The sequence below is a fragment of the Citrus sinensis genome, chromosome 9, assembly GCF_022201045.2.
Source record: "Citrus sinensis cultivar Valencia sweet orange chromosome 9, DVS_A1.0, whole genome shotgun sequence".
Taxonomy (NCBI): Eukaryota; Viridiplantae; Streptophyta; class Magnoliopsida; order Sapindales; family Rutaceae; genus Citrus; species Citrus sinensis.
The window spans coordinates 17,246,587-17,318,675 of record NC_068564.1 but is presented as its reverse complement, the minus strand read 5'-3'; the positions used below and the strand labels follow the sequence as shown (position 1 = coordinate 17,318,675).

Below are 72,089 nucleotides of genomic sequence, written 5' to 3'. Positions count from 1 at the left end.
ACATTGCCAAACAACCTTATAGTGCAGATGATGGAATTGTTGATGTGGATTTAATTGAAACAATAGTTGATGACACTTTTCTTTCAAACCTTAGTGATCCTTTACAAACATGTTTAACTCACTTTGGTTTGGATTTTGATATTGACAGATCGGTCGATGAGGTCAATGCCCTGCTTGACTCAACACCATCTATGGACACTAATAAATGGAAGTCAAGAGTTGAGCAACTAGCACCATCAGAGAAGCAACTCATTCCATCATCAGAATCACCACCGAAACTCGAGCTCAAACCATTGCCCAACACTTTGGAATATGCGATTTTGGGAGAAGAAAGTACTCTACCGGTAATCATCTCATCATCCCTCAATGACGAACAAAAAGGTAAGTTGTTAGATGTTTTGAAAGAGCACAAAGGGGCATTAGGATGGACCATAGCAGACATAAAAGGTATAAACCCAGTAGACTGCATGCATTACATTCACCTTGATGAAAATGCTAAATCTACTAGGGAAATGCAACGTCGGTTAAATCCTAATATGAAAGAAGTGGTTAGAACTGAAGTCCTTAAGCTATTAGATGCAGGTATCATTTACCCCATTTCTGATAGTTCATGGGTCAGTCCTGTACAAGTTGTCCCCAAAAAGTCAGGAGTCACAGTAGTTACGAATGCTGATAATGAATTGATACCCACTAGAGTAACTACAGGATGGCGTGTATGCATTGATTATAGAAAGTTGAATTCTGTCACACGTAAAGACCATTTTCCTTTACCATTTATTGATCAAATGCTTGATAGATTAGCAGGCCATGAATTTTATTGCTTTCTAGATGGCTACTCAGGATATAATCAGATTCCCATAGCACCAAAAGATCAAGAGAAAACTACTTTCACTTGCCCTTTTGGCACATTTGCATATAGGAGAATGCCATTTGGATTATGTAATGCACCTGCTACATTTCAACGATGCATGCTAAGCATTTTTTCTGATATGGTTGAACGATTTCTTGAAGTCTTTATGGATGACTTTTCTGTCTTTGGTGATTCATTTGATCAATGTTTACATCATCTAACACTAGTTCTGCAGAGATGTATCGAGAAGAACTTGGTCTTAAATTGGGAGAAATGCCATTTTATGGTAAAACAAGGTATTGTTCTCGGTCACATCATTTTGAGTAAAGGTATTGAGGTTGACAAAGCCAAGGTGGATCTCATTTCTAATCTTCCTCCACCCAAAACAGTCAGAGAAGTAAGATCTTTCCTTGGGCATGCTGGTTTCTATAGACGTTTCATTAAAGATTTTAGCAAAGTTTCTAGACCCTTATGCAATTTACTTGCTAAGGATGTACCTTTTATCTTTAATGATTCATGTCTTATGGCATTTGAAAAATTAAAACAGTTGTTGACATCATCACCCATCATTCAGGCCCCGAACTGGAAATTACCATTTGAGCTCATGTGTGATACATCTGATTATGCAGTAGGAGCAGTATTAGGACAAAGAGTTGATCGAATTCCCCATGTTATTTACTATGCTAGTATGACATTAAATGATGCACAGTTGAACTATTCAACTACTGAAAAAGAAATGCTAGCAGTAGTGTTTGCATTAGAAAAATTTCGATCTTATCTCATTGGTTGTAAAATAATTGTGTTCACAGATCATGCTGCTCTTAAATATCTTCTCACAAAGAAAGATGCAAAAGCTAGACTAATTCGTTGGGTGTTACTTTTGCAGGAATTTGACTTGGAATTCAAAGATAAGAAAGGGTCAGAAAATGTTGTGGCGGACCATCTCTCTCGTCTCCATTTTGACACAATAATAGAACAATTACCATTAAATGAGTCATTTCCAGATGAACAATTAATGAGTGTGGAAGTATTACCTTGGTATGCTGATATAGTTAATTATCTTGTTACAGGTAAACTTCCAGAGCATTGGACCAAGCAAGACAAGATCAAATTCTTTGCGGAAATAAAGAATTTCTTTTGGGATGACCCGTATTTGTTCAAGTATTGTGCAAACCAAATTGTTAGACGATGTGTCCCAGAAAATGAAATTCAGAATATCCTTTCATTCTGCCATGAACAAGCTTGTGGACGCCATTTCAGTGCTAAGAAAACAGCGACTAAAGTTTTACAATGTGGTTTCTATTGGCCAATACTATTTCGAGACGCTTACACTTTTTGTTCTTCATGTGATAGGTGTCAACGAATGGGGAGCATTACACGAAGGAACATGATGCCACTAAATCCAATTTTAGTGGTTGAGATTTTTGACGTATGGGGTATCGACTTCATGGGACCCTTTCCCCCTTCTTTTGGCCATCAATACATATTGGTTGGTGTTGACTACGTCTCAAAATGGGTAGAAGCAATTCCATGTAGAACCAATGATCACAAGGTGGTGATAGGATTTTTGAAAAACAACATTGTCTCACGCTTTGGATTCCCTCGAGCAATAATCAGTGATGGTGGTGCCCACTTTTGTAACAAAGCATTCAAAGCACTTTTGACAAAGTATTCAATCACACACAAAGTGGCAACCCCGTATCATCCGCAAACCAGTGGCCAAGTTGAGATATCCAATCGAGAAATAAAGCACATATTAGAAAAGACGGTGAGGCCAGACAGAAAAGATTGGTCATTAAGACTTGATGATGCATTATGGGCATATAGAACGGCTTTCAAGACCCCGATTGGGATGTCACTCTACAGGCTAGTGTATGGAAAAGCTTGCCACCTACCTGTGGAACTCGAGCATCGTGCATATTGGGCCATCAAGAAATTCAATTTTGACATGCAGCAAGCCAGCTCAGAAAGAAGATTACAGCTGGCAGAACTTGAAGAAATTCGCAATGATGCATACGAAAACGCCAAGATTTACAAGCAACGAATGAAAGTCTTCCATGATAAGCAAATTATGAGAAAATCGTTCACTCCAGGTCAGAAAGTGCTTTTATCCAATTCTCGCTTGCACCTATTCCCAGGTAAGTTACGCTCTCGTTGGTCTGGCCCATTTATTGTTCATACTGTTTTTCCACATGGGGCAATTGAAATTAAAGACCCAAAGAATGGTGTCACGTTTAAAGTTAATGGTCAAAGATTAAAGCCATATCTAGAGTACCAACCACATGAAGAAGACACCGAAATAAATTTGAGTGACCCACCAAATTTGAATTGATTTTTTTTTTCTTTTCGTTGATTTGATTTTTCTTTCTTTCTTTTTATTATTATTCTTTTGCTAATTGAAATTGTTTTTGCATAAGTGTGTTTGTTTTACCATTAAGTTTTTTTTTTCTTATCATTGTTAATCATGAGTACCATACTTAGACCGTTCCTCCTGAACATTCTTAAACCACTTCAACGTGTCAAAACTCATCTCAAAAAGCAGATTCAATTTTGTAAAACACATCGCATTTGGGCTCTACAACCACCAGAGTTAGTAGCCTATGTTGAGGGTTTAGAACACCAACTCAGAGACATTGAGAGAAGTGTTTACGACATCCAGTTGGAGCTTGAGGTAAATTCAATAAGAGGACGATTTTAATTTTCTTTGTGTGTTTTAATTTGTTTTTCTATTTGTGTGCTTTAGTTTGTTACCCCGGTGAAGTGGCGGATAACGGTACTCCGTGACAATCAAGTCGGTTACTTCAGTTTCCCATAATAACTGATATTCTGAGGCGAAGGTATGGACAGAAACGAGATTCTAGCGAAGCTTCACAAGCGATTCCCTTCACTTCCTCAGAATGCCCTCCTTACGATCTATAAAGCTCGGTCCGAACGCATGCGATTACTCATGAGGAATAACATACCTGCTGACATCCGTTGGTTAATCGAGGCTAAAGTACGATCGGCAGGTGAGTTACCTCCAAAATTTATTGCATTCATGCCTGGTTGTGGTAAAGGAAATTATGCAAGAAAACGACGAGCTCGAAGAATTTCTGTTGCTTGTCATAAGTGTGCCAGAATGAGTTGCAATAAAAACCCATGTTCTTTAGGAATGGTGTCTGATAACAGGGAAGATAAGATTCAATTCATTAGGGATGGCTTGAATAAGGAGTCATTGGATGATATCCTTTTGTCTCTTGAAACGCATCCCAGTGGATATGTGCAAGGAGCGATTCTCCAGTTATGGCCATTATTCCAGAAAGAGCATGCACGATATAGTCTCGGGAATCTGACTATAAACGACCCTGTTTGCCAGTTTATAAGAAAACTGAATAGGAAGCCTATCATCGACCCATAGAGGGCGTTCAAGCCGTTTCTGGACGTAAAACCAGAGGAAGATGTGAGCCACAGTCGCAACTACCTGTAAATATCCTTTTACTTTATTGTTATTTTATTTCACTATTGTCTTATTGTTTGCATTATTGTCTTTAATAATTTTATTACTGTTTGCTTTTTCCTTTTTACTGTTTTCTTTTTGACTTGCGAGCCACGTGCTTTACGCGTTATTTGACACTAACATATTACCTCATACACAACCATGACCCACTATCACCGAGACTCTTAAATGTGATTTCTTTTTTGTCAAGCACTCACAAATTGTTTTCGAGAAGTATCACAATGGCAGCTACTCCCAATAGACAATTCAAGAACATTTGTGTGCTTTCTGGATTTACCTATGGCAAACATAAAGAGTTCGTTGAGGCAGCCATAGATCTTGGTCGAAGCATAGCAGCGAGAAAATTACACTTGGTGTATGGAGGAGGTAATCGAGGGTTATCAAAAATGGTCTCAGAAGCAGCTTTTATCAGAGGAAGTCAAGTGTTAGGCATCATCCCAAGAGTCCTAAAACCATTGGGCAGTTCGTCTGACTCATCAACTGGAGAAGAGTTAGTCGTCTCAGGTATGCAAGAAAGAATAACTGAAATGCTTAATTATGCTGATGCTTTTATTTTCCTTCCAGGAGATCTTGCAACACTAGAGGCACTTATGACACTAGCATCTTGGGCCCATCTACACATTCACCAGAAACCCATCGGTTTGTTAAATGTCAATAACTTTTATGATGGCTTTATCGCATTTCTTAACCATGCAATAAAAAACTATTTCATTCCCTCTAATGCGAAAAAACTCTTTATTTGTGCTCACACTGCTAATGAGCTACTTGATATGTTACAAGCTTATCGACCGGAGCCAGACCCCTGGACCTTTGTGTTGGAGCGTCCAAATAATGATGGTAACAGTAGCCGCAGTAAGAAGTACAAATTAGATTTAACTCTCCGCCTGTAAATATTTTCTTCTGTGTTGCACCACCCAGGTGATGTCTTCTAAACTCTACTTCTTTCATTTCAAACATTGAGGACAATGTTTCGTTCTGGTTGGGGGGAGGGAATAGTCGACAATTGTGGAATTTTGGTTAAGTTTTTACTAATTTTTTGTTGTAGAAACTAACTGTTGCTAACTTTTTGTGTTGAAGATGGCTGAATATGGAGTGTAGTTACTCTAGAAACGCATCTTCATTGTTTGAAAAAAAAAATTCAAAAAAAAAAAATTCAGACATTTTCTTTTTCTTTATTATGTGTTTATGTTTATTTTTCTTCTTTAATTTCTCCTCTATAAATATACATTTTCCAACTTTTGAGTCGAAGATGGCTGAATATGGAGTGTAGTTCCTCTAGAAACGCATCTTCTTTTTTAAAAAAAAAATCATTTTCGTTTTCTATCATTTTACGTGTAACTTTTCTAATTAGTTTTTATACATCATTTTCGCATTTCTGCATGCATATTTTCCTTTCATGTTTAGAATAGGTTGGGGGGTAGAATGATGTTTTAAAAAAAAAAATGTGTGATTTGTTTTAACATTGGATGACATGATTAATTTCAAATTTTAGTATTTGTATTATCTTTGGTCTTAAGTGATATTACGCTATGTTTGTTACTTTACATGTTGATGTCGGAGACAAATGTGAGTTGCTTGAAGGAATGAACATGTCATAATAAGTACCAAGTGAGTTTTTGAGCCTATTATTTTTTTTTGGAAAATAACCATTTTGCCCACTCTTTATACAGCTTAGCAGTTTATTATTTTATACACGATCTCTAAATTACTTTTGAGTTAACCCTTAAAAAAAAAAATTGTAAAATAAAAAAAAAAGAAAAAAAGAAAAAGAAAAAAGAGTGTGTTGCTACATTTGGAGGCCCATCTAACTAGTAGATATGGAAGATTATTTAGAGCCCTAAAAGACGATGGAGAGGCCATCTTTGATCCGTTTGAGCCTTTCAAGCCATCCCTTTTATTTAATATCCATAGTTAACCCTTTTGAGCCTTTAAAAAAAAAAAAAAACCTTTTCTTTGTCAACTTATCATCTTGACCCACTCCGATTTGGAGTATTACCTGATATCTTATAAGTTCCATCACCTATTTATGTTTGAGAAAATGTAAATAATTATTTTGTTCAGTGAAGTTATGCCAAATAAAAGCAAAAAAAAAAAACAAAAACAAAAACAAAAGTTGTTGTTTCAAAAGAATAAAAATAGGTGAAATCCACCTTGGAACTTCCAAAAAAAAAAAAATTCTCTACATTTTTCTCAAACATACACTTTGTTTTCCTTATTTTCCTTCTTTGTTAGCCATGTCCCTAGCCTACGTTTCATCCTAATAAAAGTCCTTCTTGATTTTAGGGAACTATAGTTTGAAGTAGAAGCTAGTTATATGGGCTAAAAAGATGTAGTGATGCATAATTAAAAAAAAAAAAAAAAGATAAATAAAGTGGGTTGACTAACATTTTATTTGACTTGAGATCGTATTATTTCTAAGCTGAGGGCATATTTATTTCATCTTGGTGAGAGCATGTGATATCACTTCTTTATTATTTTCTCTCTCAATTACCATTCATTGGAGTGACTATTTTTATTGGGATTAATTTATTTGTGAGAGTGTCACTACTTCCAATGAGATTTTGGGGTTTGACATGTCATTCTTGAGAGTAGCTAAAACAAAGTCTACTGGGCTAATTCATGTGGATGGTTGATGTGGGTGTGATGTTGCTTTAGACTGGAGATAATGCTTATACTTTTATTTGATTGCTATCATTAATCTGATGGAATAAATACGAGTGTTTCTATTAAAACAACAAAAAAATTATTTTGAATTTGAATTTTGTTTTCGCTTCATTTGCTAGGGACTAGCAATAAGCTGGTTGGGGGGTGTGTTGAGTGTTAGAAAATGCATATTTATAAAGGAGAAAACCGTCATTTTACATTTTAAGTCTTACTAACAACCCTTACTTTTATATATTTAACCTTCTTGTGATTTAATTACATGTGTTTTATTTTAATTAAGTATTTTATGTATTTTAGGGGCATTATAGTCATTTCACAATAAAGGAGAGATCAGACGGCAAAACGGACATCACTTTTGAACTCAGGACGGTCGAAAACCTTAGGAGGAGCATAAAAGGAAAAATGGCACTATTCACATGTACGGTACTATTCACGTGTACGGTACTGTATACGTTACTGTTCACGACACTGTTCACATAGACAGATGATGACGTGGCATTGACCGATGATGTGGCATTGACTGATGAGGTGTCACGATCCTGTTGGACTAAAATTCTTATGTACTGTTGATGGTGACGTGGCAGCATATCAGTGGATGAAAAATCTCGCGTACGGTGCATGCATCACACAGGATTATTTTCAACCAAACCGCGTTACTGTTCATCCGGGTCAAACCGCGTTACTGTTCAAAGTCGGGTCAAACCGTGTTACTGTTCATCCGCGTGGTCAAACCGTGGACTGTTGACTGATGACGTGGCGCAATCCTGAGCGTCCAAACTGTTTTTAATCCGATGGCCATGATTTACTCCATGTATCTATAAAAAGGGGGCCTCCCCCCCCTAATTTGATATCTCTGAATCCATTTTTGGGATCCATTTTCTGTAATTCCTTCTCCATCTTGTATTTTCTTCGTATTTTAATAAATTTCCATTTTGCCCCTAGTTCAATTATGAGTGGCTAATTTTCTTTCAAGCTTGGGTTGAAGGTGAAGTCTCAACATGTGTCATGGGCTTAATTTGGTAAATTTACTTTCTCTTCCCCTCTAATTTTTGTGGATGTTTTGACTTCTCGTCGACAAATAATACTAATCTTGTCTAGATACCGCCTTGGTTACACCGGCTCTCTAGTATAAGGTTATTATTATTTGGCACGATAAGCCCTTAGCACCATATTGATTAGAGCGTGGTTCATGAGGTGTGGATTCCCCCCTCATGATTTAATTGGCATTAATACGGATTATTTAGCCCATGATGCATGTTGATACGGATCCAGATACCCAAGTACGTCAATTTAATAGATTTTCTCTTCAATTTATTCTCTCCATTGCAATTCCAATTTTAGAATTTATTCTCGCCATTTTAATTTAAGTATTAGCATATTCCAAATCATTTCCCCCATAAATCCAACTACCCATTTACAAAATTAATTCTATATATAATTAAAATCCACCTCCTCGTGGGATCGACACTCGTCACCATTAGTCTATACTACAATAGATTCGTGCGCTTGCGAGTACATTAAAATTTGCACAACAACTAACACCCTTACTTTTATGTATTTAACCTTCTTTTGATTTAATTCCGTGTGTTTTATTTTAATTAAGTATTTTATGTATTTTAGGGGCATCATGGTCATTTCACAATAAACGAGAGATTAAACGGCAAAACAGACGTCACTTTTGAACTCAGGACGGTTGAAAACCTTAGGAGGATCATAAAAGGAAAAATGACATTGTTCACATGTACGGTACTATTCACATGTACGGTACTATCTACGTTATTGTTCACGATACTGTTCACATAGACAGATCAATGACGTGGCATTGACCGATGATGTGGCATTGACTGATGAGGTGTTATGATCCTCTTGGTCTAAAATTCTTATGAACTGTTAATGGTGACGTGGCAGCATATTAGTGGACCAAAACTTGCGCATACGGTACATGTATTACACAGGATTATTTTCAACCAAACCGCGTTACTGTTCAAAGCCGGGTCAAACCGTGTTACTGTTCATCCACGTGGTCAAACCGCTTACTGTTGACTGATGACGTGGCGCAATCCTGAGCGTCCAAACTGTTTTTAATCCGATGGCCATGATTTACTCCATGTATCTATAAAAAAGGGGGTCTCCCCCCCTAATTTGATATCTCTGAATCCATTTTTGGGATCCATTTTCTGTAATTCCTTCTCCATCTTGTATTTTCTACGTATTTTAATAAATTCTTATTTTGCCCCTAGTTCAATTATGAGTAGCTAATTTTCTTGCAAGCTTGGGTTGAAGGTGAAGTCTCAACATGTGTCATGGGCTTTATTTGGTAAATTTACTTTCTCTTCCCCTCTAATTTTTGTAGATGTTTTGACTTCTCGTCGACAAATAATACTAATCTTGTCTAGTACTGCCTTGGTTTCACCGGCCCCCTAGTACAAGGTTATTGTTATTTGGCACGATAAGCCCTTAGCACCATATTTATTAGAGTGTGGTTCATGAGGTGTGGATTCCCCCCTCATAATTTAATTGGTATTAATAAGGATTATTTAGCCCATGATGCATGTTGATACGGATCCAGATATCCAAGTACGTCATCTCAATAGATTTCTCTTTAATTTATTCTCGCCATTTCAATTCCAATTTTAGAATTTATTCTCGCCATTTCAATTCCAATTTTAGGATAATTCAAATCATTTTCACCACAAATCCAACCACTCATTTACAAAATTAATTCTACATACAATTAAAATCTACCTCCTCATGGGATCGATACTCATCACCATTAGTCTATTCTACAATAGATTCGTGTGCTTGCGAGTACATTAAAATTTGCACAACAAGTTTTTGGCGTCGTTGACGGGGAGGTAAGTAATTTTAATTCATAGAATTAATTTTTGTGAATAATTCCATTTAATTGTTTTCTTGTATTTTTTTTAAAAAAAAGAAAAAAAAGGTGAATTTACATTTAAAGGTTAGTATTTCTTTTCTTTTTCTCTTCTTTAAAATTCTGTAATTTAATTTTCAATTTATTTTTCTTTGTAATTTTTGTTTATCTTATTACTTTAATTTTTAGTTAATTTATTTCATATATTTTTTTTAGTGTATTTTTATAGTAAGGTTGTAACAGCGTAATAAGGTTAGTATCATAATTTCCCCATCTTCTTTATTTTTATTTGTTGTGTTCCCATCTTTATTTTTATTTTATTTGTTTTGCATGCATGGTCGAAGGTCATTATTACTTAATCTTGAACCTATAGACCTTGAACTTGAGAAAACACTTCGCACACACAAACAAGTTAAAAATAAAATGGATTTGCAACCACAGGAGAGGCCATTTAAGGATTACTTCAGTCCTTTAGCTAATTTGAGCACATCATACATAAGATACCCAAATGCAGCTGCTAGAAGTTTTGAGTTAAAACCTAGTGTGCTAAATTGTCTCCCAACATTCTATGGCCTAGAAAATGAGGACCCGTATAATCATTTAAATGATTTTCATGCTCTTTGTCAAACATTTAGATATGAGAATTTTTCAGATGATGATGTTAAAATTAGACTATTCTCATTTTCTTTAAAGGATAGAGCTCGTTCATGGCTCAATACATTGCCTGCTAATAGCATTACATCATAGGAATAAATGGTAACAAAATTTTTGAATAAATATTCCCCAGTGCATAAAACCAATGTTATTCGCAGGGAAATCTCAGAGTTTACCCAAAGAGAAGACGAGCAGTTTTTTGAAACATAGGAGCGATTCAATGGGCTACTCTTGAAGTGTCCACATCATGGGTACGAGAAATGGCACCAATGCCAATACTTTTTAGAGGGATTATTGTCGAATGTGCAAGAATGGCTAATGGCAACAAGTGGAGGAAAGCTAATGTCAAAAAGTGCATCAGAGATTTGGGAATTCTTCCAGGGACATGCGGATAATTTCCAACAACGGAGTCAATCGCTCAGGAACACTAAAAGAATTAAGGGAGTAAATGAGGTTCACATTGGCGAGTCAAGTTCAGAAATTAAAGAAGTCAAAGCGATAATTGAAGGTCTCTCTCGACAAATAGCATCGTTATCGACTGCTAAATCAACAAAGCCACATGACCATGACTCATACCCAGATCAAGCCAATGTCATAGGTGTAATGAGAAAACCATCAAATTACAACCCATACTCCAACACATATAACCCTGGATGGAGAGACCACCCCAATGTTTCATGGTCTCAAGGATTCCAATAGAATGGACCAACAGCTCCAGCTCCACCAATGCAACCAATTCCTCAAATTCCTCAAGCCTTTCAGCCACTATTTAGACTATACAATTAGAACCAGAACTACTCTCAACCCAGACCATGGGAGGATTCATTCCAGAATCTCAAGAATCTTACTCACTCTACGATTGAGCAACAAAATCGCACCATTGATGGACTACTAAATGAGTTGAGAGCAGGCTTCAACTCACAAGCCCAATCAGTTTTAAGCCTCAAGAAGATGGTGGGACAACTTCCTTCTTCAGTTCAGACCTTGGCAATAACTGTTGAGAAAGGTAAATTTCCAAGTTAACCAGTGCATAATCCTAAAGGAGTACATGAAGCAAGTACTAGTTCACCATAGCAGCATGGAGAGGTCAAAGCAGTCATGACCTTGCGAAAAGGAAAAGAAGTCCACAACAAAGTGGAGATGTCAGTGACAAAAGAAAATCAAATTGTACCTGTGTATGTTGAGGACTCATCATCGGAAGAGAAAGAAGAAACCAACCCACGAGAATATGTTCCCAAAGCTCCATTTCTTCAGAAGTTAGCTAAAGGAAAGAAGGGAAAATCCACAGGTGAGATTCTTAAAATCTTCAAACAAGTAAGTGTTAACATCCCTTTACTTGATGTTATAAAGCAAGTTCCATCTTATGCCAAGTTTCTTAAAGACCTTTGTACTAAAAAGAGAAATATTCATGTTCAAAAGAATGCATTTTTAACAGAAAACGTTAGTTCTATACTCCAACATAAAATTCCTCTAAAATACAAAGACCCAGGCTCCCCTACTATCTCATGTAGTATAGGAAACCACACAATTGAGAATGCTTTGTCGGATTTAGGAGCTAGTGTAAATTTGTTGCCGTACTCTGTATTTGTGAAACTTTGGATTTATTGGTTTATTGGTTTATTTTTCTGCCTATTTATTTGTGGTGCACACCTTATTTTAATTACATAAAGAGGGAAAGAGTTTTGTTTCTGCTTAATTTATAGCTGCTTGTGTTAATCCTTTTCCTAACAGGGTGGTATCAGAGCTTCAAGTTTTGTATTTTTATTACTTATGTGGTTGAAATGGAGGAGTCCTCGACATGCATAATTAAATTAAAATCATAGAATTATGGTATTTTGAAGTCTAGGATGGAAGCATAAACCCATTGAAGGCAAAGAAGTTAAACCCGCCGATTTAGATGATAAAAAATGGGCTCAATTAAACCAGAAGGCCATGGGTACTATTAGATCTTGGATTGATCAAAGTGTATACCATCATGTAGAGAATGAATCCAGGGCTGATGTTCTTTGAAGGAAATTGGAAACAATTTATAAGCAGTCGACAGCACAGAATAAAGCCAATTTAAAGAACATGCTTGTTTACTTAAAATACAAGGAGGGACATAGTATAACTGAACACACTAGTGAGTTTCAGGGTTCAGTTGATCAATTATGAAAATTAATTTAGATAATGAGTTACAAGTATTGTTGTTACTTAGTTCTTTGTCTGACAGTTGGGAGACAATAGTGGTGTCAGTGAATAATTCAGCGCGGAATGGGAAATTAACTTTGGATATGGTTACAGATAGACTGCGGAATAAAGAATCTACAAGAAAGAGTGTTGAAGCAGTTCCCTCTGAGTCAGATGCACTGGTTTCAGAAAAACAAAAAAGGCGAGGTAGGAGCCAAAGCAGAAATTCCCACCAGCAGAATAATGATAAACCTATAGGGAGATCTAAGTCCTAAAGGAGAAACCTCGAGTGCTTTCATTGTCAGAAAATGGGTCAAGTTAAAAGGAAATGTAGATTGTGGAAAAACGAACAGGCAAAAGAAAATGGTGATGATCAGAAAAATGACAAAGAGAACATTGCGGCTATTGTTGATGGTGATTTGGGTATTGTTTATGATGAGAGCTCAATAAATCTCACTCGCCATACCAAGGATTGGGTGATTGATTCGGGTGCTTCATTCTATGTTACTGCACATCTTGATTACTTTACATCCTATATTAACGATGATTATAGCCATGTTCGGATGGGAAATGAGGGGGCATTCAAGATTGTGGCCATAGGAGATATTTGCTTGGAAACCAGCATTTGCTGTAAATTGTTGCTTAAAGATGTCAGACATGTACCAGATATTCGCCTTAATTTAATCTCTACAGGCAAGCTTGATGATGATGGTTATACCAACCAATTTGGTGAAACAAAATAGAAGCTTACCAAAGGCTCCCTAGTGTTAGATAATGAGAGAAAAGTAAACACCCTCTATGTGTTAAAAGCCAAGATCAAGAAAAAAGATGTGAATGTGGCTGTAAAAGATTCTGACATTGAGACATGGCATAAAAGGCTTGGTCATATTGGTAAGAAAGGGTTGGAAACTCTTGCTAGAAAAGGATTTCTACCCAACTTCGCAGGTATGTCCCTCAAGACTTGTATTCATTGCTTAGTTGGAAAGACACACATAGTAGCTTTTAAAAGTTTTTCTCCATCTAGAAAGTCAGAAATCATTGATTTGATTCATAATGATGTTTGCATGATGCAAAGTAGATCAATAAGAGGTGCACGTTATTTGTGACTTTTATTAATGTCTGTTCTAAAAAAGTGTGGGTTGCTTTGAAATCTAAAGACCATGTGCTTGATATATTTAAGTTCTTCCATGTTTATATTGAGAGAGGGCAGAAAGAAAATTAAAATGCGTCACGGCAGATAATGGTGGTGAGTACAAAGGGCCATTTGAGCAATATTGCAAATCCCATGGAATTAGACTTAAGAAGATTGTACTAAAAATCCCACAACAGAATGTTGTTGCAGAAAGGATGAACATAACAATTGACGAGAAGGCCAGGTGTATGCTTTCTTATGCCAAGCTTTATAAATCTTTCTGGGCAGAGGCTATGCATACTACAGTTGACTTGATTAAAATTTCTCCTTCAGCTCCATTAGATGGTGATGTACCTGAGAGAGTTTGGACTGGGAAAATTATTTCTTATAAACACTTGAGAGTGTTTGGTTGTAGAGCATATGTTCACATACCTAAAGATGAGAGATCGAAGATTGGTGATAAAGCCAAGGAATGTATTTTCTTAGGCTATAGGCATGAAGAATTTTGGTACAGATTATGGGATCCAATGGCAAAGAAATTGATTAAAAGTAGAAATGTTGTGTTCGTTGAAGATCATATAGTTAGCGTTGCAGAGAAGAGTGACGAGTCTCAGTCATCTCTAAAGATTTATATTATTCCAACTTCAGTTTCTCCACCTACAGTTCATGATGATCATGAGGGACCTGGAGAGGATAATAATAATGGTCCATCGAACCAATTAAGCAAGCACCTCCAAAACCACCTACACCACCAATTGAGCAAGAATTGAGAAGATCTACTAGAGAACGACGACCTTCCACCAGATATCTGCCAGATGAGTATGCGATGCTTACAGATGGAGAGCCATAATGTTTTGAATAAGCCATGTCTCATCAACATAAAAATAAGTAGATTAAAGCCATGGAAGAGGAGATGAAACCTTTGAATGAGAACCACACTTATGACCTAGTAAAATTGCCTACGGGAAAGAAGGCACTAAATAAAAAGTAGGTTTATAAGTTGAAGACTGAAAACAACTCACAATAGCAATATAAGGCTAGATTGGTTGTGAAGGGTTTCGGTCAAAAGAAATGTATTGATTTTGAAGAAATATTTTCTCCTGAGGTGAAGATGTCTTCTATTCGAGTTGTTCTGGGATTAGCAGCTAGCTTAAATTTGAAGATTGAATAGCTTGATGTAAAGACAGCTTTCTTGCACGGTGACTTAGAAGAAGAAATATACATGGAGCAACCTAAAGGATTCAGTGTCAAAGGCAAAGAAGAACTTGTGTGCAAGTTGAAGAAAAGCTTGTATGGGCTGAAACAGGCACCAAGGCAGTGGTGCAAGAAGCTTGATTTTTTTATAGAGAATCATGGTTTTAGTAAGACAATGTGTGATCATTGCATTTTTGTGAAGAAGTTTGGTGATAATGATTTTATTATTCTTTTACTTTATGTGGATGACATGTTGATTGTTGGGCAAGATACTAGTAGAATTCATAATCTAAAGAGAGAGCTTAGTAAGTCTTTTGCAATGAAATAGATTCTTGGCATGAAAATTTCACGCGATAGAAAAGTTGGGAAGTTATGGTTATCTCAAGAAGCATATGTTGAAAGAGTTCTTGAAAGATTTGACATGAGCAAAGCAAAATCTATTTGTTCTTTACTTGCAGGCCATTTCAAGCTTAGTTCTGAGAATTGTCCTACAAGTGAGAAAGAAAAACAAGAGATGAAATGAGTTCCTTATGCTTCAGCAGCTGGTAGTTTGATGTACGCCATGGTTTGTACAAGACCAGATATTGCTCATGCAATTAGTGGAATAAGTCGGTTTCTCTTCAATCTGGGCAAAGAACACTGGACAGCAGGGAAATGGATTCTCAGATATCTCAGAGGCACTTCCAAGGAATATTTATATTTTGGTGGTGAAAAATCTATGTTACAAGTATACACTGATGCAGATATGGCGGGAGATGTTAATTCCAAAAACTCCCTATCAGGATATTTGCTCACCTTTACAGAGGGAGCAGTCTCTTGGTAGTCTAGACTTCAGCAGTGTGTTGCCTTGTCCACCACTGAAGTAGAGTATATTGCAAGAACAGAAGGTTGCAAAGAAACCTTGTGGATGAAGAATTTCCTACAAGAGTTGGGTGTGAAGTAAGACATATTTATTGTGTACTGTGACAGATATTTATTATGTACTGTGACAGTCAGAATGTCATTCACTTGGCAAAGAATTTGACTTACCATTCGAAAATCCAAGCATACTGATATGAGGTATCATTGGATACGAGACGTGCTTGAGAAGAAGCAGTTGCAAGTTGAGAATATACACATAACGGAGAACATGTCAAATATAATGACAAAGCCATTGCCTAAGGAGAATCTGAAAAATTATATGCAGAAAGTAGGCTTGATAGTGCCCCCCACATGATCTGGAGGGGGAGATTTGTTGGGTTGATCTCATTTGGGTGGCATAAGCCTAATGTTTAATAAGTTTGGGCAATAGAGTAATTAAAGAAACATTGAAGGGGACAAATGAAATTTACCATGAATTTGCCTATAAAAACAAGTGAAAGCCGCTGCCCTAGCGTGTGTGCGTGGAAAAGAAGCGACGGGAGAGAGAAACAAAGCAATGGAGGTTCCAATTTGGGAATAGTAATTTCAATCTTTAATTAGATGATCAAAAGGCAAAATTAACTCTTTTTTCTCCCAAATTTTGAGGGTAAGTTCTTGGCATCGCCCTATACAATCCTACTGGTCTTGATTTTTATTTTATCCTCTCTTTGGCTATTATTTGAGATACCCATTTTTTAGAAAGACGGTTATTAGGATGTTATTGTAAGTCAAGAATAGTGAGATTCTTGATGTTAGTGGCCTCTAATATTATCTAGTGAAGAATTTGTGTTGTAATCCCATTAATATAGTGGAAGATTATATCGGACTGCAGTCCCGTGGTTTTTCTCGCTCTGAGTTTTCTACGTAAAAATCTGTATCTCTTGTGATTGGCTTTTGCTTTGAATTTATTGGATTATTTTTCTACCTATTTATTTATGGTGCACATCATATTTTAATCACACAAAGAGAAAAAGAATTTTGTTTTTGCTTAATTTGTAGCTGCTTGTGTTAATCTCTTTCCCAACACTTCATTTGCTAGAACTTAAAAATTCTTGAACTTTCATAAATTTAAAAAAAAAAAAGGATTCCAAGAAGCTCGTGCCGATGTTAACTTAGAATATTCTGCACTGGAAGTGATCCCACTGATGAATTCTCCAAGAGATAAAGCTGTCGTGAATAAAATAATTCTTAGTAAACTAGATACTCCAATCATAACTGGCTTAATAACATCAAGAATAGCTGACAATAAATATTATTCTCAATGACATAAGAGGAAAGCAACAAAAAGAAATGCCCTCATGTTGGGCAATATAACAAATAACTTGACTAGAATCTCATTTTCCAATTTGGTTAATGATATTAGCTTCTTTAGTAAGACAAAATGAACTATGCCTAAGAAGATATAACAGTAGTAGTGTTGCGCAAATTTTATTGAACTCACAAGTGCACTAATCTATTATAGAATAGATTAATGGTGACGAGTGTCGATCCCACGAGGAGATATATTTTTATTATGTGTAGAGTTAATTTTCTAAATGGGTGGTTGGATTTGTGGTGAAAGTAATTTAAACTATCCTAGAATTTAAATTGGAATGGAGGAATTAAATTAAAGAGGAAATTATTATAATTGAAGTGCTTAGGTATCTGGATCTGCATCAACATGCTCCATGGGCTAGATATTTCATATTAATACCAATTAAATCATGAGGGAGATTTCCACTCCTTATGAACCACACTCAAATAAATATGGTGCTAAGAGCTTATCGTGCCAAATAGTAATAACCTTGTACTACGTCTAGACAAGATTATTACTATATGTCGACAAAAAGTCAAAACATCCACAGATATTAGAGGGGAAGAGAAAGTAAAGTTATCAAATTAAGCTCATAGAACATGTTGAGACTTCACCTTCAACCCAAGTTTGGAAGAAAATTAGCTACTCATAATTGAACTAGTGATAAAATATGAATTTATTAAATTATGTAGAAAATACAAGATGGAGAAGGAATTACAGGAAATAGAGCTCAAAAATGAATTCAGGGGTGTCAAATTAGGGAGGAGAGCCCCCTTTTTATAGATACAATGAGTAAATCATAGTCATCGGATTAAAACAATTTGGACGCTCAGGATTGCGCCACGTGACAAGTTCTGATTGGATAGAACACATCATCAGGGATGTCATTCTGTGTAATGCATGTATCGTACGCACGTTTCTTGGTCCACTAACATACTGCCACGTTACCGGTCAACACCACATCAACATTTTAATCCAATAGGATCGTGACACATCATCGGTCAATCCCACATAAGCAGTCAATGCCTCATCATTCGTCCAATCGAATGCTACCATGTCATTGGTCGGTGCCACGTCATCGGTCAATGCCATGTCATCAGTCAACGCCATGTCATCAGGCTGTATATGTGAACAATGTCGTGAACAGTACCGTATATATGAACAATACCATACATATTAACAGTGTTGTTTACTCTTTTATTCTCCTCTTAAGGTTTTCGACTGTCCTGAGTTCAAAATTGCTGTCCATTTTTCTATCTGATCTCTCGTTTATTATGAAATGACTATGATTCCTCTAAAATACTTAATTAAAATAAAACACACATAATTAAATCACAAGGGACTTAAATATATAAAAGTAGAGATGTCAGTGAGACTTGAAGTGTAAAATGATTATTTTCTCCTTTATAAATATACACTTTCTAACACTCAACAGGTAGCCAACACAAACTAAGGAGAGTTTGATCGTTACTCCAAAGGGATCTAGTGAGAAGTAAGAAGAACAATTATTTTCATTCTACCAAACAAAGGGAATAGCTTACATGAATTGCTACAAAACAAGATTAGCACACATCCTTAATGATCTTGTTTATAGCAAGCAAATTGTAAATTAAACCCACTAAACGTACTAAAAAAATCCTGTAAAACCAAAGGAAATCAAAGAAAAGTTACTAAAGAATCAACAAACCCTAGTTTCTCAATTACTTTTCCTTCTTCCACACATGTAACTCGTTAGATAAAATAGAAAGATAGTAAAGGAAGTACGATCACATTATATACCTGCCCAAATAGTACATATAAAGGTAAAGAAGTCACTCTATGCCATTTCCTCCCATCCTAATGTGGGACAACATTTGTTCATAAGGTTCCTGAAAATGTAACTTTTGTGCAGTAAAATTAAAATGGATGGCAGAAGTTCTAGAAACCTTGGATCGACTTCATTCAAAAATGAAAATCAAGAGGAAAGATTGAAGTTTGTTTATCTCACTAGTACTTTTAGAAACGACTTCGTGAGGTAGGAGAAAATGACTGAAAACAGTAAGGTATGAACACTATCCAGGAAATAGACCACTGCACAAACAACTTCTGTTTTGCCATGATTTGAGATCCTTAAAGTACCCCAATTGTGATGCCTCTAATCATTCCACACTTAGAAATATTCTAGCAGTTCATAGGATTTGGAATCACCAAATATCGTTTGGAAATGAGAGAGATAATGAAGAAACATGAATGCTAGCTCATGATGATTCATTCCACCAAATAAAACCACTATTATCTTTTCAATAATGGCACCAAATATTATCATGTCCTAGACCCACCCACTAAGTCATTATTTATTGAATGTGATCTTATCACTTCAATAATTTATTTAATCAAATTATTTTGAATAAATAAATAGCTAAATTAATTAATTTTGTTTTTAATTAATTAATCTCGTTTTGATCAAATCAAATGGTTAATTGTGGGCTTCTTTTGTGACATGTTCTTATGCCTTCTCCTAATCAATATTAAGTTCAATAAAAGCCCAAAATTCTAAACCCAAAACTAGTATAGAAGTCCATAATCATTTATGAACCGAAACATGTCCAAAATAGTCATTTTACGTGCTCGATATTATACATAATGTTTAATTGAGGATTTATGAAATTTATTTTGTTTCTTAAACTGTTTATGGAACATTTAAATTTCTATCTTAAATCATATTTAAGATATATATATATATTCATTCTTAATTAATTATAATATAAATACCGATTTTCCTAAAATTAGGAAATTTAACTTTTCTTTTTTCATTTCTATTAGGTGTGTGACCTTTTAGGTTCTTTATTATAAGGTAGTAGAACTATTTTAATGATAATTCTTTATTCATTAAATAATGCTAAACTCTTTAGTTATCAATTAGAACGTTTCTAATAATCTTAAGATACATTCGTAAATCGCTTTACCAATAATGATCTTAAGGTTTTTACAAGTCATGAGTGACACCTAACAGTATTTCACAACCACCCAAATAATAAAAATTGCTGGATCTATAGAACCTATTCCATTGTATCTTTATGTCTTGGTCTCTTCATCATCCATGTGCAGAGAAAAGCACGGCTTATGGTTTAGTGTGTTAAGCATTTATGCTTTATCTCAAAATAAATCTAAATGAATTTGGCATGAAAATATAATTTGAATTCCTTCAAATATATTTCACCTTGGCTAAGGATTTCTCATGCCAATTCATATTATCTCACAGGGACATCCTTTTTGTATATTACAAAGTGATTAGGAATCAATCATTATGCTTTCACATATCAGAGATGTCTATGTACAAGACATATGTTATGCCTCAGGTCTAAAGACCATTACTAAACATAATGTCTATCACAATATATAATAAGTCATTCACTAGTAGAAAAATGACCTTCACTTATACTATTATGGTATCAAAAACGTGTTTTGCTGACACCGAGTTGTAGTGTCAGCATAGCCTATGCCACTGTTACACTAACAGTAGTTATTAGTATCAGCAATTTTGTGTTACAATGGTATCAAAGAAATTTTGATTATAAGACATCACGTAGATATTGATTGTATGGTATCAAAACAATATTGATGCTAAGACATCATATATATATTGATTCTATGGTATAAAATAAAAATTTGATGCTAAGACATCACCCACATAATGATTCGAAAGTAGCAAAAAAATTGTGATTTTATGGTATCAAAGAATTTGTAACTCGTTTGTATCAAAGAAATTATAATGTAATGGTCTTAATCAAATTCTGATTGTATAGCAATAGAGTTATAGGGATGCTAATTTGGTGTCACAATTTATTTGAGAAAATAAAAAAAAAATGTTTGATACAAAAATCAAATTTGCAGTTAATTATAAATGCTATTGTAAGCTCCATTTCAAAAATACAATGTATCATAATCATCCAACAACATAATATCATCCAACAACACTAGAATTAGAATTACAAACTAAAACAAACAATAACCAAATCAGTGCACTTTTAGCTAAACACGACCACAAGTATCATAAACATTCAAACATGCAAAAATTTGTTCATATTAAAACTAGAAACAACAATAACCAAATCGTTTGAATGAGTTACAGAATAAATCAGTATCAGTGATCTTCAATGAAAAAAGCATAAATCAACGGAAATTAGCAGCAACTAGCTTTAAGTTAGAAAAACAGTAGCAACATTCCCTGAAAGTATAAAGGAAAAATAAAGGCAGCAACATTAAATATCATTCTAATATAAGCTTGGTGACAAAAAATTTATTTATTAAACAATGATATGTACTTATTTTCTTAACTGAGTGATTAAGTTACCCATATAGGCAGCCCACTCATTTCGAACCTTCATAAGATTCTCATCTAAATACTCAGTTATCCCCTTAAACTTCAATTAAGGAAATGAAAATAATGTCGTAAATAATATGTTCATGGTTGAAAATAGCCAAGTGACAAAGATAAGATTTTAAACTTACATTTTCCTTCAAAATGTACGCATTTCCCAAAATATCTTGCATGTACTTTATAACGAGGTACCCACATTCAAAACCACCTATTTGTTGGGGGCACTGTACATTTATAAAATTAGTTTCACAACTGAAAACATAAAAAAGTTAAGTTACAAATTGAAACAAAATAGACAAAAATGTAATAAGCCCTTACTTACTTGAACAGTTACCCATTTCAGGTTTAACTTAGTTTTGAACTTGATTGAATGATACATTCTAACTCCTCTGAAGGTAATAACCACAATGAATATAGAGATCAACATAACAACCATAATTTAATAAGTAAGGTATATGAAATATTAAAATAGAAGTCTATAGAAACTTAACTGATTGATTATTTGCTCCAAATTCACATCAATCTTTTCTCCAATTGCTAAATCCAAATAATAAACAGTCCAAACTAACATATCAATTGCAACTAACACCCAATGATTGCTACAATTCAACACATAAATAGTAATATTAGTAGCCTGATAAATCGATTATCTCAATCAACAAAAATAATTAGAATAAATGAAGTGAAATTGCATATGAATGGCCTTCACTGGAATTCTATGAAATGAAACTCCAAAACTAGACTATACTCCTTACTGTGAAAGCAATCATCCATTTAGTCACCAACTCAATAGCAAATACAAGACACATTAAAACAAAATGGCAAAGAAAGTGCATGTTGTTATGTCATGGAAAGTAAATTTTAATGGATTAAAAACAACTTATTGCCTATTAGTGTAGGAAAAAACTAGAAGACCTTACCCTGGATTATATATGATTAATATAATCTGTCCAGGTAGAGCTACTCGCAACAGTTCAGATATGTGTTGAGACTTTTGAGTTACATATTCCTCTTACGGTTTGGCTCTACCAAGCATCACCTGACCAAATCTGACGGGAAACATCCCTTCATCATTCTCCATTGACTCATATAAGTACCTATGAAATGGTAAAATATTAATAATTGAACGTCATTGCATACGATAAATAAAACATGATAGTTATATAATGTAAGATTATAAGACAGCGAGTTACCTTGCCCAGAGGTCAATCACTTCATTTCGCAATGCAGCAAAATCAATGATCACTTGACGAACATCCTTCGTTAATAGGGTTACAGTTTAATAACCAAAAATGGATTCATCATGCTTAATCAAAATTTCTTTCTGTAAAAAATTTTCAACTATTACTGAGAACATTTTTATTGTTGTACTACTATTATTTCTTTCCTGCGCAGCTAGCCTAATGTTCTTCCGCATTACTAGTTTTCTACTAGCAGCTGTTTTAATCACCTTTGGCTTCATGGGAGGAGGAGCTTTAGAACCAAGACATAAAACAACAGGGTGGTCTTGTTTCCTTTGCTGGTTTGGAGTTCGGTTAAGTCTAGGAGACCTTTTTAGAGTCCTTTTCGGAATATTCCTTGGAGTCTTCTTCTCAGTTTTAACTGAAGGAGTTTCAACCAATTTTATTTCATTATGAGAATCTGCCTCCATCATATGTGCAACCTATTCAAAATGTAAAAATGACACAGTAATTAGTTCAATAAAATAATAATTAAATGTAACATAAAGTAAAAAAAAATAGAAGTCAGATAATAACCTTTTTTTGGCAGTTGATTGAGCATTTTTTGGGGAATCTTCCTCCATAATATCTGCAACCTATTGAATATGTAAACACAACACAATAATTAGTTGAAAAAAAATAAAAATTAGGTGTAACACAAAGTAAATAAATTAAGGTAAGATAATAACCTTTCTTTTTGCCTTTGATTGAGCATTCTTGTCTTCATCTCCAACTGTTAGAGATTTAGTGTTAACATAGCTATAACTGCCAATCTCTGTACGACTAGTGCCATTTAGCTTTGCATCCATCATCTCCATCATCATCTGAAACCTTTCTTCATATACCTTTCTTTCAATGGCCATTCTTAGCTCAAGCAAGTCTGCAGTATTGGGTATATGAAAATACATTGTTGGGGTGATTAACTTCCCCAGTCCTTGGACTCTACTATCATTTGGCTGCTTCCTAAGGGTTGGTGACAGAATGTCATTTACCCCATGAGTTTGAAATAACCCTTGGTCGACTTGACTCTTTAATTCATCCTACAACAATACGCATCCAAATTCAAGCCTTTGAATAAAACAATTGCTATTCAAATATACAAAAACATATGCAAACCTCCTATTGAAGTAAACCTAAGTAATAAAGAATGAACACTCACAATTTTTTCTACCACTGACAACACATTAAGTTCCTAACCACCCTTGTTGTTCTTTCGGGCCATCAACCACAACTGACTTCGGTCAAGCTCTTTTTTAGAAACTGTAATCTCATCATTCTATTTCATATTCACGAGTGCAAAAGAGAGCTTAATTTTATGAGATAAAAATAAATTTTCTGAATTATATAGACAAAATTGATTTGAGGAGACTATCATATGATACATTTCTGTACAGCATGCCACTATAACCTGTACTACCTAAACGATGGTTGTACTTGATTTGCTCACGCATCTTTTTCGCTTTATTACTCTTATCCTTCATAAAAACAGTTTCCAGCAATCATCATACATTAAAACAAATAAGTTTTCTAAGTAACAAAGAATGAACATTGTTGTAAAACATTTTACCTCAAATTCAAGACCAAGAACCTTGTCGACAAACTGTTTCCACTCCAATTTTCTAATTCTGGGATACTCCCACGAAGGCAGCTTTAATTGACTGCGGTTATCTTTGTTAGGTTGAATAAGCTCAGTGTTTAAAGCATATTTGAAGTTCCTTAAAGCAATTCCCATTGATTGAACCACATGTTTTTTGCTCCTTATATCAAGTTCAAATTTTGTCTACCCCAGCATATATGCAGAAACAATATTAATATTAACATTGAGATAAAAAGGAATAAAACCACAAAAATGAATAAGAAATGACAGATTACCTATAAGTGGTCCCAAAGTTTGTCCTTAATTTCTAGAGGAACAGATCGCCAATCATCATACAAGATTGAAATATTATCTCGGACGAGAACACCGATATAACTTCTAAGATCATTCACTACGTCTCCAACGGGAACTCCATATTGGTTATATTGCACTACAACCTTATCGTCAACTGATCTTTTCAGTAAATGTTTCTTTTTTGTCTGCTTTCTCCTCTTTGGTCTCCCATCCAAGTCAGAAAATTTATCTCATTTTTTTTTTAATGTCAGTCATATCTATAAAATTATGATAGATAACAGACAAATTAATAATTGAAACATATCCTTATAACTTACATTTAAACAAATCTATAAACAAAGGAAAATTTAAAAAGACAAAAACACATGACAACTTCACATCACTTGCATCTAATTCATATACAAACAAATAAAAAGACTGAAATCAATACAAGAAAAAGAAAGCCTGTGACAGCATGAGATATTACTTTTAGCTTGCCATATCAAAACAAATACAGACACTTAATTCAGTATATGTAAAAAGAAGCATAGGACACCTTCAAATAACTTGCATTCAGTTTATATACAAAAGAATGAAGACACTGAAATCGGATAACTTATTGTAGTTGTCATTCCCCTAGTAAGTCATCATCAATTAAAACATCATCACACTCTAGTCTTTCATATATGCCAACATCATCTTTATCCATATCTATTTCTTAGGATGGATATTTTTTACATAAAGGTTCATGTATCACCATCTCAATACTCCTATCAACACCTATTGATTTATTGACTCTTTGACCCACTGAACAAACAATTGATTTTGTTGGATCTACTTGGTCTTGAACATAAAACACTTGCTTTGCATGCGAAGCTAGAATGAAGCAATCAAACTTATGACCAACTCGATTAAGATCAACAACGGTGAAACCTAAATCATCAACCTTAACCCATCTACTATCAACCCAATCACACTTAAAAACAACTTTCTTAGCCATAAGATATTGCAGCTCCCAAATTTAACAAAGACCCCATAATACTCCATTATACTAGTGAAAGGATTTTTATCCTTTGAGCTTGAGACTTGTAAGGTTGTTGCTGAGACATTAGCCCCACTATTTTGCGTAACACGGTTGCTATCTCAATCCCTTGTTGCAAAATTAAAACTATTTATAAGGTACCAAGAATATGCAATCACAGTGCAACTAGGTTTGTTTGCCAACATCCTAACAGTTTCATAAACATTTAAACCATTTGCCATCATGTTTGTTACCTACAGTTCGAGAAAAAATTACAAGTTACTAATGAGAAACTTAACACTGTTATTAAAGATAAAATTTTCAAATCCTAACCTTCATTTGTAACCAATCGGAAAAGCTACGAGCATGCTCAGTTTCTAACCAATGAGCCCGTTATGATTTGCTTTGGAAATTTTGATTGCAAGAATATCTTATGTTCCTTACCATGTCAATACTGAAAAAGTCAGTTGTTGTTAGATAAGGTTTTGAAAAAATTTCGTAAATACTAATAAAAATTTATGATTTACAGTATATAAGATTGCAACTCCAAGGTGTTTTCCAAAATGCAAAGAGGCGCTTGCTCTAGTAGTGCAGCGTCAACCATCTTAACATCTCCACCTCCTAAAGGCTTTTCAATTGTATAATCAACTATAAAATCAGGTGGCAGTCCAATGAAATCATTGTTTGAGAGATATTCAGCACAAAATTCAAGTGCTTCCTCTACAACATAGCATTCCGCAATGCAACCTCGGGCCGATACTAATTACGAACATAACCCTTTAACTTTTTCATGTTTCTCTCAAATGGATACATCCAACAAAAGTGAACTGGTCCACATAATTGGATTTGTTCAACAAGATGTACCATCAAATGAACTATGATGTCAAAAAAGGCGGGTAGGAAATATTGCTTAAACAAGCACATAGTGATGAAATGATCTTTTTTCTAATTTGTCAAGAAATTTTGTGTCCAGCACCTTACTACATAATCAATTGAAGTGAAAGCACATCCTAATAACAACTTTTCTAATATTTTCCGATAAACAATCACAGATTTCTAAAGATAATAGTTCTTGCATCAAAATGTGACAATCGTGAGACTTAAGACCTTGAAGCCAACAATCGTTAGTAGAAACAAGATTCCTAAAGTTTGAATAATAACCTTCTGGAACTTTGGTTTCTAACAAAGTTTGACAGAACTTTATTTTCTCTTCTTTACTCATGGTGAAAGGGGCTGCAGGTACAGTACTTCTATCATTTTCACCAGGAACCAATTTCTCCCTAATTTTCATTTTTATAAGGTCTTTTCTAGCCTTTACCCCATCCTTTGTCTTTCCAGGTTGATGAAGTAGTGTGCCATAAATGCTCTCACACACATTTTTCTCAATATGCATCACATCTAATAAATGACGAACTAACAAATGTTGCTAATATTCCAAATAAAAAAAAATTGATTTTCTTTTGAACAGTTTGTTACTATCATCATCACAATCATCACGCTTTAGCTTGCTACCTTTGTGCTTTCCACTTTTGTAGTCAATATCATCCACTAATTTCAAAATATCTTCACTAGTCAAATATTTAGGAGGTTCTTCCTTTTCTATCTCATTATTAAAGACCTTTTTAAGTGACCTAAATGAGTGGTTACTTGGTAAAAACCGACGATGCCCTAAATATACACACTTTCTACTATGTGTAAGCCATATTGAATGCTTGTTTGGGCCACAAACTAGACAAGCGTAATGGCCCTTAACAGAACACCCGGAGAGGTTCCCATATGCAAGAAAGTCACTAATAGTCCACAACAACACAGCTCAGGGATTAAAGGTTTCCTTTCTAGAAGCATCATAAGTTTCTATACCGATATTCCAAAGGATTTTCAAATCATCAATCAAGGGTGCTAGGTAAACATCTAGATCATTTCCAGGTTGTTTAGTCCTAGATATCAACAAAGACAACATGATGAATTTTCTTTTCATGCACATCCATGGCAGAAGATTGTAAATGACTAACATGACTGGCCAACAACTATAACTAGTACTAAATGTGTTGTGTGGATTAATCCCATCAGTTGAGAGAGCTAATCGTAGATTTCTAGGTTCTTGGCCAAAGTCAGGCCACTTGTTGTCAACTAAATGCCATGCTGGGGAGTCTGCTGGATGGCGAAGTTTGCCATCTTTAATTCGGTGATTAACATGCCAAGATAAGTTTTCGACAATTTGAGGTGATTGAAACATACGTTTCAATTTAGGAATAAGAGGAAAGTACCAGAGCACCTTTGTAGGCACTTGTTTACTACTTGTTTTTACCTTTTTTTAATTTTTCTTCCACCTAGACTCTCCACAAGTAGGGCATGTGTTCATATTTGCATACTCTTTTTGGTAGAGAATGCAATCATTTTTACAAGCATGTATTTTTTCATAATCTAAACGCAGCACTTTCATTATTTTTTTTTTTTTTGTCTCATACATTGACTTAGGAATTGTGTTATTTTCTGGAAACATGTCCACAAGAACTTCTAACAAAATTGTGAAGCATTGATCAGATAACCTATACTTGCCTTTCACATTATACAATTTCATTAACCCAGACAACCTAGAATATTTTGAACCTACATACAAAGGCTTCTCAACATCCTCGAGTATATCCCGAAAACACTTAGGATTATTATAGCATTGTTCGTAAGCATCATGGATCATGTCCTTAATGTTACTTTGATCTTTCAATCTAAATTGATGACTCTCTGAATAGTTATGGCAACTTACGGAGGCTTTTTTTTGCTCAACCTCTCCATGCCTATCCCAAACTACGTATGATGGCAGAAAACCTATGTGAACAAATGATCCCTTATTTGTTCAGGAGAATAAAACTCCATGTTGGAACAGTCGTACAAGGACATCTAAGTAACCAACGATTTTCAGAATTAACCATAGCAAAGGTCAAGAACTCTTCTACTTCGTTTTCATATTCTACAGACAATTGACTAGCAGACCATATCCAAGATTTATCCATATCAACAATAATGCATGTTAACATAATTATACATGTTAATGCAAGTTTTAAATGCTTTATTTGTACCAATACAATTCAAAATATTAATAATAAATTCATATTAACAGCAAAATCCTATTAATTATACAACTAACAAAACAAACTAGTAGCAATCTAGTATATGGTGTTGTGGCCTATGACTTTGGAGGTTATCTTTCTATGAACTAGACTTATATAATTGTAAACATATAAGAAAATAAACAAAATTGTCAATAAACAAAGGAATGTTAGTGTTGTACACCATTCCCAACATAAACTAAATTATAAAAGTAGTCGTACATGTAGTTATCACAAAATAAAGTAATAATAGACCAAACAACACATTTGCATTCAAAGAACAATTAAAGTTGAGGTAACATGTCACAAAGCCACACAAATACAATTGAAATGACAATGTGTTCGTACTTGAACCAATCAAACACCTTATTGTCCCACTCAACAAAACTTTTAACCACAGCAGTAATCGAATCAAACAAATAAAAAAACCTGCCAACCACATTCAATTTATAATAGTATTAATACTTTTATTACTACAAAACCTAACTTAGTAAATCACAAAAATAAAAAACTAAAAATATAATACAATTACTTTAATAACATCTTGCAAAACAGCAAATTAACACAATTACCACATTCAAAAAATTATTTATTTACTAAAAGCCGGCACATAAAGACACACACAAAAGCACATCCGAATGATAAATAATTTTAATAATTAAGGTCAACTTGTCATGAAATAATTAAAAATTTGTTGCCATAAAGATAAAATTTTGACAAAATTAAGGAACTTCGATGCTTAAAAATATTAAATTATGCAACATGTCCGACCATGTGCTACCATATAACAAAAAAGGACAAATACATAATTTTTAAAAACTTTAAATCATCAATTCCTAAAATCAAAACTAATAAACAAACAGCACATCTTCTTAATCATATTTTATAAACAGCCACTGGAATTTTCTTAGTTATATTTGCAAATCATCAATTCATGTGTGCATGCCCGTCAAAAAGTAAATAAACAAATTATTCATGCATGCAAGCCTATCTAAATTAAAATCAAGTCAAGAAACAGAAAAATCTGAAACAAATTGGCAATTAGGGCTTTACAAAAAATTAGAGGAAAGTGCAAGAACTGATATAGAAAGAGGGTGAGTGTTTTGACCTGATTACAACTTTTTATTTGCTCTTATTTTCTTCAATCTTTCTTTTCTACTGCAATAATTTTGGTTCTCTTTTTTCGTAATGTGGGCTTTATATTCTTCGATCTTCAAGGTTTTCTTGTGCCATTTACCTTTTTTTGTCAGCGCAAATTGCTTACTTCATGCTGTGGGTTTTGATTTGTTGTGCCTTTAATTTTTTTTTTGCTTTGTTCTGACTCCTGCCTTCATGTTTGTTTTGGTTAAATGTTTAGGTTTTCTGGAGCTGGAGGGAAACAAAAACGGTAGCAAGGGAAATGAAAAGTACCTTTTGTATTATTAGAAACAATAAATGCTACAGTTTAGCTTAAGTGAAATAAAAAAAAATTAAATAAAAACGCTGCCATTTAGCTTAAGTGAAATAAAAAGTAAAATAAAAACATTGTCATTTAAAATAATAAAAAAAAATATATACGCTCCTTAGTATCAATACAATGTTATGATACTAAGGTATCAACCACCGCTGACACTCTTATGTTAAACATGCTAAAAATGGCTTCAATTACCAAATACTGATATTTTTTAATTTAGTATCAGCGAACGTCATTTTTCTACTAGTGCTTAACACTCAAAACCATATGGCTTATTATTATTCGGTCAAGTTCAGTAAACTTGTTCTTGCAACAAGTACCTATGTGTTTGACTTGACATCTCATGTTAATGATATGAAACTCACCATCCATTTTAGTATCACATACCATAAGGAGTCATAACACATACTAGTGTTTATAAGAATTTATAACGGCTAATCATAAATCCACCACTAGAACTATTTTAGAAGTATAGTACAAAGGATACACATTTCATATTCTCGACAAACTCAAGAATGTGTTTCTTAACTATTTTACTTCTTGGACTATATTCATTAAATTAATTTACGAATGTTGATACTTTGCCATTTTATAAATATCAAAATGCTATTCAAATACAATAATTCCCTGAAAGCAAACACCATTCGATTGGCCTTTAGGGCATATTACTAACACCCCTACATCTGTGTTTCTTTTTTCTGCATACTTTTCATTTGTAGCTTCATCTGATTGCCCATTATTAGTCTTAGCAAGTTGTTTGAGAGACATGCCATTATTTGTCTTAGCAAGTTGTAGTCTTTTCATTTGTAGCTTCATCTTCGATTGAAGATGTCACAGCAGAATCAGTCACGGAAGATGCTACGGAATCAACTTGTTTTGGTATGTACTTGTTAAATTGACTTCTCATACTCGCTAAAGGAACAAGCCTTGAAAGTCTTCAAAAGGAGCTTTGAACAGGGTATAATCCCATAACCAACTGCTCGTCTTCATTCTCTTTTGGCTTCTCTGACCCGGATTTTTCTACCCCTTCCTCGTGTTTAGACAATGATAAACCATTTGTCCTAATTTTAGCAGACGCCAGCAGAGGTTGAAATTTACTATAATGATGAAAATAAGAAGATGACAGGATGCGGGGCACCAAATCTTCAGGAATAGAGTAACTCTTGAAATAATGCTGCAACCCTTTTCTGTTAACATAACTGTTAAAATAAAAAAAATTAAAAAATTCATTATAGCACTGAAAATTAGAAAATAAAATAAAATACATATTAATGCTTCCTTCGTCTACAAGCTAATATAAGTATTTATGTATCAAATGATCTGATACCTATTCTCTTAAAGCTGAATTACGAACTGGAGGTTGGGAAAATAACACATTTGACCTGAACTTTGTCATTTTCTTTTAATGAGAGGATGCAGCAACAACCCTCCAAATGGCAAGGGTAGCTAATGCAGCTACCTACAGATTAAATGGAGCATGAAGTAGATGAAAAACACATTAATCACCAGCAAAGTGCTGAAAATTCATACAGAAGCGGGAAGATCAGGCTTACTGCTCCACCAAGAGCATGTCCTCATAATACTGTTGGAGAAAAATTAGTTTTTTAAATTTTTAAAAAAGTTTTTAAGATCGCTCTCATACAATATATAAGAATTTGTAATCTAGAAATCGTACCTTGAAAATCCAATTTCGCTTTTTCTGCTAAAGTAATTTAGGCTCCCAGATCACGATCTGTCACCACCACTCCTGTTAAATCACGATCTGCCACCAAATAATCTTCCAGGCTATGACTCAAGTTTGATCTACACTTGACGTGTGGGTGCCTTTATCACCACTAAAGCAACTAGCATAAGAAAATTTTTCTCTCAACAATAGAGAGAAAAAAATTTTTCTCTGATATGTATAAAGTGGCTGCACTCTTTTTCTTTAGAGAAAATAAGCCTTTATATCTCCTTTTAGAGAAAACCCTAGGCTCCAAATAATAGAAAATAAAAGTCACGTTACTTGCTTTTTCCATAGGGGGCCCATCTTGTAAAATAACATAAAGCCCCTTACACATAAGCATATTAAATGGAGCCTCCCACTAAATTATATATTTAGGCTTTTGACCCAAATAGCTACTTATCTTGCTTATTAATTCAGTAGTGGTACAGTCAAATAAATGAGCTAACCCGGGGATCATTTGGGAAAATACAATAGTGGCTATAATAATTAGGCCTGTAATTAAACTAACTCAATTATTTAATTCCAAATCTACTCCACTAAAAGATTAGAACTGACCTCCATAATTGTATTTTCGAATAATAATTCGTCCTAAGCCATATTGATTTCTTTACTGCACAATCCTTTGTACCACATCATTACTTAAATCGATATCACAACTGTTCAATCAATTTAATTACATCTTGTTCCTTGATTCTTACTGGTTTTTTCTAATGATCATTTTCAACATACTGAATATGTTGACACACTCTGGCCAGAGAATTCTAAGATCAAGTGCCGAAAACTCATTAAGAGATGTGTTGTACAAATTCTATATTGTCAATTTATAACTCCAATCTCATAATTGCTCCTATCAAAATACCGTGTAATCTTGACTACATGTATGTGTCGTGCCCATTGGTAACTCAAATGGAATAACAATTATAATAATGAAATCATAATTAACTCAAGATTAAGATTACAGTAAAATCAATGTCTATGAGATTTAATAAGTCTGACAGTTATTACAAAGTGAATTAAATCTCATATGTGATCCTGTTCAATGTAGTCGTAGTACATCAATAAATTCATACATGATTAAGACAAATCGTTCAATAAATTCATTACAGTCTATACCTAAATAAAGTGACCCACTTTATTTATCAACTGCGAACTAAGTTTATTTAATCATAAGATAACTTGTATTTATGTCTTCTGTGAATCCACATGGTGATCACATAAATACATATAATCTGATTAAATGGACTTTAATCAAAATATTAATGCAATTCAGATATTTGAATAAAATACCTCATTTATTTTATTAATCAGAAAAATTATTTATTACAATTAAAAAAATACATATGCTTTTAAAGAGCATATTTTCCCAACAAATACAAGCTTTGTTTCCTCTTCTTAGCAAGTATGTACAACTAAAAAAGCTGGTATCCTGTTAGCACGAGCCAAGAAACCCTAATATAATAATTTTGAAGGAAAAAAGTTACTTTTTTATAGCTAGTTAGTAATGACTCAGAGCTAGAACATGAATTAGATTACACATAAAAATACATAAAACACATCAGAGGATAGATACTAGTAGACAAGACGAATTTATTTATTTGAAAAAATAAGCTGCCTAAAAAACACAAGTTAAACGCAATGAAAACAATTATGTAATCATTCATACCCAGTGTGCAGCAGGTTTAGGTTTATCTTTCAGTTGCCTACGTTTTTCCAAGGGATTCCACCGATTTTCTCCATTCCCCTTCTGTACTTCAGCTTGTTTAGATTCAGCTATCTTAATCCCTTTTATATCCTCAATGATATCCTCATGAAATATAGGTCCTTGCAATATATTTGCATCAGTTATGACATCCCTCGTTAACAGGAGAAAGGACTCATGTTTCTAAAAGTAAACAGTAGGACACATGTTAAAAATTCAACAAAAAATTTATCCAATATGATCACTTGTACTACTTTGTTCCAATAAATGAAGCAAACAATGCATCACATGCTTCAAGTAGTAGGTACCTGTAAAGGCATTAAAGAGTCAAAATTCAAATTTGAGGGGAAAATATTGCATCAAATGTTGTTCCCTTATTTATTTGGAAAAAAAAATCTAGAAATGATAAAGACAAACGAGTTTAGTAAAGCAAGTGGATATTGTAGACTAAACCTAATGTACAGAAAAATTTAAAAACAATCAAAAACCTGTGTGGAACATGGTCTGAGGAAGATTGCACACGCTCCAAAGAAACAATTTGTCCTCCAAAGGCAGCTTTAAATTTGTTTACAGCTCGAACTATCCCAATAGCAGGTCTCTACCATGCAACAATGACCAAATTCATTTAACATATGAAAACTTTCACTTCAAAATGAAAATAAAACAAAAAGCTTCTCCCACACCAAAGTTTTGTACATATGTGGCTCTCGTTAGAGACATAGAAAACTGAAGTCGATGAAGCCACAAGAACCAACTATCATAACTTCCAAAATAAGTGGCTTAATTTCATCATTCCTCCAGCAACACTTATAGAAATTACACGAAGCATAATATGTAAAATGCAATCACTAACACTACAAGAAAAATGACCTACTATGACAGTTTACCTATCATAGTAGGGGGTGGATGACGGTTGTTTATACAGTCATTGTAGCCAGTGTCAAGAATTGATGACAGAACAATACCTGTCACAGCCTATAATGAATATAACCAGTCACACAACTATCATAACTTTATTTAGAGGAAAATATAATAATTTTGAATTTGACCCTTTTTTTTCATTTCGCATGCTATATTTTGAATTTTTAGCGGGAAATCTTAAATTTGGCGCGAAAATGAAAATTATAACGAATTGATTTTTTTTTTACAATTAATTCTGAAATTAAATTTATAATTAATAAAAATGACTATTTTGTTACTACCATGAAATGCTTATCATTTTAATAAAAATCTTGCAATTGATTTAGAAATTAAAATTTCGTAATTTCGTTAATTAATTAGATTTTTAAAATGAATATTGCAATTAAAAATTCACTAACAAAGAAAATGAAATGAATAACACTAAATAATTATCGATAATTGTCAACAAACATAATTTAACCAAATACAAGTGCAAATCCAACATAAATAGAAGAGTATTGTAACAATATAAAAACCAAATTTCAACAACATGTAGAAGACTGGCAGTTTTGAGACTAATGAACCATGATCAGTTCGTTTCCAGCAACACAACGAAGCCAACAACATTGATCAGACCAAAAACAAAAATCATTCTAGCAGTTTTAGTGAAGCATACAGCAAATACCAACCTAAGAAGAAGCTAAAAATGTGCAAAGAAAAAAGATGGCCAACTCCAGCAATACCCACCATCTTCATCAAATTCCAACATAGCAAGTGTAACAAGCTAGGTAACTGCACAAGTAAATATAACATCATCAAAACATGGTGGGGAAAATGATCTTAAAACATCTCCCTTGCAATTACCACATACTTTTTTGAAAGCTCACTGATGTGATGCGATGGAGCTTCTTTTATGATATGCACAGCTTTTTGGTTTGGCTTTGAGCACAATCAAAATCCAAAGATATCAGTGAAGCAAGAAAACATGCAGATGGCTGCTTTAATTGCATGCACGTGTGCTACACTAACTATTGAATCTAAGTAATACATAGTAGAGGTTGTCATATCAATTATAAGAATTCCACAAGGTCTAAACAAAAGTGTAAGTATATAAGGCTGCATTAAGAAGAATTGAGTGAGATTTTGGTGCTTTGAAAATAAGACTTACTACCTAAAGTCATTTTGAGGCAATGTATGATATAATTAATTCTAAGTGTAAGCAAATTATAAAAAAATTAAATTATCTTCCTTCTTAAGTAAAAAGAACTCATTACCTCTCTTGCAAATTTTAACATGTTGGATAAAATTCTTAAACTTTTGCCCATTAACAAAATTATAACTAGTTTCAACAAAATGAATCATGAACCAATGCATTTTCATTCTTTAGGCAAGCTAACTAAGCTATTGGATGCTTAGAAGCTATAACCAAATCATCATTTCAATCAAACTAGTAAGTCATCAACTAAATTCTATCCATTTTACTCTTTGCAATAGTCTCAAAACTAAATTAGTAAATTCATCAAAGAAAGGAAGTTCACCTCTTTCCTCATGAAAAGCTTTTCAAGAAATCTTAACTCCTAAGTGCTTGAATGGAGAATGAAACACTGCAAATCAGATGAAAGCTTTGACTGCTAACAATAAGCAAAGGCGCAGGCTAAACTAAATTTCTTTAGTAATGAAACTATTGACATATGTGTTGACTACTTAAGTATAAGATTAGAATAGCAACAAATTTTAAGATGCTGATATGCAAATCAAAAGTAATATAGTGAAATCAAAGTAATTCTAAAACAGAGCAAAAAGGTTACTATCACTGTGAAAGGTGACTTTTTCATATGTTTACAATGATCTGATAAAAGTAAATCATATTATTGAATAAAAAATTTGATGGATGAAAATATGCAAATATACTACAATGTAACATCTGAAAATTGCATCAAACAATTCTTCACAAGCCTTAATTTTTACAGCTTTATATGGTACCTAAAGTGTCTATTTAGTATGCAAGAATGACAAACTATCAATGTAGTTAACACTTATTTTGGACAATCAACAAGTCTGGAAGCTACAACTACAATTATCTAGTTGTAGGATCATTATTAAAATACTACAAAACAGGAGTAGAGAAAGTACAATTAACCATATCCTCTGTAGAGCAGCCCTTAGTCCATTGTATAAGATCTCATGATGCTATTGATGTTTGCTAACAGAAAATGAAAAGGTAAAATCCAACTCTCTGTCCACCAAGTGAAAAATAAAATCATCGCATTGAGTAGCAAGAAATATGATTAAAATGCAAAATCATTCTTGGCATAAGGCACTGGAGCATAGATTGATAAGTAAATCATAGGAATTGAAAAGAAACGTTGCAAAAAGCATAGCCAATAGATAGAGTTTTAATAATATATCTAGGTTGGTCAGAAAGGTAAAATAAATTCCTGCACATCCTCCAGCCAGCTTAAAAAACTTATTAAAATTTCAATATTGAAGCTATTAATACGATACCAATTGCAAATGGAAGATTAATAATATATAATATGGATTGGAAAGACATTTTGCAAAAAACCATAGCCAATAGACGCAATCTTTATATCCAAGTTGGTCAGAAAAGGTGAACTAATATGGATTGGAAAGAAATTTTACAAAAAACCACAGCCAAATTCAAAAAATTATAATTAATTGAGTAAGCAAAACTAAGCTAAGCAGATAAGGCCTTTGTAACAAAAACTATACAGTATCTAAATGCATACACAAACAGAGCATCAAAGTCAAGCTAACCTCAGAAGTATCATTATTATCTACTGAAGTCTTTGCTACAACAAATTTCCATGAAGCAGACATGTTACTTTTCCTCAAAGAATCAAGTATTAAAAGGCCCAAATCGACTGTGCTAGCTGCGATAACATCAACAGAAGCAGAGGTGCAAAGCCCTCGGCCAGCAAGGAAGACCAACCGCACAAGAACTGAGAAGAAAATAAATGGATCCCCAATTTAAAGACTGAACAAAATGTTAAGGGGATTAGCCGCACAAGAACAAAACCAAAATCATTCTATAGGTTCAGATTTCGTTCATTACAACAAGCTAGTACATTTAAGCACATAAATTTTAGGGGAATAATCCATTTTTCCAACACACTGAACAAATTTTAGATAAACCTTTAGTGCTTAGAACTACACCTTTAGTGTTGAAATTGACAAGAAATTTTAATTAAATTGACATGCAAGAGAAAATAAGGAGAATAATTACCTGTGTTAATAAAAAATTGAGCTTAATCAACGGTGGGTTTTTAGTTAGGGTTTTGAAATGCAATAGTGGCAGCACACGTTCAGTGGGTTCCTCATATGGATCTCGATGAGACAAAATTGACGGTGTTACTGATGTAAGGGTTTGAGGCGATAAGTCGTTACGAGAGTGAAACCGTGTGAGGGTGAGAGACGTTTGAGTTTTCGCTGAACACTTGGGAAAAAAAAACGATATGAAGTGTTTTGTGTTTATTCATTGTTATTTACTTTTCACTAAACACTACCATTTCTTATTTTTTTTTCTTCATTTTTTATTTATCTTGTTTAACAAAATCATTTTAAAATTTTAAGTCAAATCATTCGAAAATAAAGTCAAAATAAAAATTTATTCAAATTTCCTGACGGCCAAAATCACTATCATAGACTAGTCATAATTCATGATAATCTAAATATTATCACAAATCGGTCTTATTATTATGATAGAACAAATTTTTATCACAATTTTATCGTATTTTATTGACATAAAATTTTTTTATCACAAGTCTGTCATATTTCTGTAAAATAAGAGACTTAGGCTAAGAACCGTCACACATGTACCTGTCATTGTAGGTCATTTTTCTTGTAGTGTAACCATTTTCCTTTGCATACAGAGTCATTAGTCATTAGTCATTACTCAAAAAAATAATTCCAAGTTTTAGAACTGCTATAACAAGCGTATCAAAAATTAGGTACAACACAAAACACAAGAAATAAACACATTACAGTAGTCACAACACAACGCCAATATCAAGTGCACAATAATCAAATCATGCTATCATATAAAGGACCATAATATTAGATTGCTTTCATGCATAAACTAACGAACTTGTAAATCAAAAAATAAGAAGGTGCAATTTATTTACCAGATCAAATTATTTCCTCTACATCAAATTGTTCCAACAAAAGAGATGGCAGCAAGTTGTTCCAATAAAAACATAACATCAGCTATTACATAAGGAAAGATACCCTCTTTCGAAAAATTAAAATAAAATTTGTATCAAAGGCTAAATTAGGTTCTAATTAGGTTCTAAGTACACATATGTTGTAAAACCAGTACTACTACTTCATCAATTCCCATAACCCCAAATTTCAATGCAAAATTAACCCTAATATATGCAAATTTACCACATATCGGTCAACACTACCATCCTGGTTCTGCTACTAGTATTATTGCTATTGCTGAATAATTATCTATTTTCTCTAGTCCTTCATCTTCTAAAGCTACATCACACCTGCTACTACTACTGTTGTTGCTATGGCTATTGTTAACCCTAACAAACCAACATGCTTTGCTCTCTTTCAACAAATTAACTAATCATTTTTTAATTAGGCTTTTCGTCAGAATATTCATAGAATTAATTGATTTAACTTAGATTTGTGCAAAATGAACAGCATGCAAAATAAGGACAGAACAGAAATCACACCAAGGGTTTTGAAAAGATGACGGTGAGGAAGATGGCAAGATGAGGACAAAAAACAATGCCGAGGAACACGATGGCGAGGAAGACGATGGCGAGACCACAAAATGCACCTTCGCTTAGTTGATTTCATAATGCAATCGGTAGCCAATGTGTGAGAAAGACAATGGCAAGATGATGACGTTGAGATTTCGGCAAGATAACAGCAAAAAGGAAGTCAATATCCAAAGATTGAGAGAAGTTAGTATTGAGGGTTTTAAGTCAATATCCTTTGCCTTTTCTCTATGTTTGTGTTGTTTTCGATACTTAAGAAAAAAATTAGGGAATAAAGAGCACCAAAACAATGTGTTTCTTATTTTTAAAGTTTATTATATTAAAGTTTATTTTATAATAAAAATTTTAAAAATTTAATTGTTTAAATTTATTATTAGAACGTTGTCGTTCCAATTTACTTGAAACGACGACGTTTCTTCACTCATATAATATTTTATTTCAAGTAATACCCAAAATCTCGGTAAAAAACACACCAAAACCAAGTGAACATAATAATTCTATTATGAATTATTGACCTAATAGATTCTATCACAAAGTCATCATACATTCTATACATAATCTATTTCTATCACGAATTCATCATGAGTCTGTCATGAATACACAAAGATAAAAAACCTATCACAACTCCATCATTCTTTTATGATTTATACATTTTTTCTCAGAATCCGTCACAAAGTGGCTGTCGTCTAGTAATTTTCAATTTAATTTTACAACATTGCCACCATTTACCTGGCAAAGATTTTGATTAGAGGTGCACCAGGTTTCTGCACCCAGTTTCTTTTGACTTCACCGTATCTGCTTAGTGTGATGGTTGAAACTGCTATGTGTAGTGTTGTGAAAAATTTTAATATACTCACAAGCGTACGAATCTAGAAATATAATAATGGTAATGAGGTCGAACCCGCAGGGATTGTTATAAATTGAAAAGTCTAATTTAAATCTAAAATTATTATTAATTCTAACCTCGTTGAGCAAATTGAGTTTAAGAGAAATCAAACTAATTAAACTAGAAGAACAATTAAAGCAAATGAGAATTCAATAAGACAAAAATTATCAAGGTTTCAGAATCCACCACTATTCAACTAGTAATTACCTAATTATTAATTAATCCCCAATTTTAGAGTGACAACTCGAAATCAATCTATGTCATCTCATGGATATAACAATTAAACTCAATTAAAATTAATCTAATGTGGGTTCTTTTTCTGCTTAAGAGTATGATATCTAAGCATCCCATGTAAACATATTCAATAACAAAGAGTCAAAGTTTTCCTAAGTACTATGGGTAAACAATTTAACGAAAAACACATAATCAAAAATAATCATATATAAACTTTATAGATTCAAGCATAGATTTAGTCAAATATTAATCCTAACGAACAATAATGCATGACAGAATTGGCGAAAAGATTTAATAACATCCAACTAATCATGTGAAACAAGAACTATAAACATTAAAGAACATGTGTAGGAAATTAATCAAATAAAAAGATAATTATTTCATTGAATAGGATTTCATCCTTAACCTCAGTATAAGAAAATTAGCTAGACATACTTAAATAGGGAGCAATAAATAAAATAAAACCAGCCATGGAAATTGAACTGTTGTAGCCGGTTTTCTTCTCTGTCGAATGCTTTCCTTTTGCATCCCGTCTCCCTTTAATTCAAAAGCCAAAGTCCCTTTCTATAATGCTTAGCCACCGAATCCTCTTTGAATACTAATTGAAATCCTTTTCTAATTTTAAAATTATCTTCCAAATTAATGCCACAAGCCATAATTGCTCAATACATGCCCCTTTAAATTGATTTCCATATATTGCAATACCATGTACGTGCACTCTAATTAAGCTAAAGCCACCTATGTTGGTTAATTTCTTCTTCACATGTTGGATCAATTAATTTACTAGCTTCGGTTTCCTCGGCTTCACTTCCACATGCATGTGTGTCTAATTGCTTCCAAAATCAATTAATCTTTAATGCTTCCTAAATTGAACTTCTTCATGCCCTTTTCATCCATAATCTCCAATTAATTTTCTATTCAACAAAAAGGGTTAATATGTTGTCTCTGAATGTGACCTCCTATTTCAAACTAAACATTGATGGATCACGCATTAACACTAGGTTAACTAGTGTTGGGGGGCTGCTTAGGGACGACTTAGGAAGGTGGGTTAGTGGCTTTGGTATGAATGTTGGCTCGTGCTCCATGAAAATAGCTGAGCTTTGTGGCCTTTACAATGGTCTTTTTCTTGCATGGAATCATGATGTTCAATTTCTGGAGGATAGCTGCAGTGTGACACAGCTTATTACTTCTCAAAATGTTTTCCCAATGCCATTTCTCCACTGATCAATGCCTCTAAGGAGCTCATTAACAGGGATCAGCAGATTTTGCTCAATCATATTTATCTGGGGCTAACTTCACAGCTCACTTCATGGCCAGGATTGCGAGCTCCCTGCCCCTCGGCTTTCATAGATATCATGATCCCCTTCAAGGTCTTGATGTTTGGATTAGATATCATATGTATGGTTCTATGACTCCTGATAACTCTAGAAAATGAGAGTTATTACATAAATTCTAGACTTGAATCAATATCATTTAGAGAACAAATAAGGTATTTTTATTACATTTTGATTACATTTTGCTTAAACATTCATTTTAGTTGAGTATTAATAAGTTTTACTTGAATCATAGTAATTTGTGCTAAAAACAGATGCATAATTGTAGGTTCTTGGAAAGTCTTAATTCATGAGGGGATGTTGAGACATTCGATGAGCAAAAGGAGGAAAGAAGACGGCCATAAAAGAAGAAAAGCACAATCGGGAGCAATGCAGTGCTGTTGCGGATGTTAGAGCAACCATTGTTGTAGCAATCGGGGAGCAATGCGGGAGAGAACTTAGGCGCGGGTTAGCCATAAAATCGCGTTCTACATGTTTCCTAATTTAAACACATGCACGCTCATGGGTTTTGTTTTAACATAATTTGCAATATAAAAAGAGAGGCGTGCACCACATAAAAGGCGGCAAGGAATTATCATCAGAATAATTACAAAGGCAAGAAGAAGGAGAGGAAGATCAAGATTGAGGAGTGTTGTTCGGCATCATTGAAGAACCGTGCAGGATCATTGGTCTTTCACCGTGCTCAACTTATATTATCTTTCTTCCTTTAATTGTTTGGATGTATTCCGTGATCAGTATATTTATGTTTACTTTTCTCATTTAGATTATGAATTAAATTTACTTGTAGTTGAGTGACAAATAATCCAATGGGTTCTTGACTGTTATTATATGTTGTTATGGTATTGTTGTAGCATTATACTCTAGTAGTTTTTATGAATATAACTGTTATTTCAGTCGACCACCCATTTAATAGTTTCAGTTAAGATAGAGCAGCAAAAGGGCATGTCTTAGCGGATATTATTAGAGTATTACTTGTTCTTAATTCGAGTTTCCTGGATTAGGTTACCTTGAATCCCATAAGGGCAATACTTGAAGTTAAGATTTGTGACACTCTAGACATAGGTGTTTACCTTGTAGGGTAGAGAGATTAAAGGTTATAATGCCGTACCATAAATATATGAGCAACTGGTCATTATTAGTAGATTTAAAGGTATGAGACTTCCAACATGCGATAGCTGAGGATGCAGATTTATTCTGCCCAGTGCTGCAGCACTTATTGTAACAACTGGTGCTAATTTGGTAAATAACAGTCACCCAATTAGGAGAGTTTGATCATTCAACTACTATATTCTCAATTGAATCTTAGACACATTTAACTTAGTTTATTTCATTAAAGTATTATCTTACTTAGTTCCTTTTCAAATTATTAATTACGATAGAAATTATTTGACAATTGTTTGTTTTGGTTGCAAGTTGAGTTGTGTTATTGTGAGTGCTATAGCATTTTGAGTAACATCAATCCCTGTGGAGATGATCTTGAATACTTATCACTTTATTACTTGTTGTGTATACTTGCACATTGGCATTGATAATAATTGCTTATAAAACTCACCAACAACTCCCCGCTCCATTCTACTTAAGCTTTGCTTTAGTTTGTTGGGCACCCTATATTCAAAAAAAAAAAGTTCTTGAGTTTTGATTTTGTTTTGAAGGTAAGTAAGAATTTGTAGTCCATTGAACTTATGATTTTATGTAATTGACTAAATGATTTTGTGTGTTATAATTTAAAAAAAAATTGTAAAAGCATGATCCTATATTGATTTATTTTGTTATTGGGTGAAAGTGGTGCTATTATGTTATTTTGAAATTGTGAACAATATGGATTTGATAGTATACAACTGCTACTTTCATTGAGTCTAAACTTGGTAGTCTATTAAACCAGACATCTTTATTTTCTATCCGTATGTTTATTTTTTAAAGACTCATAGCATATTAATTGTAATGGTTTTTTGAAATTGGAACACCGGTACTGGAAAATTCTTATTTCCAATAGCAGTTCTCAATTCTATAGTAAATTTCGTACCTCAAATGACTTTTGAAAATTTTGGAAATTTTGTTTATGGTATATATGTGTGTAGTTTCTGTGTATTTAAGTTTGTAATTTTTAACTTTATATAAAAATCATCAAAAATCACAGAGTTGGGTTGCCGCAATCTTGGAAACTATTTTATATAATTGCAAAGGCTGATATTAAAGACAGTTTGGGTTACTTTTTCATCAATAAAAGCCTGATAAATTTAACTCGATTTCTTATTGTTTCCTCTAATCATTGAAACTTGAATCATTACTTTTGAACATGTTTAACTAAATTTTTGAATTTTTGAATCAAGAAACCTGTGTTTATATCACCACTAGACAATTTTAATGTTTTTTGTGGAAAATCAGTTTTTGGTATGCTTTTGAACTCTAATTAATTTTGTGAAATTTATATTGAATGTCAACATGTTCACAGTAGCTATTTCTAATATTTGAGATTTTTCCAACATACTTCTAGGTTGTTAGAAATCAGCTCCTGGAAGATGGTCCAATGTAATTTAGTGAATTGATATGCTTAAGTAAGAGTTAATGGTTTAAAGATGTTTGGTTTCCTATTAAGGTCAAAATTGTATATGATATTGATGAGAATCTTGTCTTGATAATTATAGGCCAAGAGTGAGCTTCTGTGATAGGGGTTATTGTTGATTGCTTCAGATTGAGATAAATGAATTCATGCATAATTTTTATTATATGTATATACGTAAATATGTATGAAAAGATTTCATGTGGATTGGCATTTTATGATCTTGAAGTAATTCAACTATTATAGTTTATGATAATAAGTTATATTTAGTTAAAAGTTTATTTAAAATGTTTTCCTAAATTTGTTTTAAAAATAACTTTAAAATACTTGTCTTTCCATAAATTGTTTTCCAATGAAAATATTTGTAAAGTTTTGCCAATTAAATGTCTTATAAGATTATTTTATTGATATATTATTGAATGATTGATATTAAAACACTGAAAATTGCTTTTAAATTTTGGCTTATTTTCCATAGTTACCATTATTGATATTACTGAATCGCTAGACGAATATTGTCGGATAGAGTACCCTGATTGAATTACTGGCTAAGTCACCAAGATTATAGGTGACATATTAAATTACTAGCTGGGTCACCACAAGTACAGATGATATTATGTGGGACGAGCTAATTGAACAAATGAAAGGTTTTATTGATAAATGATTTATTAGATGATTATTTATTGAATAAGATTATTATGTTATGACTTAACTGATTATAAATTTTACCATATATATACATTACATTATAAAATGATTACTAGTTTTTAATTTATGGTACTTCATAATGATTGATGTGTACTTTATAGTTATTAGTAACCTAATGAATGAGTTTGCTTACCAAGTTGATTTTGAAAATGTGGGCATTTGGGTTTCGAGAAGATGATTTGTTAGCTAAAAAATTTGGCATTTTCTTGATGGTTAAATTGTTGCTACTTTAGTTTGTTTAGAGTTGAATTTTGTCTTAGAGATTATTTTTATATTTATTATTTTAGAGACTACGTTTCAACTATAGACAATATTGATTTTCACTTAGGAATAGTTATAAAATTAACGTTATGGGGTTTAATTCCAAATTTCTCTTGAGATTGTTGGGCGAATTTGGGGTTTTGTAGTGGATTTTTGAGTTAATGATCGACAGATTTCTAGGTTGAAGCACTTAAATGTGAGGATTCTAACTATGGATGATTAATATTTTGTCGTAAGCAGCAAAATAAATGAATTAATAAAAAAACTAATGACATATCTACAAGTGATAGAGATGGCCAATGGGTTGTGCTGACCATCAAAAGAAGGCTCATGCGGGCTCGTACTCATGCCATCATGTACCCACAATACATTTAGTGCCATGCCTAATTCTTTTCGCTTAGGCCCGGTCCAACACACGTGTCACGTCCATGCATGCAATGTCATGGTGTGCCATGGTCCATACTTAAGAAAAAAGAACAACAAGCTTTTATTTTTTAAATTTTCTTTAGAGGGCATGTCAGGCTATTGGTGTACTTTTTTCAAGTCCATGTAATTTTTTTGAGTCCACATGCCTTTAGTTAAATTAAGTCCATGTTTAATAATAATAAACAAATAATAGTAATAGAATGCAATACTAAACACTAAGTTAGACCCTATAGTATTAGAATTCTTTTTTAATATTTACTAATACCATCAATAATAAATTTTTCTTAAGGTTTAACTTAATTGTTAACTTAAACTTACATAGAGTCATAAATCATAGTTCATAATAACATTAATATATACATTTTATAAAATCATGATATTTGTAATTTTATTTATTAAAATCATGAAATCATCTATTCATTTAATAAATTATAACCATAAACAAGTACAATATTTTTTAAACCATTTTATTGAAATTAATTTCAAGTTTAAAAAACTTATGCTAATAAAATATATTAAAAGATTTAATTTCAAGTTATTTGTAAAATTATAAAATTTTAAGTTTACTTTGATTAAAAAGTGAAATTTATTTATTACAGGCTTTTTCACATACTATACTTTAGTGTACCGTACTATTTGAATAAGTTTCGTATCCATGTTGTGCCACATGCCGCTTGACCCGTTGGCCATCTCTAACAAATAATCATATTGTACACTAAATGGGCTACTAACTACATTAATGGCTGCCTTTTGTATGCGATCCTGCCATATTCTATTTTAAGTTCTATTCATCTCTTTTTTATTTTTTCATTTTTTTTCCATTTTTTCCTTGGCTAAGCAAACTTAGTTTAATTTAAGGCCTATAAAGCCCCATCGCAACCACATAAGGTTGGATGCTGGAGCATCTTCATGGAAAAGAAAAAAGAGAAAGAGAAGACTGTTAAGGGGCTAAATTAATATTGTTATTAATTAATATTTAAACTAAAAATAATCTTGTTAAAGTGGCTGGTGGGTCGAAGGATTTTTTTTAAGAGTATTGCTGTGAAAACATTATTTTATCTAAGAATTGGCTGTACTCTGAAAAATTAATATATAGAATAAAATATTCTATTTAAAGAAGACTATTGATCTGAATGAAGACTTGCTTGTTTTCCATTATCTTCCTTGGCTAAGCAAACTTAGTTTAATTTAGATCTATAAAGTGCCATCTCAACCACGCGGGGATGGATGCTGGAGCATCTTCATGGAAAAGAGAAAAGAGAAAGAGAAGGCTAGTAGGGGGCTAAATTAATAGTTGATATTAATTAATACTTAAACTAAAAATAATCTTATTAAAGTGGGTGGTGGATTGTAGGATTTTTTTAGGAGTATTGGAGCGAAAAATTACTTTCTAAGAATTGGCTGTACTCTAAAATATTAACATATAGAAATAAAATATTCTATTTAAAGAAGACTATTGACCTGAATGAAGACTTGCTTGTTTAAAAAGATATTTAAACTACTTTAGTGCAGATTATATGGGTAGTAACGACCGGCACTGGCATTTTGTAATTATGTAATGTCATCTGTAATGTATTATTATTTGATACATTTGTTTCTGAGATTGGTTAGTGGGACCAGAAAAGAAGAAAAGAGTAAGGAGACAAGAAGAGATTAGTTTATGGAGCTAAATCCATGGTGATATTTATTAGTACTTGAATTAGAATAATCTTGTTGCGGTATGTTTTAGATTCGTATAATTCAAGATCATTGGTACTGAAATGTGAACGAAGAGAACTTTACAAGAATTTGCTGTTATTGTATTCGGTTAAATATTATTTTATTTCTATGAAGAAAAAATAACTAAAAGCTAAAGTAGATGACATATAACCATAATGAAAGACAAATATAATATTTTCAAAGAACACTGACTTTCTGTCCTTGGCATAAGGCTAAAATATTCATTTCAATATTGCAGACTGTACAAGTATAAAGTTGCATGGATTCACGGGCTTCAGATATAACTCTGCATACACATATCCTAAGCTGGTGATCATATATAATTACAATACAATGTCGTCCAAATGGTTCCTTCTGCTTCAATATGTAGCTTTGTTTTCCGTGATTCTGTTTCAGTTGGAGCCAAGAGTTGCTAATTCTGGCAACATAATAAGGTGCTTAAATGAGGAGAGAGAAGCGCTGCTCGCTTTCAAACAAGGACTAATAGATGAATCCGGCATTTTATCTTCCTGGGGAAGAGAAGATGAGAAAAGAGATTGCTGTAAATGGAGAGGAGTTCAGTGTAGCAGCAAAACAGGCCATGTACTTGGGCTTGATCTTCGAGCATTGTCCGACTCTCCAGTCGATGCTCTGAAAGGTACAATAAACCCTTCTTTGCTTAAACTGCAGCATTTAACGTATTTGGACCTCAGTTGGAATAATTTTAGTGGAAGTCCAATTCCTGAATTTATTGGTTCCCTTGGCAAATTGAGTGAACTCGTTCTCTCTAGTGCTCAGTTTGCTGGACCAATTCCTCATCAGCTTGGAAACCTCTCAAGGTTGCAAGTTCTTGACCTCCGATTTAATAACTTGTTTGGTAGTGGAAACCTTGATTGGCTTTCTCATCTTTCTTCTTTAATCTATCTTGACTTGTCTGACTGCAAACTCAGTAAATTCAGTAATTGGGTTCAAGTACTTTCCAATCTCCGTTCCCTCACAACCTTGTATTTAGACTATTGTGATCTTCCACCTATCAGTACTCCATCTCTTTTGCACCTCAATTATAGTAAATCTCTTGAGTTTATTGATCTCTCCAATAACTACCTGACGAATTCAATATACCCTTGGCTGTTCAATGTCAGTAGCAATCTTGTTGATCATATAGACCTCGGTTCTAACCAACTACATGGTTCAATTCCTCTAGCTTTTGGACACATGGCTTCTCTTAGACATCTCGATCTCTTATCCAATCAACTCAGAGAGGTTCCAAAATTTCTTGGAAACATGTCCAGCTTAAAAAGATTAGTCTTCTCTTACAATGAACTCAGGGGAGAGCTCTTTGAGTTCATTCAAAATGTGTCTAGGGGCAGCACAAAGAACTCATCACTGGAGTGGCTGTATTTAGCTTTCAATGAAATCACAGGCACAATACCTGATCTTGGAGGGTTTCCGTCTTTGCAAATATTGAGTCTTGAAAACAATCGTTTAACCGGGACGATAAGCAAAAGCATTGGCCAACTGTTCAAGCTTGAGCTGTTGTTACTGAGTGGAAACTCACTCAGAGGTGTCATCTCTGAAGCCCTTTTTTCAAATCTTTCTAGCTTAGACACATTACAGTTGTCAGATAACTCGCTGACATTGAAATTCAGCCATGACTGGACTCCACCATTTCAACTGTTTAATATATTTCTTGGCTCTTGCAAGATAGGGCCTCGTTTTCCAAAATGGCTTCAATCACAGAATCAAACTGTTGCACTTGATGTCTCCAATGCTGGAATCTCCGATATTGTCCCCGATTGGTTTTGGGATCTAACCAATCAACTATATTATTTAAATCTCTCTAACAACGAGATGAAGGGTAAACTTCCAGATTTGTCTAGGAAATTTGATAGTTATGGTCCTGGCATAGATGTCAGTTCAAATCAATTTGATGGTCCAATTCCGCTGCTTCCTCCAAATGTTTCATCCCTAAATCTTTCTAAAAATAAGTTTTCAGGGTCGATTTCATTCTTATGTTCTATCAGTAGCCATCTATTAACATATCTTGATCTCTCAAATAACTTACTCTCAGGAAGACTTCCAGATTGTTGGTTCCAATTTGATAGCCTAGCCATTCTTAATTTGGCCAACAATAGCTTCTTTGGCGAAATCCCAGATTCAATGAGCTTCCTACGTAGTATCGGATCCTTAAGTTTGTACAACAATAGTTTATCTGGGGGGTTGCCTTCATTCTTTATGAATGGCTCGCAACTGACACTGATGGATCTTGGGAAGAATGGGTTGTCTGGAGAGATACCGACATGGATCGGAGAAAGTCTTCCAAATTTGGTTGTTCTTAGTCTGCGATCTAACAAATTCCATGGAAACATACCTTTTCAGTTATGCCACCTATCACACATTCAAATCTTGGATCTTTCTTTGAACAACATATCAGGAATCATACCCAAGTGTTTCCATAATTTTACTGCTATGACCCAAGAGAAAAGCTCCAATCTCTCCATTATCTCCAACTATTACTACAATCTTGGCCTCAGGGGAATGCTAATGCCGTTAATCTATTTTGACAAAACAACTTTGACATGGAAAGGAGGCCAGTATGAGTACAAAAGTATTCTGGGAGTCGTAAAGATTATTGACCTTTCAAGTAATAAGTTGGGCGGAGAACTTCCGGAAGAGATTATGGACCTTGTTGGATTGGTTGCCTTGAATCTTTCGAATAATAATCTAACTGGACAAATCACTCCAAAGATTTGTCAGTTAAAATCATTGGATTTCCTTGATTTGTCCAGAAATCATTTTTTCGGTGGCATTCCTTCAAGCCTTTCTCAGTTGAGTCTTCTTAGTGTCATGGATTTGTCATGCAACAACTTGTCAGGCAAAATTCCAAAAGGCACTCAACTTCAAAGTTTCGGCGCCTCCACATATGCTGGAAATCCTGAACTTTGCGGCCTTCCACTTCCGAATAAGTGTCCGGATGAAGAATCAGCTCTAAGTCCAGGCAGAGATGATGCTTACAACACGCCAGATGAGGATGATGATCAGTTTATAACTCTCGGATTTTATTTGAGTATGATTCTTGGTTTCTTTGTTGGATTCTGGGGAGTCTGTGGCACTTTATTGGTGAAGAGCTCGTGGAGACATGGTTACTACAACTTCTTGACTGGTGTGAAAGATTGGCTGTACGTGAAAGCTGTGGTCAATATTGCCAAACTGCAACGAAGGGTCGGGAATTAATTGGTAATACTTTTTCACCTGTTTTAGCTTTTTATTTGAAGTTTTACTCTCTCTAGTTACATGCTTTAATTTCTTTCCCAAAGTAACGCTTTACATGTTCTTACTTTTCTTTCACCATTTCTGGCAGGAGCTATCATGTCTCTCTCGAATGGCAGTCTGTTTTTGTCCAGTTCAGAGTGCCCTAACCAGGGAGCTTTCTGAAATAATGGAGTCTTCTCACAGTAGTGCTTGATATTGAGTTCATGTTATAAACGAATTTGTTTAGTTTTTTAGTGTTCAATGTGCTAATCTTCAATGCTTGGTTTGTAATCTATATTTTCAACAAAGAAAAACAGTCAAATTCTGTTTGAAATTTCTGATATTCATCCCATTACTGTAGCTTTTTCAGAAGTAGTGGTTAAGATGTATAGTATTTAATGGATCAATTTCCCCTCAAACCAACCTTAAATCAAGAGAGTAAAGAAAAACATTCACTTTCTTTTTGACATTCATCCCGACCTTCCCTCTTCTCCCATTTTGAAGGAGGCTCCTGATGCTCCTGTTATTACTTCTCAGCGCCAGGCAAGCGCATAAGTCTTCTACTTCTGGTATATTTTCTTGCTTTTGGACTTTCTTTATTCTCGCCTCTTTTCTATTCTTTGATTTACTGACTCTTGGTTTTCTTTTCAGATTCAAGCTGCTCCAGAAGTTCATGGCTGGCATTCCTTGATCAATCCAAGTAATTTTTTCATACCATTCTGGCAAAAATGAAATAGAACATCTGCCTCTTCAGGTACTGATTCTTCCTCTTCTGATTCTCCGAATTTAATTTCTACTGATACTGAACAGAAGATAGGAAGCTGCTCCAGTTATTGACCTCATCAATTCTCCTGCTACTCCGGAATTGCCTCCTGACCTGACCAGACTGCTTCTGCTAGTATACCTAAAGAACACCCTTCTGATCAGAACGTTCTCAATCCTGAGCCGTTGCAAAACTGTTCCTGCTGAACAAAATTCTCCACAAGCTACAATGGATGCTCCAATTCCCGCACTTCCTGACCTACGTTCTTTTCTCAATGCTTTTCCTGCTGCCTAGGTTTTCGTTGGAGAAATTGCTTCATCCGGATCTCCATTCGAAGGAATTATCCCTACTCCAGGGCTGTTGTAAAGCCTAAAATTTGTTCCATTTTTTTTTATGTATATATTTTATAGATAGAGTATTTTATACTTATAATATATAAGTAAATGATTAAAGTTTCATTTTGATTTTTTTATATGTATTTTATAGAATATATTATTTTATATTAGTAATTATGTTGAATGATTAAAGATTGGTTAAGTGGAGAAATTTGGTGGAGTGGAATAATAATATTGAATGGTTAAAGTTTGGTTAAGTGGAGAAATTTGATAGAGTAGAATAATTATGTTGAATGATTAAAAGTTTAACTAAGTGGAGAAATTAGTGGAGTGGAGTGATTGTGTTGAATGATTAAAGTTTGGTTGTATTTTTAATTTAATTCATTTTATTATTATTTTCTTTGGGTGTGGCTTATGTGCACCTTGATGTTGTATAAATACCTCCCTCTCATTTTCATTTAAAAATTTTTCAAGAAGTGTTTGAGTAAAGGCTTTAAGTTTCAAAGTGTAGTCTTGAGGGAAATTCTTCTTGGTGAGGTAAATATTTATTATCTTTCAAATTTTTAATTTTTTGTACGATTCTAGGTAATTAATTGAATGATTTTGTGTATATATTTTATCCTGAGATTGTGAACAGTATAGATTAAGGCAGCGTTTGGTTTTTTATCTGAAATCTGAATAGATCTGAATTAGTATGAATTCTTAATAGTGCTGATTGTCTGAATCTGAATAGCATATTTTTTTTTGTCTAAATCGCTAAAAATAAGTATTAAGTTATTTTTTTAACTTAAAAAAATCTGAAAACTAGTATTTTTATATTTGTATCCTTATAAATTATAATTGTTAAACAACTAATGATGTCTTAAAAAACATAAATGAAATAATATATTTTTATAACATAATCATGCTCAATTGAATACAACCTTCTAATATTCTAAATTAGTATATGTTACTCAATTTTATTGTTTTTGTGATGATTTATAAGAAAAATATTCATTAAAGATTATAAAGATAAATAATTCTAATTTAAAGAAAATAAGAAATAAAAATAATAATAGTCTACCACTATATTATCATAAGTCATAGAGAAGAGTAATAATGCTAATTATTAAACTTATTTAGATATGGATGAAAATTAATTAATTAGATAGGGACATTTTCGAGAATTTTTTTAATGATGTCATTTAGACTTCTTAGATCAAGTAAAAAGCTAAAAAAAATTATCTTAATAACTTAATAATTGAAAATTTTAATTCAGTTGAAAAAACAAACGGACTTAATGACTTAACTGATTGCAATTAAGCCAATTAAATCATTAAGTCAAAAATAAAAAATAAACAGCACTTAAGTGCTTCATGATTATTATTTTCATTGGGTTTCATGTATGAAGCTTTATAGTTTATTAAACTAGACATCTTTATCTTTCTATCCATATAATTATTGTTCAAAAACTCATTGTATATTAATTGTTTTGATTTTTCGAATTTAAAACACTGGTGATGAAAAATTCTGATTTTCAGCAGCAATTCTCACTTCTATAATTTATTTCATAACCCAAACGACTTTTGAAAATTCTGGGAATTTTTATTGCCATATGAATATATGTCTAGCTTTTGTCTATTTAATTTAGTAATTTTTGGCTCTATATAAAAATCATTAAAAATCGTAGAGCTGGGCTGCCGCAATCTTGGAAACTGTTTTCTAGAATTGCGAAGGAGTGATATTGAAGTGAGTTTGGGTTACGTTTTCATTAGTAAATGTATTATAAATTTTAATTCTGATTCCCTATTGTCTCCTCTGATGGTCAAAACTTGAATCACTATTTTTGAACATGTATATCTAAAGTTATGAATGTTTGAATCAGCAGTCCTCTGTTTACATTGTCACTAGACAGTTTTGATGCTTTTGTGGAAAATCAAATTTCAGAGATGTTTATAAACTCTAATTAATCTTGTTAACATTTATATTGAATGTCAACATATTCACAGTAGCTTTTGTAATATTCGTGATCTTTCCGACATAATTATAACTTCTTAAAAATCAGCTTCTATAAGATAGTCGAGTGGAGTTTGGTGAATTGATATGTTTAAGTTAGAGTTAATGGTTTAAGGATGTTGGGTCTCCTATTAGGTCAAAATTGAATATGATATTGATGAGAATCTCATCTTGATAATTATAGGCCAAAAGTGAGCTCGTGTGTTTGGGGTTATTGTTGGGTGGTTCCGATTGAGTTAAGCGAATTCATGCATATATTTATTATATATATGTAATTATGTATGAAAAGAATAATATTGTTCATATGGATTGGCAATTTAAGGTTTTGAAGCATTTTATTGTTATAGTTTATAATAATGAGTTACATTTTGATTTAAAGTTTATTTAAAATGTTTTTCTTATATTTGCTTTAAAAATGGCTTTAAAATACTTGTGTTCCATGCATTGTTTTTCCTTAAAAATAATTTTTAAAACTTTGCTAATTAAATGTTTTGTAAGAGTTTTTATTGATCGATTATTGAATGATTGATATTAAAAGATTGAAAATTATTTTAATATTTTGTCTCATTATTCGTAGTTACCGTTATTGATATCACTGTACAGTTAACTGTATTGTGCGCACCTATTGATGATTATTGCGCGGTAAAGTACCCTCATTGAACTACTAGCCAGGACACGGGGATTACAGGTAATTTATTGAACCACTGACCAGGTTACCAGGAATACGGGTGACATTATGAGATATAAGCAAATTGAACAAATGAAATGTTTTATTGATAAATAATTTCTTAAATAATTATTTATTGAAAAATGATTATTATGTTATGACATAATTGATTTTAAGTTTTACCGCACATATGTATGAGATTATAAAATTATTACTAATTTCTAATTTAAGACACTTCATAATGATTATTATGTACTTTATTGTTATTAATAACTTATGCATGATTTTACTTACTAAGTTGACAACTCACCCCTCGTCTCCAATATTTTGAAAATTAATTTTAAAGATGTGGACCTTTTGGTTTAGAGAAGATGATTTGTTAGTCAAAAACTTTGGACATTTTCGTGATGAATAAATTGTTGCTATTTTAGTTTTTTATTTAAAATCGAATTTAGTATTGGAAGATTATTGTTATATTCATTGTTGGAGACTATGTTTCACCTATGGACATTATTGGACGTTATTGATTTTTTTTTTTTTGGGAATAGCAATAAGTTTCAATGTTCAGAGATTTCATTCCAAATTCCTCTTGGGTTCTTGGGTGAATTTGAGGTGTTACAGCTGTCTTCTCGTTTTTGGTCATTTTCCATTTCCAGGACTCCATTTTTGGATGCAAGACATTTCATAAGCTTCTATATATGCATTCAATTAAAATCAGCTAATTATCATAAATGATTTCCATCAAATGCAGCTAAGACTCCCCTCATGGCTCACGGATGGCATGGACTGCAAATGGTGTACTACCAAATAAAAAAAAAAAAAAAAAACTTTTAACTGAGCATACAACCACTAATTTTTTGTAGTAGTCCATGATGATACCTCATTTTATTTTGCCTATGCTTTCTTGTCTCCAATCAAAGTGGTATGGCATGGTAAATGACATTCTTTCATATTAATCGATGTAAATATTACTAGTATGTAAAAATCCTTTTTATATGCATAACACGCATAAAAACATGATATCCAACCATGGGAGAATAACTCTCCTCTATTCGCATTGAGGGAGAAGAGGGAAAAAAATTAAAAAAAGAAAAAAAAAGTTATAAAGTAGGGAACCACAATACACCATTAAGTTGGAAACACAACAGACCTGACTTGTACTCATTATATGATATTAATGATTTCTGTGTAGCATGCTAAATTACGAAGTGATAATATGCAAACATAGATTCAATGCCAACAGAGAATGACAAGATTTACTGGAAAGAAAAAAAGAGAGAATCGCTATCATTGATGTTGTAATTCACAACACTTGCACAGCTGCATTAGAAAAACATTTTCTCATGATAACAGTCGGGTTGCAGGGGCTACCATACTAGTTTGGATATCGTTGCAGAAATTGAATCATTACTCGGACCGACAAAATAGCTTTGCAGAAGAGAAATATTATTCAGGTTGTTTTCATATTAGGCAGTCATTCACTTCAAGCATCTGATCTTCTTTGCTGCATCCATAATGCTTTGGCTGATTTCTGGGTGTTGAAATTTTACCAGCTTACCAAGTTGAACAGCAGCTTCAGGGAAGGAATTGTCCTTGATACAAGATTCTGAAGACAGACCAAAAAGCACTAAATTGACGTCTTCCTCAAGTTGAAGGCAAAATAGATGGTTGAAAACCTGAAGATGAATATTACAGATAGCCAATTAGGTTATGCTATAGTTTATTAGACCAGTGCAAAAACAAAATATTGAAGCACTAAAAAATGAAGAGATTCTAACGATGGATGATATATATATTTCACCATAGGCTGGAAAATAAATGAATTCACCAAAAGATTAAGAACCAATTGCACATCTGCAAATGATCATGTTGAACACTAAATGTGGCTAAACTAACTAAATTGATGGCTGCCTTTTGTATTGATCCTGCCGCTTCAATGGAACAAGTCCGCTATTCTATTTTTAATTTTCTTGTCATTTTTTTATGGGCTAAGCAAACTTTGCTTTAATTTAGATCTAGAAAGCCCCATCTTAATGACATAGGGTTGATCACAAAATTCTCTAAAACCATTTAGGTCAACCTAGACCCACATGTACTTTGAAATAGCTAGAGAACATAAACATGAACTTATGCTTTGATGATGTTCACACACACACCCACACAAGCATCCACCATTCTCACCATTTTCATCCTTGATATAACCATGTCTTTAGTGGCCTGGGACCTTGACACCAAATTAACTATAAAGAGGCCTTGCTCAGCAAGGGCATCTTTCACAGTTAGAAGAAATGACCCCTCCACAAAATCTGCAGCAGGGCAGGTCATTCCGGAGCTATGTACAAAAAAAGCAGAACAAATAAATTAACGTACTACTCAAGTACATAAAAATTGAAAAGCTTAATAATATAGTCTCATTATTCTCAAGAATGACAAAACATATTATTATTCACATTCACCTTGAATCTGGAGAGTCCACATCAATAATAAGAATATCAACTCTGGCATTAGATGCAGTGCAATTTCCATTGCATGATCTTGTGTTATTAGAAGTGATCTCATTTCCATGAACAACAGACATTTCATCAGTTGCTGAAGAACTTTTCATCTCTCTAACAAACTTAATCCCATCTGTGATATGTACCTAAAATACCACAGGAGCATCTAAGTGATACAGATGATAAAACATGAAAAGGTTAAGGATTTTCTGAGGAGATACACTATTGTCTAAACGATAATGCAAGCTTCCGACTTGTCTATGAGTACAAGAAGTTTCTTCCCAGGCATTCTTAAATGTTCCCTTTCTTTATTGGAAATATATTCATCCCCTAATTTCTTGATGTAATCAAGGCATCAATTATGAATTTTAAAATCCCTCTAATTATGGATTTTGCAATCAGAAATACTATTTCTCTTCGTCCTGCTATCGCGGCGGTATTGTTGGGGGGGGGGGGGGGGGGGGGGGGGAAAGGGAAGATAGTTTACACAGAAATTATAGTTAAATTGTAGCATCCAAAATTGTATGACTGAAACTATAAATAAATAAACAAGGGATTAAGATTTGCATAAATTACCTTCAAACTTTTATCTTGAGTAAAACCAAAGTAGTCTTCTGCAAGATTAAGCATCGTAAGATCCAACTCCACCGCCTGTGGATACATAGATCCACCAAAATATTTACATCGTGCAAAATCAAGCTTGAAGAATGATTTTATACCCTACCACTCTTCTATCACTCTAGAAAAGTTTATTTTCTGTTTTACTCTTTTTCCCCATTTTTTGTTTGTGGGAATGTTGGTTTGGCAACTTTACCTCAATTCCCACAAAGGGCATACACTCATGAAGAAACATAGGAAGTAAACCAGCTCCAAGACCAATAACAACTGCTTTAACCTGAGAAAGATATTGTATAATATAAGCAGCATGAGAATGCAATAATGTGAATGAAACAAAAGATCATACGCAAATAATGAAGACGAAAGTTGAATAACATTATCTAGTGAGCAGTCAAAACAAATAGGCTAAAATTTTTAACTTAGTGTATGTCAATTAGGTCCTTGTCCTACTCACACAACAGCAAAACCTATACCCCATGGATACATTTTTTGAGATGTGCATAACACTAGTTGACAGCCAAAATTAATTTGATCAAGCAAAAATCATAAATACAGATTTTAAAGCCAATTTATTGGAAATATTTCAACTGTTCGAGCAAAAATGAGAAAAAAAAATCCTTACTGATTTTCCAACAGATGCCACACTCTCCAGATAAGAAGAAATAAGGGTAAACCCAGAAATGATTCCCATGTGATAAGAACTAGCCAAATAACCATGATAGACCTTCAGCTGGTTTCCTGAATCTATGACATCAAAAGGGTTATCAAAAAGAAAGCAAACAGTAACTGCCTAGTCATTTCTAAATCGATATTATATGCACCAATTAGATATTTAAATCACAGAGTACACGATGAGGTGTAAAGTGTATAGAACATATTTCATTTGGAATTGCAAATTGTTTTCCTCCCAAGAATTTGAATTTGATTTATACATGACTCGACTGTAACATACAGATTTGACCAGTGGGCAGTGATACTGCATGACAGAATCAAGATAAATCAGTACTGATGAATCTCATTTCCAACTGACACTAAAAAGTCAATCGGAACAAAATACAAGGCCCATTTTACTTCATTCCTTAATTTGTACTGTGCCTATATTTTTAAATAGACTGACACAGCCCATGATGACGCCATCCATGCCTTGTCATGCCATGCCATGACAGGCCAGGTCTTGGCCTTCCCTTTAATTAGTTTCAATTAATCACAATTACATTTTCACTATTTTTCTTTTCCAATTCTCTATAAAAATTTATAAATTGATCATGCTTTTGGAAAATTCATGCTTCATGCCGACAACTGACCCCTCTGCTAGACATTGACTGACCAATGTCAGCACACTAAGATCCTAAGGGTTCTAATGCAGAGGACCAAAGGCAGCTTAATTCATGCAAGGTTGAAATTGAATTATGACCACTTTGGCTCAAATATTACTTCCGTTATCTACCAAACATAAGGTAAAACAGACAAATTGATTTCAGGGTTGACAGTGATAAAGCAAAACCAATCTGCGCACAGTCAAAATCTATTAACAGTGTCATAGATGTGAATAAATACCATCACTTCTTTGGGTCCCCTTTCGCTTGGATTTGGAAGATGAGCTAGCTTTCTTCCTCTCTGTTTCAACGTCAGTTCTATGAGAAGATCCATCCCTCGTTAACAGAGCTTCAGATTGTACCAGGCCCTGAGTTCTTTGGAAAACAAGGCGACGGAATTTTAAGTCTTCTGATGGCCATATGCGACTAAGCTCAGGATCAACATTTTCATAAACTACATCTTCAACAATAATTGGTCCAGTTAAGGAAGATGTAGCCTAGAGAAAGTAAATAGCAGGAACACTTTTGTCAATTCAGACATATGGTAAACATCCCACCAAAATTGTCAAAGATAAAGTTAATAATTATAAGCAGCCACTATAGCAACAGGTAAACATCTCACTAAGTCATGAAAACTCAATAGTGAATTTCAAGGGCAACTGAAGATGTTCAAAATGATATGTTGTCAACAAACTTAAAAGGCAATAAACTTTTTAAAAAATATATATATATAAAAGGACAGAGAAACCAGACCTATAGCTATAGCCTCCACAGGGGAAACCACCTGGAATTTAAACTGAAAAGCTAAACTAAGCCAAAGAAAATCAGGAGTGAGAATAAGCCATTTAGGGTCCATTGCCTCCAATAATGAATAATCCAGCTCGATCCTCTGTAGCACCTTGAGGTGCATTTTATTATTTTACATGAGACTTGGGACATGCCTCACCAAGATTATGGGACTACAATATATTTTAGCATCAAAGAGAACTCCATGTGGCTTCTGTTCTTGTCAAACTTGCTTTTTCTAATTCTTCACGTAGCTTCTGTCCCTATCAAATTCTATATTTTTAGGATAAGTCTTTATCAAACTTCAAGCAACTCTACGTGTTTGTTGTGCACTTTTATTACCATAAGAAAGCTGTTTATAGTAACTCAGTGGAACTGCTGACCATTTTGAAAAATTAAGCAGCAGTAGCTCAATAGGATGACAATGACTTCTAAATAACTAATATCAAACTTCAGACCAAAACTTTATCACCAGTTACAGTTTTAGACAGCCAAATCAAAGGAGATGAAGCAGTTCTGGGAGCCTATAGAATCTTTAACACAGTCATGGGATACAACCACAACAAAAGTTTACCATTGAACCTAACCACATCCTTGACTTCAAAACTACTGGGAGTTAGCATGTCATTAAGAGAATATCCAAACAATAAAAGTCAAAAAAACAAGATCAGAACACGCAGAATCTTGACATACTTATGTACCATAACACACTCAACTTCAAACAAATAAACTAAGGCCATGTACCCAGTCCAGCTGAACAAGCTATAATCTTAACATAGCAGAAAACTTGAAATTCAGTGTTAAAATTATCATGAAAACACTAGAAAAGAAATATATTTATGAGAGAATTGACCTGGTGAACAACATTCCGGTGCTTTATCCCATCACCAGCCATCATAAACCTGCAGGTGCAATGTGCCCATTAAACAAAAAATGCTAAAGCTGCAATTCATAAAACAACTTTGAATGTCACCAAGAAATGATGGATTATTACTTAAAATTTCATATCATATAAGTAGTACATTAACAAAGCATTTTATGTATCAAAATACAATGTAAGAGGGAAACTATTCTTGTGGTAGAAGATGCAATAATATCATAATTATATGCATGTCATTGAGTTCACAACTCTACATCTAAGTCAATTAACGGATTAACAATGTTATTTTTAGCACCAATATTTGCAATAATGGAAGTCAAGCATGTGGTTTGTACGAGCACACAGTTCCGTGAACACAATTCAAATTGAGAACAAAGTTACACAGATTAAGGTAAGAGATACACCGTAAAAATGAAATTCTTTCCAAACATTGCATCTTTTAAGATTATTTCCTCCATTGTGATTTACAATTTCAGTGAGCACATAATCTAAAATATGACAGTGATCCACAAAATATATCAAAGGAATAAAAATAGTGTTTTCTAGACTACTGGCATATGCAAATCACTAGACCAACTAATATGGAGCCACAATGTTAAAATGAGTCAAATACCATTAAACTTTTAGCTTTAACAAGAAACAGTGCTACAGTGATATAACACAAATGAAGATTTTATCAAAGCAAATTTAAGAAATACGCAAAGGATAAGAGTAAAATACGGTATTTGAGCTCCTTGGTCGTCTTTCCCAGGGGCCAGCTGTTTGACTAGAGGCGACAAGTCCTTCTGAAAGATTAATATATAGTAAGCATTAAACTTAGTAAAAGATTATTAAGAATAAATAGCATACAAAACAGAAATATCTCACAAGTAGCCAAACCAAAGAAAAATATTACCTGGATTTCATCCATGCTGGCACTGGCATGGCTAGTGTCTAATAAAACCTTCAAATATCAGAGAAACTATTATCAGATGTTGCAATTTAAAAAAAAAAAGAAAAAAGAAAAATAGATCTTCGAATTTATGTGATTGTCCTGCAAAGTACCATAATTAGACGTGCAGCCTTGGAGCTTTCAACCACCAGCCATTGTCCTTCTTCTGAAGAGAAGAGCCATTCATGAGCCCGCGTCTGAAATCTAACATTCAGTTATGCATTTCAAATACAAGAATTCAAGTAGCCCCAATTTTGAACACACGAAAAGTTGAGGAAAAAATACATCAAAAAACTGATTCAAGACAATGAAATCATTAAGCAGTAATACAATCTGTACTTGTGTCTGTTTGTGCACATGCAAATGAAACAAAATCAATTCCCTAATGTGAAGAAATAGATGTTCCACTTGAAGAGAGAATTTTTTTTTTTGTTGCCAACAAATAAAGAGGATGGCCAGGAATAGCAGAGGCAGCGCATGATATCCTATTCCAGTCTGACCAAGATAAAGTTTTAAACAGTTATAATCGAACTCTGAAGGATCAGGTTAAAATTAAAAGATTTCCGTCATGACACATTTAAGGTAAACCTATAATGAGAATATTTAAGTGAAATCTTTTAAGACTGTATATCAACCCCAGTATATTTGAAGCTAAAAAGTAAACTTCAATTTAAAGAGAGTAAAACTTGCCAAAATCTAAAAGTCTGAGCTACTGTTAAACTCCTATCACTTCTCAGCAAGGTTAGAACCCAAAATCTAGACACAACCCAATGATATGTTTGCCATTTGAGCAAAATCCCAAGATGTAATTTCAAACAGTAGTGATTCTACGTTTGTACTTTGATAAAAGGAAACAGAATTTGCTATCCAAGTCAAAAACTTATGCACAAAATTTTACTGTTTCTAATATTTGTTTCATCAAACTAAACAAAAATGGAGGGAAAATCCATTTAACTGTCAATCAAAATTCAAATTCAATTAGTTTCTTTATTGTTCTTAATGCGCAAAACTGCTCGCACCCTGAAGTACATGGAAACCAAATAAGTAAACATAGACTCACCTTTGGCACAATAAAAACCCCACAGTTATACATAAATGGTCCAGAGTTCTCCCGAGCATCAAGAAGTACAGCTCTGTAACTAAAACAGAAGTCACCTTCTCCACCCAAAATAAGCTCAAACCGACAACCTGGGCTTAGATTTTTCATATCCCCTTTAGCCCCTAGTTGAAGATCTTCAAGAGAGTACAATATATCAGAGCCATGGGAGTATTCTCTACGAGTTTGATTCTCACTTTCAAGGGCTTCATGAATACCGAAAGCCTGAAAACACAAAAATACATCAAAAACATTAACAATTTCAACATGAAACAGTAGAGATTATGTTGAGGAACAAAATAAGGATTTCAAAAACGCATCCTGCATGTACTCTGAACATTTGCTCCATGCATCATCCTTATCAAATACTTCGTCAAATTATCCATCACTGGGGACAGGGAAGACAGATATTCTACCTGATTTTTGTTACAATCAAGAGAAGAATGATCAAATGACGATGTTACTTGGAGCACTACAGAAGAATTTTCTTTATCTGCAACCACCATAAAGGTTTGAAGACTAGGCTCACTAGATGATTTTTGAGGTATGGCATGAACACTCATTTTCCACCCAAACCGGAACTTAGGGAAAAGCAGACCTGAAGGAGAGAGTAATTCAAGATCCAATTATCCATGTCAAAACAGGTACAAACAAGTAATCAAAGGCGTAGAATGTAGATATTAATCAACAAAAACAATTAACCAATTGCACATTCATCTGCACATCTGAAGCTCACCATAAACAGATAACAAGTAGTTAATCAGATGAGCAAGTAATCAATGGAGTTCAGAAAAATAATTATGTTCACTTAAATTGATTAAATAGATTGAGGACAACAATACCTAGAACATGAGACTCAGCCAGCGTGAGACATACAAACTTCCCTCCAGATTTGAGAAGCCTTTTCACCTGATAATGCAATCCCACTTATGTGAATCCAACAAAAAGAATATCAATTTTCATTGGCTATTGAACCAAATAAAAAAAAAAGGATGGTAAAAATAAGCTCGATTAAAAGTCCACCTCTGATAAATATTGATTCCCCAGCTTATGGCCAAGCTCTGGCTCCATCAAGGCATCCAATCCACCCTTATCAAGAATAACATCGAAGGTCTCATCCATGAACTGGTAGAAGTATTAAAAATTAGAGAAAGAAACGCATACTAACAACCATATTGTCAACAAATTTGAAGCATCAATCACATGAAAAATCATTAATGAAGATACGCAAGTTACAAAAATCAACTAGCAAGCAATAACAACATTTTGCAGTAAACACGCTTTAATAACACTGATTATGCTTCCCCGTATCCAAAAAATTACACTTCTTATTGTCTCAGAAACCTTTTCAATTTCTTTTCATCCACATAACATCTTTACTTCTTTCTTGTATACACCAAATCTTTCCCCAACCCTAGAGTGAACTAACCACAAGTACCACCCTAAGATTTTCTACAAATTATAAAAATTAGAATCCACTCCTCAACATAAAAGATGCTCTAACAGGTTACTTTCTAATCCCATCAACAAAAACCACACTATCAACTACTGCAATTCAGCAGAAACCAACAAAAATAAGTATTTGTCAAATAAAAAAAAAAAATAGAGTTTTTGAGTAAAACCACTTTAATCATAGAAGTTAAAAGTGGCTATTGGAAATTGCATATGAAGGGTATATGTCTGGGAGTCTTCTTTTAAGCAATTTTGGTAAAAGCACCTGTCAAGTGATTTTTCCGGTAAAGCACTTTAAAATGTCAATTACATGCAAATGTCAAAAGCACTCATAATTCACAAAAACGCACTTGAACAACGTTTGCAAAACACTAAATCAAATATATTAATTACCACCTGCATGCTAGTCATGTCCATGACCCGCCACCGCATGTCGGGCCGGTCGCGCACATTGCGACGCAACATGTCGGAAATGACAACTTTGGAGAAATCAACATTCGTAATGCCATGAAATCCGGCGTCGTATAGGTGCTCAGAGAGGCGGGAATTGCCGCAACCCGGTACCAAAATCTGCGGAGGCGGCGATGAAGTTGGAGCTCCGATAAGAGAAATAAGCGGGTCGCGCAGCTGAGGCCACTCAGCGTACCACTCGAAGGAGTCGCCAATGCCGCGGATTGTAAAGAACTTGTCCCAGTTCTCTTTGCTCGTGAAGTCTCCTAGGGTTTGTAGGAGATCCGTTGCGGACGATGACGACGATGATTCGTTCTTCTTCTTCTTTCCCATTTTCGGTTTACGGTTGGTTACTTCACTTTCACCACTAGGGTCCTGGGTTTTGGGGTTTCTATAAATTTTGGCGAAAGAAGAATTTTTTTCAAATTTATTTTTTAACAGCTTTGCACGAGTTCTTCATTTGAATTTCTATTGTAATTTTTTTTTTTGGATAAATACAAAATATAAAAAATCAAAGATTTTGGTGATAACCGGTGATATTATTTGCCTGCAGTGTAGGAGTATTAACAAAGAACTCTTCGAAGAATTTATTAACTATTTAAAGAGTTATATTAATATTTAAAATTTTAAAAGATACTATAATTAAAATTTAAATAAAAAATTATCATCTTTCTTTAAATTTGAAAAGTTAATTTTTTTGCTCTTTAATTTATATTTTATACTTTTTATTAGAGAAAAAAAGAAATATTTTAATTTCTAATGATTTTTCTTTTAAAAAATAGTTATTTAGTTAAAATAATATTAATTTATTTATATTTAAATATTCTTTTGAAGAATAATATATTTTTTAACTCTTTTATTTACCACATAGGTAAGCAAATAGATATGTGAAAGGTAAAATTTTATAGAGCTTTTTCGTGATGCTCCAAGAGCATCACCAAAAACCGTTCAAATAAGATTTTAAAGTAATTTATCATCAGCCCCCAATTATTTCAATATTTAACATCGTACACCCATATCTTTTGACCATGTGCATCACGCCCCCATTTCGGTCAATCTATCGTTAACTTAATAGAAAAAAACAATAAATGATAATTTTGTATTAGATTAAAATAATATATTAAAAACTTTTTAAGAACAAACTCTTTTATCCTCCGTTCCTTTTTATTTTCTATGTTCTGTTTCTCTTTTTCTTTAGAAAATTATCAGTCATATATCCTTAAATGACACACGTATCAAATGTACTACAACATTTTTAACGTATATCACTTGTATACCCTAAGTTAAAAAAAGACGTCTGTTGTCCACCAAATCGTTTACTGCCGTTAAAAAATTAACAGAATTTTAGTGAAATGACTATTTTACCTTTTAAACTCAAATCAATTTAAAAAGACAAATTTACCCCAAAAGTAAGCAAGCCAAAATGTAACCGTTGGAGCCAATAATGTTTTTATGACCATTTTTCTGTAATTTATGATATTTTTCTCTTTTTGTCTTTTGAGTTATAGTGAAATGATGTCGCTTCTCTGTAACTTTCTTTCTTTTTGTAAAGATCAAGTGCAACGACGTCGTTTTTTTTTTTTTAATTTCAATTACAGTGAAACGGCAGAGTCTAATGTTTTTGGAGAAAATTCAATTAAAACGACGTCATTTCGCCCAACAAAAACGACATCATCTTTCTTTACAGCCTCTCCTATATTAAAAGATTATATTACCCTTATGACGTCAGCAGGTTCTAACGGCAGTAAACCATTTGGTGGACGGCAGACGAGTGATATACGTTAAAAGTGTTGTAGTACGTTTGATACGGGTGTCATTTAAAGGTATATGACTGATAATTTTCCTTTCTTTTTTTCTTGCCTTCGTCTTCTTCTTCCCGTCTTTATTCCTTTGTTCTTTTTCTTCTTCCTTTTTCTTCTTCTTCGCCTTCTTCTTCTTCTTCTTTTTTCTTCTTATTCTCCTTCTCCTTCTCTTTTTTCTTCTTCTTGTCTTTTACTACTATTGTATGTCGAAGTGATCAGCCACCAACTTGAATCAACAACAACAAAATGGCGTGCGCTGCGTGGTCTGCCACTGCTCAAAACCATTGCCTCCACTACTACATGAAACCACCGATGCCACCACTTGAAGTCGTCGCCGTCTCCGCCGCCTCTATAATTTGATTTAGGGTGTGAAATCTTTAGTTTTAGAATTTTTGATTTTTGGATTCCTTTTTGTTAAATTTTTTTAGCTTGGGTCTTTTGTAACAAAATTTTACAGTGAAATTTAGAACAAATGTTTGGTATAATTAGATTAGGTTTCCTTATTATTGGAATTTTTTTGTAATATGATGATGATTCTGTGTTTGATTTTCTTCTTTCCTTTTGGAATCATGCTTTGTCTCTCATTTTGAAGTTTCCCAATTTTACAATTTTGTCATGATAATGAAATAAAAAAAATATGTTTCAATTTAATTGTAAAAAATATAAAAATAAATATTGTTATAATAAATCTTTAATCTTGTTCTAAATTTTTTAAGCTATAAGGGGTATTTTAGTACTTATATATCAATTCAATTCAAAATAGGGGTAATATGGTCTTTTAGGTTAATAGCAGCCTAAACAATTAGAATTAAATGATTTTTTTACGAAAATGGAGGCGCGGTGCACGTGGTCGAAAGATGTGGGTGCCCAGTGCTAAATGTCAAAACAATTGAGGGCTGACGATAAATTACACAAGATTTTATTACTTATTTAAAAAGTCATATCAACTTTAACACTCCAAAAGACACTTCAATTAAGATTTTTCAAATAAGAAATTATTCTCTCTGTTCAATTTTGTAGAGTTGATTTCTTTTTCTTCAATTTATATTTTATTACTTTTTGTTGGAGAAGAGAGAAAAATGCTTTAATTGTCATTTATTTATTGGGTAATTTTTAGGGATCTCCCCTGAGATTTGGCGTATTAACACTTAGATAGAAAGTATATGCATATTATTAGATACCTCCCATGCCGTTTGTATTCCATTTGGTATCTTGTTAATATATAAGGGTAATTTCGTAAAAAAGCTATCTAAAATGTTGAAAGAATCAAAAGCAACCTCATTGACCGCTGTGCACTTCATTATCCACTGGTTCCAAGGATGCATTGGACAAATATTCTCTTTCATCTTTGAAACCCAAGCTAATTAACAATCCATTCATTCACAAAGTCCCAAACATACCCAGATTCTTATCTTTATGCTTCTAACCTCACCAAATAAAGCTCAAATTCGAAGAAGCCCCAGTTTGAAAGAAGAGTGATGAACAGCAAAGTGATGGCGGCAAGAAACTGTTGTCATCAAGTGATATTGCTGGCGACAGGCGAGGAATGAATCCATTATTAAACCTCATAGAAGGTGAAAACTCCAAATAACTCAATGCATTTTAAAGTTACAGCCTTTTGGTTGATTTGATGCTGTATTTAAAAATGGATTTAATGTTGCATTTGAGTTGTTGAAGAAGCTGTTGCATGTTTTTAGTGTGATTCGCACTAGTTACAAGCTAAACAAACCATTGTATATTAGAAATTAGTTATTTTCATGTGATTTCTATGCTAAACAAAAGTAGGTTTTAACTTTGTAATCGCAAATATAATTCTAAATTTTTATAATAAAATTGAATAAAAAATTGAGATTTTTTTAATAGAATTAATTTTTGGGATCGTATTTGTGATTACAATTTAAGATTTAAGTGGGTTTATTCGCAAATAGGATTTAAATGGGTTTTAAATGTTATATATATAAGATTAAAAAAATTCCCCACAACTATAAGTCCTTTGTGTTTGGCATTTTAGTGTGCTTTCTGTTAATCTGACATATTTATAAATAATAATATTCATCTTCAACATTGACTAATTGGCAGGAACAAGAAGTCAGAATATGCTTAAAAAATGAAAAATAAGATAGATTTTACCAAACAAAAAAGTATAAGAGAAAAGGGCAATGATTGAAGGTAGAGATGGACAAGAATTTCTCAAGGTAAAGGAAAAGGCTGCGAAATATTGTGGAACTGGTGGCACTCCTAAGAACTAAAGAAGCTCTTTGGTTGGTTCTGAAATCATATTGTTTTTTACACTTGGTATATTTTTGTGTTTGTAACTTCAACGATAAATCATTAAATTTATATATTTTCTTCTCTAATGTTCTGTTGTTTTGTAAATCTCAATGGAATTATAAGAAAAAAATGTAAAGAATGGAGTGTTTTGTGATAGAAATACTATTTTTATATTTAAACTGGTTGAAACGAATATGATTTGCTTAATTGAAGTCCAGAAATTATTAAATTCTTCACCAATATTTTTTTAAGTTAATGAGTATATAATGTCAAGTATTTGGTTTTACGATTTTTTTAAATTTTATCTATGTACTCGGAGCAAAGCATATTTTATTCTATTAACAAACAGCACCAGACTTCTTTATCTTTTGACTTGTTCTGCCGGATCGGTCACTCAAGACCTTTGGTCTCTACCCAGACCCGATGAAAAAAACAGGATCACTTCTTCTGTACTCATTGAGAATGATCACTTACTTAATAGTATGGAAATGCATTCATTTCTTCTGCACCGATCCCGATTTATGATACTATCGGAGTGAAACAAGGGGTCTAAAGAAGAGCAGCGGCTAGACTATATTAGTAACAAGTAAATCCTTTGTACGCGAAAAAGAAAAATCTCAGCTCGATCTTTTTTTTTTTTTTGTTTTTGGATAAGGGTGAATCACAAGGGCTGAGACGACCCAGAAAGCTCTTGATCATGATCAATTTTGTAAGCCTACTTGGGTATGGAGCATACACCTGTAAGAACCGAATTCCTTGCAATTGATAGTTGAAACTTCGTAAAACGGAATCCGGTAATTTTACATATAGAATCATCCCGATATGCGTAAAATATAGATTTTCGAAAATCTATATTTCTTTTTTTATCTATTTCTTTTTTTATATGTATCCTTTTAGTTTGGTTGATTCTTGCTCGAGCCGGATGATGAAAAATTATCATGTCCGGTTCTTTGGGGGGATGGATCTATAAGAATTCGCCTATCCCAATAACAAAAAAACCTGACTTGAATGATCTTGTATTAAGGGCTAAGTTGGCTACCCGCATGGCCCAACGATCTTTTATATATTTTTCCAGTAGTAATTCTAGGTACTATTGCATGTACCGTAGGCTTAGCGGTTCTAGAACCATCAATGATTGGTGAACCCGCGGATCCATTTGCAACTCCTTTGGAAATCTTACCCGAATGGTATTTCTTTCCCGTATTTCAAATACTTCGTACAGTACCCAATAAGCTGTTGGGTGTTCTTTTAATGGTTTCAGTACCTACGGGATTATTAACAGTACCTTTTTTGGAAAATGTTAATAAATTCCAAAATCCATTTCGCCGTCCCGTAGCGACAACCGTCTTTTTGATTGGGACCGCAGTGGCCTTGTGCTTGGGTATTGGAGCAACATTACCTATTGAAAAATCCCTAACTTTAGGTCTTTTTTAAATTGATTCAATTGTAAAATATCATGACGTGTGTATCTAGGGAGTAGTCACTTCAAAGTAAAAGTGAATTCTCCCTAGATACTTCTATTCAATTTAATTCCGGTCTGAATATATAGACGGGTCTAAAGGTGCAAAGCCATTTCAATTTTCTCGTTTTTTTTTCTAAAGAATAGAAAAATTGCACTAAATTCAATTGATTTAAAACTTTTTTTTTTCGGTAAATCAATTGTGAAATGCTTTTCTATTTCTTTTCTAGAATACTCATTATCTGCTTTACATCCTCTATGCGAAAGTGTTCAATTTTCATAAGGTCTTCTTGACGCGTATTCAAAAGGTCGAATAATGTATGTATATTGGACTTTTTGAGACAATTATAGATCCTGGGAGACATTTCTGATTGGTCAATAAAAATCGATTTCAATGCGATTTCTTTTTTCTTTTTCGTTAGTTTAGCCAATCTATCATGAAAAGTAAAAAAGGGTAAAGTAACCTTGTATTGATTGTTCTCTAAAGGTAAGTTTTCGTCTTCTGCCTGGAGAAAGGGAATAAATAAATCAATCAAACTCCGGGAGGCTTCATGAAGTGCTTCTTTAGGAGTTAAACTTCCGTTTGTCCATATTTCTAGAAAAAGGATCTCTTGTTTTTCATTGCCATTCCCATAAGACTGAATACTATGATTCGCATTTCGAACAGGCATGAATACAGCATCGATAGGATAACAATTTCCGTCTTGAAAGGTATTTGGCGTTTTTATATTATATCCTCGACTCCTCTCGATTTGTAATCCAATAGACAAATCAATTGGTTCTGTTAGGCTAGCTATGTGCTGCGTATTATCAACGATTTCCACAGAAGGCGGCAAGAGGATGTCTTGAGCAGTTACATATCCCGGGCCTTTGACACAAATAAGCGCGTCACAAGTTCCATAAAGATTACTTCTCAATACAATATCTTTCAAATTCATTAAAATTCGTACGTATTCATTATATATATATATATATATATATATATATATATATATATATATATATGTTTATGTAATGACATGATGGAAAAGTATGTGATTAAACACTGAATACATAAATTATAAAAATCTTTAAAGGGAATTAGTTTTATATTGATTTACACATTACGTACATTGCCCCTGTCAAAGGACTTATTTTGGAGCAATGATAGCTTTCCCCAAGAAGAAACCTACCTAAACATCGAACAGGCCCCAAAAATAATAATAATTAATAAAAAATAAGAAATTTGAAAAAAAATAATTATTTGGTACAAAAAACAATATGGAACACAAACGTATACAATTCAATCAAAATACATTACAATCAAATAATTAATTGATCTTATTATTCTCACAATCAAGCATAAGGAAATAAGTATCCCTTTACTTATTGTTAATTTCATGCAAATTACATCTATATTAGAATAATTCATATCAAGGACTGTCCTTGGAGCCCTCTCTAACCGATGGTGGGAACCCTAGTAACAGTGCCACGAGTGTTGACCCAAACACGAACCCTCGTGCATAAAAAGTCCCCGGTGACAAAGCTTCCTTCCAAAACAATCTGAGCATTCACTAAAGGATTATCACTCTCAACTGTTGCTGCTGCTTCCACACCTTGAGCTCCAAGGAGCTCCGGCCACGAGCTCTTACCTACATGCATGTACAGAAACAAAACGTTTTGTTATTAGAGGAAACAGTAATGTAAAAACATTTCATCGGCGTTATTAGCTACAGTACAGAAGTAATTACGTTATTACCTCTACATTCCGATGCCATTTCTTCCTTTTCTCTTCTAGTAATAAAATTGCTGATTTGTTTCTGGCTGTTGAGATATAAATGGCCGATCATGGGTGTATTTATAAAGTAGCTTCTTGTTGGTGATTTTTGACTATCTATAGCTTAAAATAGATTTAGTTGACAATTTACGTACTTTAGAAACATGAATGTAATTCCACAAATCGATTCAAATTAGCAATCTTTGACCCGTGGCCGTAAGATATATGGAGGCATAAATGTTCACGTAGCTGAGCCGACGCAGGAACCCATGTATTAATTCGATATTATATGTAACTGAAAGAAACTACTTTAATTAGTTTAT

At 33.4% G+C, this 72,089-nt stretch overlaps 2 protein-coding genes and 1 non-coding gene across 5 annotated transcripts; 1 reads left to right on the top strand and 2 right to left on the bottom strand.

The window, feature by feature from the left end:
• Nucleotides 1–10,689: 10,689 nt before the first annotated feature.
• LOC127900163 (small nucleolar RNA R71) lies at nt 10,690–10,793 on the bottom strand. The gene has a single exon (XR_008052180.1). It is a non-coding gene; the product is annotated as a small nucleolar RNA R71 (small nucleolar RNA).
• Nucleotides 10,794–47,747: 36,954 nt separating this feature from the next.
• On the top strand, nt 47,748–51,850 carry LOC102616085 (receptor-like protein EIX1). 2 transcript variants are annotated; one of them, XR_008051886.1, is made up of 3 exons: nt 47,748–50,679; nt 50,804–51,263; nt 51,346–51,405. XR_008051886.1 is itself a non-coding variant. In XM_015525958.3 (2 exons), exon 1 carries the CDS (start codon nt 47,797–47,799, stop codon nt 50,674–50,676), a length of 2,880 nt encoding a protein of 959 aa, XP_015381444.2. In that variant the 5' UTR covers nt 47,748–47,796; the 3' UTR covers nt 50,677–50,679; nt 50,804–51,850. The 2 variants fall into 2 exon arrangements, 1 of the variants encoding a protein (XP_015381444.2); XM_015525958.3 differs by having other exon boundaries at nt 50,804–51,850.
• Nucleotides 51,851–55,587: 3,737 nt separating this feature from the next.
• LOC102614140 (uncharacterized) lies at nt 55,588–64,914 on the bottom strand. Of its 2 annotated transcripts, none has more exons than XM_006494102.4 (16): nt 64,425–64,914; nt 63,600–63,701; nt 63,419–63,485; nt 62,993–63,174; nt 62,541–62,801; nt 61,594–61,677; nt 61,445–61,492; nt 61,270–61,334; nt 60,523–60,571; nt 59,125–59,380; nt 58,190–58,311; nt 57,764–57,844; nt 57,526–57,600; nt 56,911–57,095; nt 56,636–56,786; nt 55,588–56,130 (listed from the first exon to the last, which is right to left on the bottom strand). In XM_006494102.4, exons 1-16 carry the CDS (start codon nt 64,809–64,811, stop codon nt 55,933–55,935), a joined length of 2,313 nt encoding a protein of 770 aa, XP_006494165.2. In that variant the 5' UTR covers nt 64,812–64,914; the 3' UTR covers nt 55,588–55,932. The 2 variants fall into 2 exon arrangements, with proteins under 2 accessions (XP_006494165.2, XP_052289663.1); XM_052433703.1 differs by having other exon boundaries at nt 63,419–63,502; nt 64,425–64,472.
• Nucleotides 64,915–72,089: the final 7,175 nt, after the last annotated feature.

Coding starts and splice junctions, on each gene's coding strand:
- LOC102614140 (XM_006494102.4), bottom strand. CDS start 64,811: ATGGGAAAGAAGAAGAAGAACGAATCATCGTCGTCATCGTCCGCAACG. Junction 63,702..64,424: donor TGGACATGACTAGCATGCAG/GTGGTAATTAAT, acceptor TACTTCTACCAG/TTCATGGATGAGACCTTCGA. Junction 58,312..59,124: donor GGGGACCCAAAGAAGTGATG/GTATTTATTCAC, acceptor TTGATGTCATAG/ATTCAGGAAACCAGCTGAAG.
- LOC102616085 (XM_015525958.3), top strand. CDS start 47,797: ATGTCGTCCAAATGGTTCCTTCTGCTTCAATATGTAGCTTTGTTTTCC.